Genomic DNA, 72,089 nt, shown 5'->3' with positions numbered 1-72,089 from the left:
AAAGTGACTTCAGTAGAGCATAGCATAAAATCACCTTGTAAAGCATTATACAAAAGCATGTGATGAGCAGATCGTATTACACACAGCAGTCTCGACCGCAATGGATGGCGGGTGACATCACCGGCCCCTCCCCCTTCACACGCGTTACGTCCCACTTGGCGGGACTTCATCAGTTGAGACCGCTGTGTGTAATACGATCTGCTCATCACATGCACTTGTATAGTGCTTTACAAGGTAATTTTATGATTTTATGCTATGTTCAATAAAGTAATTAATTGCGGTAATGCACTATGTCCAGACCTTTGTTTTCCTATGGACCTGTGACCCGCTTTATGGACCTGTAAACTGTTACCTGTGAGCCTTATTTTCTGATGAAGAGGAATACTGATCTGATCTATATTGGTGATATCCTTGGAGAAAGTTTATGTCTCACTAGCCCTTCTGGTGACACAGGGGCTAAGTGTGAGGTGAGAGGCTAATGAGACTGGGTGGAGGATTACCAGCACATTGAAGAGCACTGAATGTTTATATCTTGTGCATGCTTCACCATAATTTGCACCTGTGGACTGCTCTCCTCGATATCATCTTCATAATCCATATTTGACAGCGCTGCACTTTTTGCTATATATTCATTATTCACAATTAACTCTAAATTGATGACCCGTAGGGGCTTTAAAAGCATCACCTATAAAAATCTAGGGTATAAGTTTGTCACTGTTTTAGGGGTGCATGCAATTTTAAGGTTTGACATGTTGGGTATGTTTACCATTTATTATTTATTTATTTATATTTATATATTTACTCAGTGCAACCTCATCTTTTATATTTTACAAAAAAAAAAAAAAGTTTTTATTGTGTTTTTGTGCCCTAAAACAAAATCTTACTGTAATTTCTAATAAAATCCAATTCTGTGAATATCACGTGAAAAATAAATTGGACCTACCACTATTTTATGGGGTGTCTGCTTTCAGAAAAAAAATATAATATTTTGGGAGGTTTTATGTAATCTTCAGGCCTAAAATGATTTTTCTTAAATATGTAAACCAAAATCAGCTCTGGCAATGAAAGGGTTAAACTAGAAGTTCAGTTGGGCTTTAATTCTTCTCATTGCATGCAGTTTCTTTTTTTTTTAAATAGTGCCAGAGTCACCTTACCAGATTTGCTGTTTGGAGGCTGAAGAGTGGGAAGTTTGAGTGGAGAGTGATAAACAGTTTTGCTTTTGACTGCTGGTGACTGTTTGCATTTTAAGGGGCTCTTTCCTTGCAGTTTTTTTTTAGTTTTTTTTTCTCTTTTTTGTTACTCCTTTTTTCGGTCATTTTTTCTTTCCTTCTTTCCTTCCTTCAAACTACTAATTAACCACTTGCCGACCGCTCACTTCACTGTGCCTCTACTGCGGCACAGTGGCTCGTTATCGTCCAGCGACGTAGACCTACGTCGCTGGACTCCTCCCCCTGTAGGCGGCTCCCGCTGTTTTCATTCACAGCGATCGCCGCCGCTCTTTCCCGATCGTCGGGGAATCTAGTTTGGAGATCCGCCCGCCTGTGTAAACAGAGCGGGCGGATCTCCTCAGTGACAGGGAGTGACAGATCGGAGTGTTCAGCATAGCTGAACCCTGGATTTGTCCTTCACTCACTCAGTCACCTCCCCCCCCCACACGTCAGTAAGCACCAGGCATACATTAACCCCTCCCTCTCCAATAAAATTAACCCCTTCCCTGCCAGTGTCATTTTTACAGTAACAGTGCATATATATAGCACTGATTACTGCAGTAATGTCACTGGTACCCCCAAAAGTGTCAAAAATGTCAGTCAAGGGTCCGATCTGTCCGCCGCAATGTCGCAGTCCCGCACAAAAAATCGCAGATCGCCGCCATTACGCGTTAAAAAAAACGGCAAAAATGACAGAAATCTGTCCCTTAGTTAGTAAACGCAATAACTTTTGCGCAAACCAATCAAAATACGATTATTGTGATTTTTTTTTACCAAACATAGGTAGCAGAAAACAAATTGGCCACAAATTTTTAAAAAATTAGATTTTTACATTTTTTTGGGAGGAATTTCATATAAAAAAATGTTAAAAATATTGTTATTTTTTCAAAATAAACGCTCTTTTTTTGTTTATAGCGCAAAAAGTAAAAATCGCACAGCTGATCAAATACCACCAAATGAAAGCTCTGTTTGTGGGAAAAAAAGGACGTAAATTTCGTTTGAGTACGGCGTCGCACGACCGTGCAATTGTCAGTTAAAGTCGCACATTGCCGAATCGCAAAAAGTGGCCTGGACGTAAGACAGCAAAATCCTCCGGTGGTAAAGTGGTTAAGGGGAGTGGTTAATTTGTCACAGGTGCTTCAGGTGGTATTTAAATTTCTGCGGGAATCATTTGAGCTTGCTCTTTCTTGAGCTTGCCACCTTTTTGCTTGCTTGCTTGCTTTGCTGTAAGCAAAAAACGCATACAGGAAATACAAAAACTCTTAACTTTAAGAGAGCAAATTTTCCAAGGATGAGGGCTGCTCTCCAGGATTTAGACTGGGAGGGAATATTGGCATCGATGAGCACAGAACAGAAATGTGAAATTTTCAAAAATACTTTAGGCAAACTCCCTGCAAAGTATATTCCCATGGGTAATAAGTTTAAAAGGCTAAAAATAAAACCTATGTGACTCATGGACAAAGTTAAAAAAGCTATAGATAAAAAGAAAAGAGCTTTTAAAAAATATAAAAATGAAGGAACACTATCATTGTTTAATTTTTACAAAGAATATAACAAAATATGTAAAAAGGAAATCAAGGACGCAAACATTTAACCACTTAAGCCCCGGAAGATTTTACCCCCATTCCGACCAGGGGGTATTTTGCGATTCGGCACTGCATGCCTTTAACGGACAATTGCGCAGTCGTGCGACGCTGTACCTAAACGAATTTGGCGTCCTTTTTTTCCCACAAACAGAGCTTTCTTTTGGTGGTATTTGATCACCTGTGCGATTTTTTGATCACGCGCTATAAACAAAAAAAGAGCGTCAATTTTGCAAAAATAGCAATATTTTTCACATTTTTTTATATGAAATTCCCCAAAAAAAAAATTTAAAAATCAAAATTTTTTTACTTTTTCGGCCAATTTGTTTTATGCTACCCATGTTTGGTAAAAAAAATCGCAAAAAGCGTATTTTGATTGGTTTGCGCAAAAGTTATCGCGTTTACTAACAAAGGGAAAGATTTCTGTCATTTTTGTTGTTTTTTTTTTTAACGTGTAATGGCGGCAATCTGCGATTTTTTTTGCGGTACTGCGACATTGGGGCGGACAGATCGGACCCTTGACTGACATTTTTGACACTTTTGGGGTTACCAGTGACATTTCTACAGTAATCAGTGCTATATATATGCACTGTTACTGTAAAAATACACTGGTAGTGAAGGGGTTAACTTTATTTGGGAGGGAGGGGCTGTGTGTATCCCTAGGGGCGTGCTTTCTACTGTGATTGGCTGGGGCTTGAGCTGTATGGACACTGATCAACGGATCTACATACTAGATCCGAGTGATCAGTATCCTAACAGCAAGGAGAATGACAGGTGGCTTGTTTACACAAGCTGCCTGACATTCTCCCTCTCCCCCGCCGATCGCCGAGTGACCGGCGGACATCGGGTCCGCCGGTCACACGCGCGGGGGGGTCCGTGACCACGCGGGAGCGGGAGCGCGCCTCCGGGGGCGCGCGCTCGCTCCCTAGACCCTCACAAGCTAGTGACGTAGCCCTACGTCACTTTGCCTGTGAGGGGCTGACTGCCGACGTAGATCGGCGTTAGGCAGTCGGCAAGTGGTTAAAATAAACGACAGATTGCAAAAGATAGTAGGACAAACCCCAAAAAATTCTTTAAATATTTTAACAGTAAAAAGGTTAGGTCTGAGCATGTAAGCCCTCTACAAAATAATCAGGAGTGGGTGACTGGGGACAAAGAGAAGGCAAATGTATTAAATACTTTCTTCAGCTCTGTATATACAAAGGAGCATGGGGGGAGCTCATGATGACCATAATGAGGATGGTATTGACGCAGCCCCAAATGATCCACAATGGCTCAAATGTGATATGGTCCAGAAATAGACAGAATAAGGGTGGATACAGCACCTGGACCAGATGGCATCCACCCACACATCCTAAAAGAATTGAGCGCTGTAATTTCTAAGCCATTGTTTCTAATTTTTAGGGACTCGTTAAGGACTGGAATAGTACCACTGGATTGGCGTAGGGCCAATGTGGTGCCTATATTTAAAAAGGGAACAAAGTCTTTGCCAAGTAACTATAGACCTGTTAGTTTAACTTCTATAGTCAGGAAGATACTGGAGAGTTTAATAAAAGACCACATAGATGAGTCCTTGCTGGAGAAAAATATTTTAAGCAACAGACAGCATGGATTCATGAAAGACAGAAGTTGTCAGACGAACCTGATTTCTTTTTATAAGGAGGTAAATAAAACCTTGGACAGTGGCTGTGGATGTGGTATACTTGGATTTTGCAAAAGCGTTTGACACAGTTCCCCACACACGACTAATATGTAAGGTAAAGTCTACTGGCTTGGAAAGATCGGTTTGTAAATGAATAGAAAATTGGCTAAAAGATAGAATTCAGAGAGTAGTGGTTAATGATTCTTACTCTGAATGGTCTAAGGCTATCAGTGGTGTACCCCAAGGTTCAGTGTTGGGACCCTTACTTTTTAATATCTTTATAAATCATATAGGGTCTTGGATTAAAAGTACCATTTCAGTCTTTGCAGATGACACCAAGCTTTGCAGTGGAATAACTTCTTTACAGGATGTCTCCAACTTACAAGCTGACCTCAATGCACTGTTTCATTGGGCAACTATGTGGCAAATGAGGTTTATTGTTATAAATGTAAAGTTATGCACTTGGGGGCTAAGAATATGCATGCATCATACATACTAGGTGGAGTAGAACTGGGGGAATCCATAGCGGAGAAAGATCTGGGTGTTCTGGTAGATCATATGCTTAATAATAGCATGTAATGCCAAGCTGCGGTTTCCAAAGCAAGCAAAGTCCTTTCTTGTATTAAAAGAGGCATGGACTCCAGAGAGAGAGATATCATTTTGCCCCTGTACAAATCATTAGTAAGACCTCAACTGTAATATGCAGTTCAGTTTTGGGCATCAGTTCTTAAAAAGGATATTGGGGAACTGGAGAAAGTGCAGAGAAGGGCAACCAAACTGATAAGAGGCAGGGAGGAGCTCAGCTATTAGAAAAGATTAGAGGAACAAAATGTATTCTCTCTTGAGAAGAGGAGATTAAGGGGGGGGGGGGGATATGATCAACATGTATAAATACATAAGGGGTCCATATAGTGAACTTGGTGTTGAGTTGTTCACTTTAAGGTCAACACAGAGGACAAGGGGCACTCTTTACATCTAGAGAAAAACAGATTTCGTCTCCAAATACGGAAAGGTTTCTTCATCGTAAGAGCTGTGAAAATGTGGAATAGACTCCCTCCAGAGTTGGTTCTGGCTAACTCACTAGATTGCTTTAAAAAAGGCCTGGATTCTTTCCTTGTTGTATATACTGTAATATAAGTGGATACTAATTTTTTTTAGGTAAAGTTGATCCAGGGAATATCTGATTGCCTCTCAGGGGATCAGGAAGGAATTTTTTCCCCTGCTGTAGCAAATTGGATCATGCTTTGCTGGGGATTTTTCACCTTCCTCTGGATCAACTGCGGGTATAGGATTGTGTATATGGGATTGTATGGTTGGGTTTTCAATAATGGTTTTTTTTTTTTTTTTGTTGATTGAACCAGATGAACTTGTTTCTTTTTTCAACCTGACTAACTATGTAACTATGTAACCTTAAAATACTAACATTTGTCTTGGCATCAATCTGCTTTAAGTAATCGCAGCATGTAAAAAGTTAGATTATTAATTATTTGGAAATAAGCCCACAATGTGCATTTCCTTAAAGTTCTGTTGAGTAGGGGGAAGCACGCCCTGCAGATATCACTCACTCAATCTGCCAAGTCCCTTAATGACAGACAGGATACCTTCAAATAGAACACATAATGCTGTGTAAACTAGTTGCTGACTAATGTTTTCCCCCGATTCCATTCTACTGTGATCTTGGGAAAATTCATATTGCCTGTTGGAGAGGAAAATACCTTTTAGATTGACAATAATTACAGTAATAACTGAGACAGACAAGACACAACAATGGTTTTTCTCTGATATTGAAGCAAATTACAAACACAGCCAAAGACAAGATTACGGTAATGCATGACCACCTGCCGAGAACACAATGCTTTAATGGGCTTAGTTAGAGGGCCACTTGATCAAAAACTGCAATTTTGTGGGTGTTAAAGGATTTTGGTAGAAATCACAGATTATAATGCTAATGTCTAACTTGGAAACAGCAAAGCTGGCTGGATCACAAGTCCTTGGTCATAGGTGTGCGCAGCCTATTGCATTAGGGTGTGCACCCCAAAGCTCAAACATATGTGTGTGTTTGTGTATATACAGTATATATATATATATATACACACAAACCGACGCACACACTGTTATGAATAAATGTGAACAAAAATTTAATAATTTATAAAAACATGGACGGTGTCAGTAGGGCAGTGGGCCCTGGACAATAGGGGGAATCTGCGCCCCACTGGGTGATTAGGGTGTGCCCAGGCACACCTGGCACACCCCCTGCGCACGCCTATGTCCTTGGTGCATCCCCACCCATCAACAGGCTGAAAACATTTTTAAATAAACCTGTGCTGTTTTCATTACACTCCTAGTTTTAGACCCAGTGATGTCTTCATTGGGCCCCTGTGTTTCTTTATGCAATGCAGGCAGATCATGGCTGGTGGGAGGGGCCAACAGGGTTCTTTGTTCTCCAAAAAACACTTAAACCCAAGGGGAATCTTTAATCTCGCTTCCTTTCTCAGTGCCAGTCAAGGGTGCAGCCCTCCACAGACCGGGAAGTCTTCCAAATAAGCTGTAAAAAAAACACACAGGAGGGCGCAACCACCTCTTGCATTACCATTGATAAGTTTATTGAATTCACATAGACAAATGGATACTCACAGGCTGATAAAAAACATCAAGCAAAACAAATTTGCTCCAACTTGAACGCAATATAACTCCTAGCACCAAATGGTTGGATGGCTGACTTGTTTCGGGGGTCATGCCCCTTTTCTCAGACATGCCCCTTTACATTGCTTCCTGAGAACATCACAGCATCCTGCCCCAGTACCTCTGCCCCGGTACTCCTCTTGAGAGCCCTCATCGCTGATGCAAGCAGTGGGCTTACTCTTGGGAGGAGTTATACAAATATCAAAATGTCTTGATGGGTGGATGTCAGTCTGGAGGAGTGGGAGTTCCTGGGCATGCTTCATTGGCATGCAGGCTACCCTAGGTAATGCCTGCGTGTGATGATAGGCTACCATAGTTGAAAGAACATACTACTGGTGGACCCAAATTAATATCAGTTCTATACTGACAACCAAACTTGCTGACTCAACATACAAAAAACACATACGGAGGCAAACTGGAGATGGATCTACAACAAATGAAATCAGCCAGAAGGACATAAATCTGGGAAAGTGTAGCAAAATGTTCCTTAAATGTTACCAACGCAAAATTGGTGTACAGATCATGATGAGGTGGTACATGGTCCTCATCAGAATATTACTTAATATTCCCAACTGCTACCAAGAGATCTGAGCCATGATCATGCCCCTTTGCTATGGCTTTCTGGTCAAATGTCTTCTGCCTACTAAGATCTCTAAGATCTCTGTTACACAAAAAGGTTCCCAAAAAACCATGACAAGCTCTACTACACTGTAACATCAAAGCCTTAACCAAACAACAGTAATCACATTATAATAGCAGCTCAGTTGACCATCAGTCAATTATAGAGTAGACCAGGGGTTCCCTATCTTATTGAGACCAGAGATCAGTAAATTCTTCCAAAACCTTCCATGCTCCAACAGTAAAACAAAGAATAAATTCACAATAACAGCATGGCAATGCACAATATGTAAGGAAATACAGGGAGCTCTGGATGGGGAGTCACTGTGGGGGGATGGGGGTTCTAGGGAAGTTAAGGGGACTCTGAAACAGAGGTAGGCCAGTTGGGGTTGAGCTGGGGGCTTGAAAGTGGCACCGTGGGAGACTGGAGGGCACTGTGGGACATTGTTGGAGCTTGGGGGGAACTATGGGAAACTGAATGCTCTGCAGCAGCCTTGGGGGAACTGTGGGAGGCTGCGTGGCACTGCGGAATATTGGGGGGCACTGTGGGGTCTGAGGGCTCTATTTGGTCCTAGAGGCACTATGAAGAGTTGAGGGGCACTGTCAGGGCTGCTCTTACAAATCACGGGTCCCCATACAGCCTACCTGACAGCCCCGCCCCTCTGAAAATGATATTATTGCTAAAATGCCCATTGGGAGGGGGCCCAAACAGCAGGGGGGTGGTAGAGTCAGCAATAAGGCAGTAAAGCTGGCCCTCTTGCTCAGCCCCTTTTGAACTGATGGGGCCTGGCAGTACTACAGGAGGGCTGGCTGTACTGCCTTATCAGCAGGCCCTGGGCACTGTGGTACTTTAGGGGATCTGCAGCTGTCTGAAGGCCCAGGAGGAGGGAGGCAGTGGCTTGGCTCTTTCTTAGCCCCATTCATACTTCAGAGTGTTTTCATGTGATTTTGAAACTCTTTTTCTGTGCTTTTTTCACATAACGTGTGTCTTTGAAGCATTTTGCATTCAATTTCAAGCTTCAAGTGTTTTTGATTTGGTCAAAAAAAAAAAAAAAAACATCATCTGTGACATCATATATCAACGTCATCTTTGTATTTGCTTCCTGTTCTTTCTGTGTGGTGTTGTGGCGTATTTGCCATTGAAGCTCGTTTGCCAATTTCTCCCCAGGCCGTGTAACACTTGCCACATTTCCTGTAATAGGCAGCACTGGGGACATAGTGCTGCCCATTGTGAGCCTTCAGCAAGTGGATGAAAGTCTCCACTTCCAGCATTGACACTACTGAATCCTCTACCTTATTCAAAGGCCTGAGTTTGCTAGAAGGAAGGCGTTTTGTTAGACAAAAAATGAGTGAAAATGTCTACTAAAAAACTTGTATTGCACATTATCAGCCTCTCCCATTAAGCTATATAGGCACACAAATGAGCAATTCTGCCTGAGAAAAAGTACTTTTCACGTGACAAGTGGCATCATGGAGCTCGGGTGTGAACAGGCACTGCTGAATATAATGGGAATCTTCATGTCAGGAGAAATACAACAAATCGGTCAGATGTAATTGGGGGCATAGACATTGTCAGCGTACAAGTACCCCCATTGGGAAATTTCCCCTCTAGTTCTGTCCTTGGGGCAACTCAAAATTTTGGGTTTCCCCTCATTTTCGTTTTCTGTGACACTGGTGATCAGGGCAACTAGAAAGAGCAAATCTCCCTAGTAAGATTGAGATAAAGTCCATGTGGCCATATTAGGTCAATGATGTCACCAACATCGATGATATCACCAACATCCCTACTTTTTTGTTACATGTAGCTGTGGGGAGTGGTATTCTACAGCCAAAGCTAACTGGACCAGCAGCCTACTATCATGTGACAGTATCTCACGGGCTTGAACCAAACTACGTTTGGCCCAAACCTTAGTTCATCCCTATTTCTTAAACAGAAATAAAAACCTGAAATTATTCTAATCCCTTATTCATCCAAAACAGAAAAAAAAAATACCTCTATTTATACATTAATAAAAACATTGAAACAGAAGAATGCAACAGTTGCTATATATGGTGATATGTCAGGAATGTGTTCATGGCATTATATAAAATTCCTGAAAAGATCCACCTTTAGGTTGCTGAGTTTAGTATATGGGTAACTTAAAGAAAAATAATTTACCATCATATACAGTAAATAGTTTAAGTGCTCGGCCAGTAATTTCCTGGCCATACCGAAATGTGACTGCTTGGAATTCCCACTGTAGAGTAATTTTAATAGTATCCGCTATTACCATAACAGGCTGTGTGAGGTGGTCTGAGGGCTTCGCGCCTGCTGGTCACGTAGTATTTCACGATAAGAAAAATTCCATTGTGTATAACAGAACAAGACACTAAATATATCTCCATTGCTGATTACAGACCACATTCCCATCATGTTCCCACCTAATCCACATTCTATTTAGGAAATGTCCTATACAGATAACTAAGGCTATTGAAAGGCCTCGTGTCCAACATTACTGGAATTCATAAGGAAGAGAGTAACCTGTAATTATATTTGTTGGGAGGATGATAGGAAAACTCCATCCTAGTGATGATCACAGGAAATACTTCTCCAGCTCGGTCCACTCTTGTCCGCAGATACTGCTAGGTGCCTGTTCACCTCCTGGTTGAGCATATGTAAATCCCATGAATGATACTGGAGGGTGGTCCTCCATTGTTTGGATGATGGTATTCCTAAAATTTTGTCGGACCCATGAAAATTCCGGAACTCGCCACTTCCAGTGAGGCTACGTCATAACCCAGCTGGTGCGAGCATGCACACAAGACATTTTCAAGGTCCGATGAAATTCTAAGACTTAGCGAACAGCTGATTGAGAGGAGGGGCTGAGGTGGGATGCACACACCGCCGCGGGAAAATTGCTGTCACGGGCGAACCAAAGGTGCTGGGGACCCCAAAATTTTATCGTAGGTGGCCAAGACCCTTCCCTACGGCTGATAAAAATTTGGAATCTCGGGGATGAAAGAGCACGCACCTACGATAAAATTTGGGGGTCTCCAGCACCTTTGGTTCGCCCGTGACAGCAATTTTCCCGCAGCGGTGTGTGCGTCCCACCTCAGCCCCTCCTCCTCTCAATCAGCTGTTCGCTAAGTCTTAGAACTTCATTGGACCTTGAAAATGTCTTGTGCGCATGCGCACCGGGCTCGCACCAGCTGGGTTATGACGTAGCGTCACCGGAGGTGACGAGGTCCGGAATTTTCATGGGTCCGAAAATTTTTTAGAACAATGGCACTCATCTATTGACTGCATATCAATGGATGATGCTGGAATGCTGTCATTCATTGTTTAACCACTTGCCCTCCAGAAGTTTTGACCCCCCCTTCATACCTAGGTCATTTTTTGCTTTTTGGCACTGCGTTATTTTAACTGACAATTGGCCATGTAACACTGTACACAAATTAAATATATATAATTTTTTTCTGACAAATAGAGCTTTATTTTGGTGATATTTGATCACTACTACATTTTTTATTTTGTTCTGCTATAAATGAAAAAAGATCGAAAATAAAAAAAAAAAACAATATTTTTTACTTTCTGCTATAAAACATATCCATTAAAATTTTAAAAAAATCTGATTTCTTCATAACTTTAGGTCAATATGTATTCTGCTACATATTTTTGGTAAACAAAAATCCCAATAAGCGTGTATTGGTTTCTGTGAACGTTATTGCACAAACTACTGTACATATACTGGAATTTTCTAAAAAAAAAATGTAATACTAGTAATGGCAGCGATCAATGACTTATAGCAGGACTGTGATAGTATGGCGGGCGGTCTGACACTAACTGACACTTTGTGGGAACCAGTGACACTAATACAGTGATCAGTGCTAAAAATATGCACGGTCGCTGCATTAATGACACCGGCTAGGAGGGGGGTTAACATCTAGGGTGATCATCAAAGGGTTAAATGTGTGCCTAACCAGTGTTATATGTGTGTACTGTGAGGTGCTTTCACTAAGTGATGGCCAAGTCATCTTCACGGCTGAGGTTCCTCTCCTAGGCAAGAATGTATGGCTGTTTCTGAGCCGGGGTGAGTAGCGACTCATACACCATAGAAATGCTCCCTCTAGTTCCCTGGTCCCTTATGCACCACTGCTCATATGCCATCAGAATTGGAGGATTTCCCAAACGCCTGATAGAGCATAAAAAATTAGCAATTTGGTAAAAACTGAACTTTTCTTAGAGAGCCATCTACAAGACAGAGTAACAGTGGGAGAGGGTGAGGGGGCCAAGATAGAAAAAAAAAATAACCAATACGATATAGGCCTTTATCTGTCCACCATTTGAACGCTCCAATGTCCATACCAGGAGGGAAATCAGGATTTATGGAATATGTGTGCCAAAGGGGTGAATACGGAGGTCAGAGAGGGGTTGGGTTGCAAACAATCCCAAAAAGCAAAGCAGTAAGTAGTAGTGATAGTATTAGTAGTAGTAGATAGTGAAGGCGATCTTATTTAGGGTCTATCTTTAAGAGGACGCCACAATAAGAAATCAATTGTAAAGGAGGGGATAGCTTGGCGTTCTATCCAAACCCAGTCAGGTCTCTCACAGCAAGAATAAACCACTGACTATTGCATTAATTGTGCTGCCCTATACAATGCATAAAAGTCAGGCACGCCAAGTTCTCCCTTCGACCTGGGAGAGAACAAAGTCGAACGTGCCAATCTATGACCTTTAGTGCCTCAAATACATGTCAACATTTTAGATTGAAAACGGAGTAGGTCCGATCTGGAGACTGGTACGGGCAGAAACCAAAATAAATATAAAAGTTTAGGTAGAAGAGTCATTTTGACTGCACGTGTTCTACCTAGCCACAAGTGATCGAACAGAGCCCAGCTAGAAAGCAGGTGTTCCAAACGCCGAAAGCAAGAAGAATACCTAATACAGTGTCCAATACGAAGGGGAGAGATTAACTCCCAATTATGGGAGAGCGTTATCATGCCATTACAACGGGAAAGATTCTTGTAGATGAGAGAGCTAAAAAGCAGGGGTATTAATATTTATAGCTGAAGACTTTGTCTCGTTTACTCTGAGCGCAGACATCCTACCAAAGTCAGACAAAGTCCCAAGAATATTCGGGATTGAGGTAAGGGGAGAGGTTACAAAGAGCAACATGTCATAAGCGAATAACGCAAACTTATGCATATGAGGACTACACTGCACCTCCTGAATATTCAGGTATCCCCGTATCACTATAGCCGCGGTTTTAATTGCGATAACGACAAACAGTTGGGATAATGGACACCCCTATCGCGTGCCACATTCAATAGAGATGGGATCAGAATGGTATCCCATCAATTTACATGAACGTCCAGGAACATGTAAGTCCAGGACAACAAATTTAAGGCCTTCTGCAAGTCTATTGACATGAGTAAACCTGCTTGAGGGAGCCCCAAACCCATCCCGCCCGCAGCAATGAGACAATATCCACTGCTCTTCAAATCTGATCGGTTCCCTGGTGGCCCAGGATGAAGCCCACCTGATTCCTTTGCACATACGTATTAATAAAGGAAGACAGTCCATTAGCCAACATTTTGGTAAGCCAGATCATTATCGGTAAGTGAAATGGGCGCATAGTTATCAACCTCCCCAGGGTCCTTGTTAAGCTTCAGAACTCTTGAAATGTATGCCATATGGGAAGGGGGATCTAGGGGCACTCCATTATAGAGAGCGTTAAAATATCAAACCACATTAGGGACCAGAAAATCTTGGAATTTGCGATAATAGAGAGCCGGAATCCCATCAGTCCCTGGAGGACTTTATGGATTTAATGGCCTTCAGAACCTCCCAGGCTGTGAAGTGGCCTCCATACGTGACCTATGTGACGCGGATATTTTAGGTAGCGAAATATCCTGTAAATACTGTGCACAGGCTTGGGGGTCCTCCCCACCCAAATTTTTATATAAGGAGGAATAGAAGTTGCTAAAGGTCTCCAACACATTACGGGGGCTCTGGGAATATGTACCGTCAGAACAGCGCACCCCGGGAAACCGAAAAATGTTGTGCATGGGGATTAAGCTTGTGAGCGAGTAGTTTTGAATGCACGAACATTTTCAACAATATAAAAAAGTGGATGTGAGAGGCTGGATTCAAATAATTTATCTGTCAGTCAGTGAGCATTGGTTGAGTTTGTTGACTGAACCTTGGAAGCTCTATGACAAAGTGGACCCCCCCTCCAAAAAAAAAATGGGCAATGTCCTCCGCTGAGAAATCCAAGGAAAATTTACAAAAAAAGAGTCATCTAGTCCATTATATTTATTCTTAATACCATTACGACAGTGAGAATATAAAAAGTAGCCAGCGCATTTCAGGGGCCAACCACCTCCTTCATCAGGGCTGAAAAAAGAAACATTAGGAATCATGATATTGTAAATATGCAAAAAAAAAGGAATCATTGATATGATCCTAAAATTAAAAATTTCTTAGGTCATTTCCATGATTCATTTTTTTCAATCACACATCTGATTTTTTTATGTGTTTTGTTTCAGCCCTGATGAAAGGGCTTTGGAAATGCATTGGATCCCCTTTATATTCTCACCCCTGCCACGCAGGTTTAAAAGAGAATTGTACAAAAAAATGATTGGTTGAACCCACAAGTGCTTTTCTACCACTACTATTCCTTTATATTGGCTTTTGGAATTTAGAAATGCAGCAATTTAGAAATTGGATGAAAGGTTTAGCACTGGGAAACACTTTTTTAAAATAGATAAAAAGTGCATTTTATATACAACTATATAGATCAGACCAAAATGAGGGACAAATGAGGAGGAAAGAGGGACAGGGGGACTCTGAATGAGGGACAGTTCCTCGAAATCAGGGCTGGAATAACACACTGGCTGATTTACTAAAGGCAAACAGACTGTGCAAATTGCAGTTCCCCACTGAAAGTGAAGTTGCTCCAGCGCTTAGTAAATGAGGTAACGCTTCACTTTGCAAAGAATACCCAATCACGTGCAAGGAAAAATACATTTGAATGGATTGGATTGGATTGGATGATGGAAGTCAGCAGAGCTTCTGCTCATTTACTAAGCTCTGGAGCAACTGCTCTTGCAGTGAGCAGCTGCACTTTGCAAAGTACACAGTCTACTTGCCTTTAGTAAATCAACTTTGTAAGTTATGCATAGAGTTTAGTGGTCAGGGGTAAGGGACACACAGAGTCCAGGGTCAGAAGTAAGTTATGCACAGAGTGCAACGGTCAGAAGTAAGTTATGCACAGAGCGCAAGGGTCAGAAGTAAGTTATGCACAGAGCGCAAGGGTCAGAAGTAAGTTATACGTAGAGTGGAAGGGTCAGAAGTAAGTTATGCACAGAGCGCAAGGGTCAGAAGTAAGTTATGCACAGAGTGCAACGGTCAGAAGTAAGTTATGCACAGAGTGCAAGGGTCAGAAGTAAGTTATGCACAGAGCGCAAGGGTCAGAAGTAAGTTATACGTAGAGTGGAAGGGTCAGAAGTAAGTTATGCACAGAGCGCAAGGGTCAGAAGTAAGTTATGCACAGAGTGCAAGGGTCAGAAGTAAGTTATACGCAGAGTGCAAGGGTCAGAAGTAAGTTATGCACAGAGCGCAAGGGTCAGAAGTAAGTTATACGCAGAGTGCAAGGGTCAAAAGTAAGTTATGCACAGAGTCCAGGGTCAGAAGTAAGTAACATGGAGTCTGGGGTGATTGTAAGCTTAGGGGGTCAGGAATTAGTAGCCACTTTTATGAAGTTGAACATCCCTGTGACAGAGTAACACAATCTGGAGACAGGGACTGGGAGAGTTGTCACCCCATAGAGTTGTCAATGACCTTCATCTTCGGATCACAAGGATTGTTTTAAAATAAAAGCTACATATTAAAAAAGAAATTGAAAAGGACTTTTGAAAGTGACAATATCACATGAATTTTCAGTGATACAGTCACAACGCAGACAATATGGTTTGTGTGGGTTTTCCCCGTTCCTGTGTTGTGGTCAATGTATAAAACCACATGATGGTGCAATGTTGTTTTTTTTTGTTGTTGTTTTTTTTCTAAAAATAAGTAAATAGGTAAAAGACCACTGCAAGAAAATGGCCCATTTATGATGGCCTTGTTGGAGGGGGTCAGAGATACAAACTACTGCAGGGAAATCTCACCTACATCTGTCTGAGAGATACCAGAATCTAACAAGGATTTAACCGACAGGGGCTTACCCAAAACCAAATGTTTTCTTTTCAGGGCGCCATTGTTGCTTAACCACTGGACCTCGGGAAGTTTTACTCTCCTTCATGACCAGGCCATTTTTTGTGATACGGCACTGCGTTACTTTAATTGACAATTGCGCGGTAATGTGACGCTGTACCCAAATTAAATTTATGGGAAACACTTTTTTTTAAATTTTCAATCATTTTTATTAAGTTTTACCCCCTTTCATGACCAGGCCATTTTTTGTGATACGGCACTGCGTTACTTTAATTGACAATTCCACGGTCATGCGACGCTGTACCCAAATTAAATTTATGGGAAACACTTTTTTTTTAATTTTCAATAATTTTTATTAAGGTTTAGTGAAAAAAGCAAACAAAATTTACAACAGTGCAAAGTGTGCCAACAGGGCTCGTTCAAACATAGTGAAAACAGTTCGGCAATTGCAAGACACGGATTAGAGAAATGCAAATATGTATTGTGCAAAGTACTAACCATTTCAATTAACCAAGGTAATCCATATAACGGTAACTCAAGTCAGAATAAATCCCCTGCCTCCAATCCGCCACACCGGTGAGCAGCAGGCCCGGGCCCCGCCTCCCCTCCCCGGCGCCCCTCACGGGAACACACTGCGCCCAGAGAAGGAGGCGGCCCCCGCCCCCCAATCCCACCATCGCACACTGAACCAGGGGAGGCATTTGCCATTAGTCAGTGCACTGAGAGTAGTAAAAATTTTGAAGAAAGAACAAGGGAAGAAAAAATAAAATATAGAGAAGGGAAATGGAAAAGAAGGAAAAAAGAGAAAGAGGAAGAAGGAAAAGGAGTAGTAGCGGCGTATATAAAGGGGTCAGCGCCCAGGCCCATCCCCCCCCCCAGGGGCACCAACCACCCCATCGTCCGACATGGGCAGGGGCGCTCCTCCATCATGGAGATCCGGCCAGAGATCGGATCCAAGGGTCCCAGGTCTTATCAAACATACGCATCTTATCATTAAGCAGCGCCACCATCCGTTCATTTATCATGATCCAGGTCAGTTTAGCTTTGAGCAGCTCAAGTGGTATGACAGGAGTGCGCCAGGAGCGAGCGATTGCAATTTTAGCTGCAGTGAATATAAAGGCTATAAGGCGTTCAGTATGTTTAGACTCCCCCTCTATCTGTCCTCCCAAAAGAGCTTGTTGGGGGGATTTCACCAAGTTAACCTGCGTCAAGGAGTATATAAAGTTATAGGTGCGAATCCAAAAACGCCTTACTTTTGGGCAGGTCCACCAGGTGTGGATTACAGTGCCCGCCTGTCCGCACCCCCTGAAACAACTGGGGGACGCTGTAGGAACCGCCGCCGCCATGACTGGGACCATGTACCAGCAGAGGAACACCTTGTAGTTAGCTTCTATCAGGGAGGTATTGAGTATAGACTTAGAGTTGTATTGTGCTAAGGAATTCCATTCAGTGCGTTCCAAGTTCTCATTTAGGTCCTCCTCCCAGCGGAGCATATATGGAAGTTTAGTATCATCGCTATGCAGTACGTTATAGATCGTGGATATATAACTCTTTTGCTTATCCACCGTACGACAAAGGAACTCCATTTGTGTGGAGGTAGTGATATCACTCGTACGCTTGAGGGAGGTTACAAAATGAGAAATCTGAGTATAGCGGTAAAACTCCCTGTCGGGGAGGGAATACTTCTCCTGTAGCTGGGGTCTGGTAAGCAACCCACGGTGGTCGCACAAATCGGCCAGCCGGAGAAGACCCTTATTCGTCCACCATTCAAATGCAGAGGGACAGAGGCCCGGGGGAAACAATGGGTTGCCCAGCAGGGGTGCCAATGGCGCGTTGGGGGATTTAAAATTGTGGCGTCTAGAAAGCCTATCCCATATACCAAAGGAAAGGGACAATGTAGGGCAAAGTATACCCGGCCTGTCCTTGGCCCGTAGCCACATCACATGGTGTATCGGGGCCTGCAAATGGGCCGATTCCAATCGCATCCAAATGGGGGGAGGATCTCGGGAGTGAAAACGGACTAGATGGGCGAGTTGTGCTGCATAATAATATTTACCCAAATCCGGGACCCCCAGGCCCCCTCTGAGCTTCAGGGTAAATAGGGTGCGCCTGTTAACCCTGGGCCTCTTGTCCCCCCACACAAAGCGGACAACACTCTTTTTTTTTTAATAGATAAATAGTGCATTTTATATACAACTATACAGATCAAACCAAAATGAGGGACAAATGAGGAGGAAAGAGGGACAAAGGGACTCCAAATAAGGGACAGTTCCTCGAAATCAGGGCTGGAGTAACACACTGGTTGATTTACTAAAGACACACAGACTGTGCACTTTGCAAATTGCAGTTGCCCACTGAAAGTGAAGTTGCTCCAGCGCTTAGTAAATGAGGTAAAGCTTCACTTTGCAAAGAATACCCAATCACGTGCAAGGAAAAATACATTTGCATGGATTGGATTGGATGATGGAAGTCAGCAGAGCTTCTGCTCATTTCCTAAGCTTTGGAGCAACTGCTCTTGCAGTGAGCAGCTGCACTTTGCAAAGTACACAGTCTACTTGCCTTTAGTAAATCAACTTTTTAAGATTTGCATGGAGTTTAGTGGTCAGGGGTAAGTGACACACAGAGTGCAAGGGTCAGAAGTAAGTTATGCACAGAGTGCGAGGGTCAGAAGTAAGTTATACGCAGAGTGCAAGGGTCAGAAGTAAGTTATGCACAGAGTGCAAGGGTCAGAAGTAAGTAATGCACAGAGTGCAAGGGTCAGAAGTAAGTTATGCACAGAGTGCAAGGGTCAGAAGTAAGTTGTGCGCAGAGTGCGAGGGTCAGAAGTAAGTTATGCACAGAGTGCGAGGGTCAGAAGTAAGTTATGCACAGAGTGCAAGGGTCAGAAGTAAGTTATGCACAGAGTGCGAGGGTCAGAAGTAAGTTATGCACAGAGTGCGAGGGTCAGAAGTAAGTTATGCACAGAGTGCGAGGGTCAGAAGTAAGTTATGCACAGAGTGCGAGGGTCAGAAGTAAGTTATGCACAGAGTCCAGGGTCAGAAGTAAGTAACATGGAGTCCGGGGTGATTGTAAGCTTAGGGGATCAGGAATTAGTAGCCACTTTTATGAAGTTGAACATCCCTGTGACAGAGTAAAACAATCTGGAGACTGGGAGAGTTGTCACCCCATAGAGTTGTCAATGACCTTCATCTTCGGATCACAAGGATTGTTTTAAAATAAAAGTTACATATTAAAAAAGAAATTGAAAAGGACTTTTGAAAGTGACAATATCACATGAATTTTCAGTGATACAGTCACAACGCTGACAATATGGTTTGTGTGGGTTTTCCCCGTTCCTGTTTTGTGGTCAATGTATAAAACCACATGATGGTGCAATGTTGTGTTTTTTTTTTTTTTTTCTAAAAATAAGTAAATAGGTAAAAGACCACTGCAAGAAAATGGCCCGTTTGTGATGGCCTTGTTGGAGGGGGTCAGAGATACAAACTACTGCAGGGAAATCTTGCCTACATCTGTCTGAGAGATGCCAGAATCTAACGAGGATAACCGACAGGTTCTTATCCAAACCAAATGTTTTCTTTTCAGGGCGCCATTGTTGCTTAACCACTGGACCTCGGGAAGTTTTACCCCCCTTCATGACCAGGCCATTTTTTGTGATACGGCACTGCGTTACTTTAACTGACAATTCCGCGGTCATGCGACGCTGTACCCAAAATACATTTATGGCCTTTTTTCCCCACAAATGGAGCTTTCTTTTGGTGGTATTTGATCACCTCTGCGTTTTTTATTTTTCACGCTATAAAAAAAAAAAAAAAATACAGACAATTTTGAAAAAAATATATATATTTTTTACTTTCTGCTATAAAACAAATCCAATAAAAAAAATGTAAAAAATCAAATTTCCTCATAAGTTTGTTCAGCAGATGTGTAGAATGCCAGTTGAGCGCTTGTTTTCAGCACATTCATATGCAAGATCTCGGTTTAAAGTAAAACTAAACCCACAACAGTAAAATCAGTCTGTATATGTAGTAAATCATGCTTGTTATACTCACTTGTGGAACCTAAGGGGTAATCATCCACATTGTCTAAAAAGACTGTTTGATCCTGTCTTGTCCCCAAACCATCTCCTAATAGAACAGAGCCTTTGAAGTCACTCTGCACATGCTCAGTTTGGTGTGATCGCCACAGGGCCAATCAGCACTGTCCAGACAGAGGGTCAGGGGGTCCCACAGCCTCATAGGACAGTCAGAACAGAAAAAAAACTCCTCCTACAAGCTTTAACCAGACAGTGATAGAAGTCACAAGACTGCTATATACTGCTGATGAGAAAAGCTATTTAGCAGTTTGTATTTACTAAAATAATTGCATTTCCATGTTGTGTGTACTGTGGGAGACCAGTCATGGTGAATGCAGGCTCCTGGGTTCGGTAACACTTTAATATAACCAAACTCCTTCATGGCCTTAAACTGGCCTCATACTCTACAATCTAATTGTCCATTTTTTTTTATATTTACATAAAAAAAAATATGTAACATGAGGACAAACCTAAACAATGAATTCATTTTGTATCCAGTCAGGGCGGGCACTTGTTCTACATAGTGGATAGTAGATCTAAGGGAGATGGTCAATCTGATTGTAGAGAACTATTAGCTTTCCTAACACCCAGTTGTAAATTAGTAGCTAATATGCCGACTCTCCTCTTAGAGGCTCTCTATAGACAGGGGACATATGAGGTCCTCCGGCACTGGATGCAGAAAGGGTGCAATAAGGACAATCTGCTCATTTCACACAATTATCCAACAATATTGGGTTTTAAAAAGTGAAAGCAACTGGTGATAGGATAGTCCTGTCTACTGGAAAGTGGCAGCTGGTGATAACAATTTTTGGGGGTGTACAAACAAACCCCTCTAGGTCCTTAACTGCAAATGGAGCCTCCAGCCTGGGCTGTCACGGCTCCCTTGATACACGGCGACTTCGGTGTTCCAAATCTTTAGCCTCCTGATTGGCAGGGACAAGAAACCAGAAGTGACGCGATGGCCAGAGGACAACGTAAAACAAGCCAATTAGAGTCTCAGACCCTAAACACGTGCTTGTTAAAAATTGACAGACCTAATACATAGTTGCCAACATTTAAAAAAAATTTCCAGGGACACTTTGCAGCACAGCTATCAATTACCACACCCACTTCCCTAAAGCTCCGCCCACTCTGCATAATTAATGTCGCCTACTTATCAGATTATAGATTCTACTCAATTTAGAGAGAATTACAGGAAATTAAAAAGGGAATTTCAAACTTAAGGCCACAGTAGCAGAGTTGGAATAATTCTCCCATTCAGCTGCACTACTTCTGTGTAACATTTATGGGCAGTCTGATTAACAGGCGCTTCCAGGGACAATATAAATTACCTGGGACAGGCTCCTATTTGCAGGGACTGTCCCAGGAAAAAAGGGACAATTGGCAAGTATGCTAATAGACTTCTATTAGTTGGGCGCCCCCAAGTACATTACACTGCACACACATAGAACAATTTATTTTTAAATAAATGATAACATGACTAACATTTGTTAACTTTCAGATGTTTAAATATGAATTATATTTAGCACTGCCCCCTAGAGGACTTCTGAGAATTACACTTTCTGGATTCCCCTGGGTTACCCATAGCAACTGACAGCAGATAAACGGCATTGAAAGTTCTTGGCTCAGTCAATAATCAATCCAGGGGATGTTGGTTTATTGGATTTTATTTAGAACTTGTATAGGAGAAGGGATGAGTGGGATACTCCAACTAGTAACTATGCACAATTCTGAGGACAACTGACTGTAGAATGCGGCAAGGCCGCTGCTTCCTTTCCACTGAAGTGAAGATAACATTACTGTTCCTGCTTGAATACTCTCCTCAGGGTTAATAACTTGGCACTCCCTTTACTCTCGCTGCCTGTGTGCTGACTCCCGTCTGCTGACTCTAACCACTGGAGTGGTCTCCTTCCTGGGCAGACCCCTTGGCAAGCTCCCCTGTACTCACAGACAGGGCCGGGACAAGGGGTGGGCAGAAGGGACAGCTGCCCTGGGCACAGCATGTATTGTAGGGGGTGGGGGTGCCACAAAATCCTTCTACTATAAGGCTGACAGGAGTAGTGACAGCGGCATCCCTACTTCTATAAGCCCAGTGCTGGAAGTGCTAAGGAGGGGAGGAGAGAGCTGGGAGGAGGTGCGGGCTGTGCTGTCTCTCCCCCTCCTCCTCATAAGCTTGCACATAATGAAGCGGGGAGCATATTGGCATCTTTGCCCTGGGCACTGGATGATATTGTCCCAGTACTGCTCATGGGCACTGTGTTTCCAGAGTTGCTCTGCCTTCACCTCCACAGTCAGCTTCCACTGGACCTCTGGGTTCAGCCACACTTTCTGGTCCACTAGGCCGACTGCCTGTGACCACCTTCCACACCTTCAAAAGAGGAGACAGCCGTCACCCTCCTTCTGGGACTTGGCTTCCCGCCCAAAGGCCCCCCTGTTACATGTGCCCTTGGCTTTTATAGCCTATCCCAGGGTACACCACTGTTTGTGCCAACCCACTGGGACAGCCACAAAAGCCTGTGTGTCACTGGCTGGGTTTCTTCCACTGTCCAACAGGCTCCCCTATTGGACGCAGTGGGGACACTCCCTCAGCCCAGATGAATCACACCCTAGACACATGCAACAGGCATAACTACCAATCCTCCTCCCTGATAAGCAGAAGAGCCACAAAGTTTTACCTGTCATTCTCCTGATAAGCAAGCAGAATAAAATGCACCACCTATCTAGCACCTACCTAGGAGGGTGCTACATCTATTATCATTTACTTAAAAATAAATTGTTCTGTTCGTTTGCACAGGAAGCCTGGAGATGCTTCCCACGGAAAGCTTCCACTTACAACAAATCTGTCATTTTCCTAAGTCTTTGCAAAAGGAAAACACGGATGTGACAATCCGGACGATGTTTGAAAATAGATGCATGCAGGATGTTGCTCAGCGAGGAGGTATCTCCATGCTATACAAACTACAGGTAAACTCTGACGCTAAATTATCCTACCAGATGGCATGGGAGGGTAATCTATCCATTGCCCCTGAGGTGGAGGATTGACACAAATGGAGCGCAAGAATCCACAAAGGCATTCCCAATGTTGCCTTAATAGAGGCGGGGTATAAATTTCAGGTCAGATGGTATTTAGTTTCAGAATGCCTGGCCAAAATGTTTGCGGGCACCTCAACCTGCTGCTTTAGGGGGTTTGGACTGATAGTTACACCGTTACACATGTGGTGGACATGCCCCAAGGTTTGTTGATTCTGGATGCAAATTCATTCCTTCATTATCACAGTCCCACAGGTTAATATCACCAAAGATGGGAGAATTGCCCTGTTAACCTCCCTGGCGGTATGATTCTTTCGGATTTTAGGTGCTGAAAGCGTTATCGTTATTTTGCATGTAATTCTTAAGAATGAGCAGCCCAAACCAACTATTTACATATGATTTTTTTTTTTCTGTGCGTTCTTCTTTATAACATCTTGGGTATAATAAAGTTTGAAATACAAAATCATAAATTATAATATAATAAAAAACTATAAATAAGTTAAAGTATGTATGTATACATATATATATACTGTATATATACATCTATATATATATATATATATATATATATATATACGTATACATATAGTATATATATATATATATATATATATATATATACACATATATAAGTATATATATATATAAATATATATATATATATATATATATATAAATACACACATATATACATATATATATATATATACATATATACATATATATATATATATATATATATATATATAAAAATACATATATACGTGTATATATATATATACATATATATGTGTATGCATATATATATATATATATATATATATATAAAAAGTACAGTAAAACTGCAGGAAAGGGCACTGGGGGGGGCAAACTAATGCGACTATATTTTATTTTGCATTGTATCAGTGTGTTCGGTGTGTTTTACATTTGAATTTGCCGCCGGTTCCACCCCCCTGCGAGCGTCACGTCGCAGGAGACGGAAGTCGGAGCTCACAGAGGATCGGGAGGAAGATCCGCCGCCGCTCAACGCCGAGATACATCGCGGGATCCCGGTGACAAGGTAAGTAACCCCTCTACCAGGATCCAGCGATCTTCCTATCGGTACCCCAAGTGTGGCCCGGGGTTACCGCTTTTGCCACTGAAATTTAACCCCGAGCCGCGCTCGGGAATACCGCTAGGAAGGTTAAAGAAGCTTGTTGAAAATATCCCGAGACATACCCAAACATTAATCTACTTCATGTAGACGTCATTGGTGACGAAACGCATAGGGAGTGGCTTCGAGGTGACATCATCGTGAGTTTGAGAACGGTGATTCCAAACCGACAGCTTGCTGGAACAATCTACTACATGGGCTTTTATCTACTTGTTTAAGGTAATTGTAGCCATCTTTTTTATAAACATTGCACTTTATGTAATGGACTTCACCATAGGAGATCTTGTATTTGTTTATTTCCAAGTTCATATGAGAGTCATCGCCTGTTACCAACATCTTTACCTTTAGTGATCATTAACATCCAATTGCCTGTTTGAGTCCATTTGACCATTATAATCTTTGGTCCTATTGGTCCGCTAAGAGGCGTGTGTTGCAGGGTGCTGGTGGCGGTGATCCTTATTCTGATCTTCATTTGCACTTTACTGAAGATTGCCTCATTTTATTGGACTTTTACACTTTTTATTATATATTTTTCATTTATACACATTATTTTCCTGAGCGTGAATATTTTTTAGTTTATTAAAGAGAAATACTTACCTTATTTCACACTTCAGCAGGGTCTGTCTAGAGCAGTCCATTAACCAGTTCTGGACCGGAAGGATTTGCCCCCTTAATGACCAGGCCATTTTTTGCAATTTGGCACTACGTTACTTTAATGGACAATTTTGCGGTCATGCGACGCTGTACCCACATAAAGTTGATGTCCTTTTTCCCCACAAATAGAGCTTTCTTTTGGTGGTATTTGATCACCTGTGCAATTTTTATTTTTTGTGCTATAAACAAGAAAATGCGACAATTCTGAATAAAAAAACAATATTTTTCACTTTCTGCTATATAACATTCCCAAATAATAGCTTACCTATAAATACAGTAAATATCTCCTAAACATGTACTGTTTAGGAGATATTTACCTTACATGCAGCCAGTGACGTCACTGGCGCATGCCCTCTGAAGGATAGGCCGCTGGTGCCCTTCCTTCAGAGCCCCGTGCCTTGACTGTCGGCTCCCGCGCGCGTGCGCGGGAATGACGTCACCGCGGCTCCGGCCAATCAGATGGCTGGATGCCGCGATCCCGGAAGACGGGCGACTGGACATGTCGCCCGTCATAGAGGTAAGCGGGCGGCACGGCGGGGGCTCGTTCTAAGGTAAGTATTTCATAATGAGCTAGTATGCGAGGCATACTAGCTCATTATGTGTTTTTTTTTTCAGGGTGTAAAAAAAAAATGTTATTGGGTTTACAACCTCTTTAAAGGATATGAAGATTGCAGGGAGGGAGGGGAGAGAACTGTGCTCCGAGCGGAAGTGGGAGTGGGTACCTGTCAAAACTAGGTAGCTGCCCCCCCCCCAAAAGAAAATGACACGCTAAGGCTCCATGTACACGGGACGTTGTTAAAAGTCCCTTTGAATGCTGGAATTTTTAGGACGTTTGAAACGTCCGTTCGGACGCGCTTGTACCCGCGTTTAGCGGGCGTTTAGCGGGCGTTTAGCAGCGTTTGCAAGCGTTTGCGTTTAGAAGCGTTCCTAGAGGTCAAAAAAATGATTCCCCTTTAAAATGGAAAAACGCGAACGCTAAACGCGGGTCATCGCGTTCAGACGCGTTCGGACGCGTTTGTGCGTTTGAAACGCCGGGAAACACACGTTCGAACGCAAATAATTGCGTTCTAAAAACAGTCCCTGAACGCAACTGCCTGCAAATGACTTTAAAACGACCTGGTGTACATGGACAGATAAGATAACATGTAGGTGGGTTCAGGGGCTTCTGAAAAAAACGCCCAACTGCTCCTAAACGACCATTTTCAGCGTCCCGTGTATGTGTCATGTCAGGGGGGTTAGGAGCACTTAAAGCGGAATTTCCACTTTTGGGTGGAACTCTACTTTAAATCTCCTTTCTTCTTATTTTTGTGTTGAACTTCAGCAAGTTGTCTTCACCATGTCTAGATTCCTAAATGCATTGACTTGCTGCCATGTGATTTTATATATATATATATATATATATATATATATATATATATATATATAAAGTCATGGCCAAAAATATTGGCACCCCTGCATTTCTGTCGAATAATGGTTGATTTGCATTGTTACAGGAAGGGATTGATTTCAGTTATTTTTTGTGCTACCAAATATTAAATTGAGGGTGCCAAACATTTTGTCCAGTCCATTTTTGGGGTTTTGCATGGAATTCGTCAGATTTGGCTTTTTGTTTTTCGTGTCATACCAATACAAACAGAAGAAATAAACATGAGAATGCCTAAACATTTGTAATTGCAACAATTTTCTGGGTAAAGTGGTGCATTATCTGACAGAAATACCGGGGTGCCAGTATTTTGGGCCATGACTGTATTAGACATTCCAGGTCTACTGCATGCAGCCTGTGGCTTCCTGACACCCGCAAGTGACGCGCAATGTCCCAGGTGCCGCAGAGTCTGTGTCTGTCTCAGCTGAGCTGTCAGGACGGATGTTTCCTGAATAGTTCCAGCTCCATCCTGAGAGTCTGAGTGAGTCACAGGCGGAGTGATATCAAATGCACTCCGCCTGTGAGGAGACTGACCAATACAGGAAGCATCGCCTCTATCTTCCTCCATCTTCCTCCAGCGCAGTGCCACTTCTGAGTCCTCACACTCGCTCCATTGAACTTGATGTCATCATGTGTCTCTAGTCAGCATTTCTCGCCAGAAGTACCCACAGCAGTACCATCCAGCAGTACCCACAGCAGTACCAGCCAGCAGTACTCACAGCAGTACCAGCCAGGAGCCAGCAGTAACCACCAGCAGTACCCAACAGCAGTGACCACCAGTAGTTCTCACCAGCAGTATCAGCCAGCAGTACCCACAGCAATACCAGCCAGCAGTACCCACAGCACAGTAACAGCCTGCAGTACCAGCCTGAGCCAGCAGTACCCACAGCAGTACCAGCCAGCAGTACCCACAGCACAGTACCGGCCAGCAGTACCCACCAGCAGCACCAGCCAGCAGTACCCAAAGCAGTACCAGCCAGCAGTACCCACAGCATAGTACCAGCCAGCAGTATCAGCCTGAGCCAGCAGTACCCGCAGCAGTACCAGCCATCAGTACCCACAGCACAGTACCAGCCAGCAGTACCAGCCTGAGCCAGCAGTACCCCCAGCAGTACGAGCCAGGAGTAACCACCAGCAGTACCCACCAGCAGTGCCACCCAGCAGTATCAGCCAGCAGTACCAGCCAGCAGTACCCACCAGCAGTAACCACCAGCAGTACCAGCCAGCAGTACTCACCAGCAGTGCAAGCCAGCAGGACACGCCAGCAGTACCAGCCAGCAGTACCCACCAGCAGTACCCGCCAGCAGTAAGTCACAGGTGCTAGGGGTACAACTAGCTCCCAGCACATAATTGTGAATATCCCAGCATGTGCAGTGTTTCTGACTCTTACCACTATGACCACTTCAAATCACTGAAGTGGTCATGGTGGTTAGAGTGTTCCTTTAATATCTCTCAGAAGAAGTAAACCTCTGTATACTGATTCCATTTCATTTGATCATCCTCTAGTTGTGGTAAATTGGTGGGGGAAGAGGAGGGAGGCGGAGTGCCACCTCCCTGAAATTAGTTTTTGCAGGTTGGGATGTCTGCAGTATACGTTATATATTTACAGTATATATGTATATACGGTATATTTCGTTCTCTTTGCAACTATGTAACCAAAAAAGTGTACACTGCTCCATACCCTCCAATATAAAGGTAAAGCCGTTTAGCTCTTATAGGATAGAACACTAGTCTGCAGGCTATCTTGCTGTAAACTGTCAGCACAGCAGCAGCTGGAAGATTGAAGGGCACATCTGCTCACGTTTCCCACTTTCACTTTTGCTTTGGCAGTCAAATGTCTCAATTACAATTAAATAGATACAACCCCTTCAGTATATTATATGCATCCTCCGAGATTTGGGAACTTCCAGGCTGGGGAAGTTTTTATGATGGTGTAATGTAATGGTAGAGAAGCAGCCAGTGGGAGGGGGAGGAAGAGGGTGGATCTATGGTACATAAAAGCAGAGGCAGCGTGCTCCTCTACAGATTGCTCTGAGAGTGACAATTTCATTGCTGTGCACGGGGAGGACATTGCAGCCACAGCACCACTCACAGCACAGCAGATCCTTAGCCGTCACAGGTGAGCACACGTTTGGGTACAATAAGCGATCTGCTACTGATTATATCGTTTTCCCACTTTAATTAGTAAGGGAATTTGTCACCAAGGAAAGAGCACATGAAGCTGTTCATGATCCACTTTGTTCAACCAGACTAAAGCTGGATACACACTATACAACTTTTGTTGGTAGATTTACATTAGAAAATCTGCCTGATTGCATACAAATTAAAAGTGTTTAGGTCTGACCTCATATTATATGGTTTTGGTAAATCTAAAGCCCCGTACACACGATCAGATTATCGAACGATCTGTTCGATTTTTGTGGCATGCTAGTCTGATGTGGAAAGTGAAGAGGTTATTTTCATACGAATTTTCCCGTACGACAGAATTCAGCTTCAGAAGTGATGCCATGTGTTGGATTTTTTTGCATGTGTTCTTTGGCTCTGAGCATGCTTTGTCTTGCTCTTAAGATTTTTTTCCGTCAAAAACTGTACTAATGAGACGAAAATCGGACGTTGTGTTGACGGACGATAAAAATTTTATAGCCTGCACATCAGGATTTTTCCGGCCGAAAAGTCGGAGTCGGCTGTCGAAAGCACCGTACTAACAATCCGAAAATCGGCAGATTGGTCGTCGGATGAAATTTCCCTTCAGATTTTCTTATCGTGTGTACGGGCTTTTAAGGAAAAAATCTAAAGACAATTGTATTATGTGTATGGCCCATAAAGCTGGCCATAGATTATACAATTTTCTTATTCAATTTCCTTTAAGTTGGATACACACTATGCAACTTTTGTGGTTAGATTTCCTTCAGATTTACCTTTTCTATGTAGTGCAAGGGCTTGCCAGATTGCATACAAATTTAAAGTGTTTAGGTTTAACCTCATATTATATGGTTTTGGTAAGTCTAAAGGAAAAAGTCTTCAGAAAATCTTATAGTGTGCATGGCCCATTAGATTAAATCAAGATACACACTATACAACTTTTGTGGTTAGATTTCCTTCAGTTTTACCTTTTCTATGTAGTGCAAGGGCCTGCCAGATTGCATACAAATTGAAAGTGTTTAGATTTGACCTCATAATATATGGTTTTGGTAAATCTAAAGGAAAAAATCTAAAGAAAATTGTATAGTGTATATCCAGCTTTACCTTCACCCATGTAGTGCAAGGACCTGCCTGACTGCAAACTGAACGTGTTTAGGTTTGGGTTTAACTTTATATTATGTGATTTTGGTAAATCTAAAGGAAAATTGTACAAGAAAGTTTAATAATTGGTGGGTAGAATTTTGAACTAAAGAATGTTCATAGATGGGTAGAAAATCCCTCGAACATTCGTTTGAAACACTCGATCATTTGAGTTTTCTAAATGTTAGTGGGCTCATATTAATTCTAGAAATGTAAAGATTTATGGCAAAAAAAATGAACATCATGTTGGAAATATTTTTTTGTACAAACGAACGATTTTCAAAGTGTGGATGTTGCTGTGCAGGGGAGCATTCTGCATTTTAAAATCGATCGACTAAAAAATTGTACCTTTTATGTTGTAAATGAGTGACGATGTGTTGACAAGTAGAGGGAAAAAAATTGTAGCAATAATGGCGTAAACACACACTCGTCTTTATCTAATGCAAACAGATTTTCAAGCAATTTTCTACCTATCAATGGCCAGCCTGGGAAAGTTTGTTTGTTTTACTAATCCGTGTTTGGGTCAAATTGACGCTCGTTTTTGACAGCAGTGACAAGAAAGGTCAAAGAAAATTTTTCTTGAACAAACACATTTCTAACAGTGTGGTTTTCATGTAGTAAAGTCCATTCATTCTAAAATCAAATGTTTAAAGCAAACACAATCTTAGGAACGACATATAAATGTTCTGATAATTTACGTACAAATTTTCCTAAGGCTTTTTCTTAGGATTTTGGTTATTCTCTCCATCTTTGGCCAGAATATTAATGTAACCATTATGGGTTGTGGTTTGGCCAAGTCCACCAGGCGTCTGGATTAAACGTTAAAATGTAACACAGTTCAAAGGCAGTTAATCATTTTCTGCAGTGTACAGAGTGTCAGGAAAGTCCGAATCCATGCAGCTTTCAGAAGTCATAGAAAAAGGTTAGAAAAGTGCTGATTTTACTCTGCTATTTACTCTGCAATTCCAGGACATAATTACCGATCATGGGGCCCCATAGCATAATTATGATGGGGCCCCTTGGATAACTCCCACTGTAGCAGGTTTCCATGTGTTCTTCCTCTCATTGACTGCTGTTGGTGTGGAGGGTTAGAGTCTCTGTTTTGTGTTTTTATGATCAACTGCATCAGGAGCATATTTACCGATCATGGGGCCCCATAGCATAATTATGATGGGGCCCCTTGGATAACTCTCACTGTAGCAGATTTTCCATGTGTTCTTCCTCTCATTGACTGCTGTTGGTGTCTAGGGTCTAGGGTTAAAGTCTCTGTTTTGTGTTTTTATGATCAACTGCATCAGGAGCATATTTACCGATCATGGGGCCCCATAGCAAAATTGTGAAGGGGCCCCTTGGCTCTCTCTCACTGTAGCAGATTTCCAGGTGTTCCTTCTCTCATTGACTTCTGTTGGTCAAGTGTGGAGGGTTAGAGTCTCCTTTGTGTGGTTTTATGATCAACTGCATCAGGAGCATAATTACCCATCATGGGGCCCCATAGCAAAAACATGAAGGGGCCCCTTGGCTCTCTCTCACTGTAGTAGGTTTCCATTTGTTCTTCATCCCATTGACTGCAGTTGGTAAAGTGTGGAGGGTTAGAGTCTCTGTTGTGTGTTTTTATGATCAACTGCATCAGGGGCATATTTACCGATCATGGGGCCCCATAGCAAAATTGTGAAGGGGTCCCTTGGCTCTCTCTCTCACTGTAGCAGGTTTCCATGTGTTCTTTCTCTCGTTGGCTGCTGTTGATAAAGTGTGGAGGGTTAGAGTCTCTGTTTTGTGTTTTTCTGATCATCTGCATCAGGAGCATAATTATTGATCATGGGGCCCCATAGCAAAATTTTGAAGGGGTCCCTTGGCTCTCTCTTACTGTTTAAGGTTTCCATTTGTTCTTTGTCCCTTGACTGCTGTTGGTAAAGTGTGGCGGGTTAGAGTCTCTGTTTTGTGTTTTTATAATCATCTGCATCAGGGGCATAATTACCGATCATGGGGCCCCACAGCAAAATTATGAAGGGCCCCTTGGCTAACTCTCACTGTATTAGGCTCCCATTTGTTCCTTATTCCGTTGACTGCTGTTGGTAAAGTGGGGAAGGGTTGTAGTCTCTGTCTTCTATTTGTCTTCTATTTTAGGATCATTTGCATCAGGGGATATAGCTAAAGTCACAATAATAAAACATATTATTAACAACAATAGTAATATCCATAATCAACATATTTTATATTTTGACAAAATCATTTCTGCTCCTGCCCACTCTTACTTTATAACCATAACACAACCCATAGCTCCCGATTGTCCCTGATTATGAACAAAGTCCCCCAGTCCTCCTCCTTTATCCCTTCATTTTGGTCTGATATATATAGTTTTCTATAAAATGCACTTTTTATCTTTCAAAAAGTCCAGCACTAAACCTTTCATCCAATTTCTAAATTGCTGCATTTGTAAAATTCATAAGCTAATATAAAGAAATAGAAGTGGTAAAAAATAGCATCTGTAAACTGAGCTTTACAACCACTTTACCATAAAGTATGCCTAACTCAAGGACAGGCTCCAGGAGAGCTGTCAGTATACAGGCATACCCGCTTTTAAGTACACAATGGGACCAGAGCATGTATGTAAAACGAAAATGTACTTAAAGTGAAGCAATACCTTTTTTCATTTCCTAGGCAAGCTGGCTGGCCACAAATAGGATATGTTGTAGTCCTGGGTCCCCTCACATTGCTCCCTAAGTTTGGAATCCCTGTCACTTATGGTTTGGGTGTAGTGCCATGTCAAGCTGACCAAGATTTCCCATAGACGCCAATGTTAAAAACTGGGAGTAATGCCATGCCAAGCTGACCAGGCTCTGTCTGTACTTGTGAGTGTACGTAAAGTGAGTGTACTTAAAACGGGGTATGCCTGTAGTTAGTACCATGTAACCCACATGGAAGAGATATACATTATATTACCAGTAGTATTGGGGCGCCTGCCTTTACACACACATGAACTTTAATGGCACCCCAGTCTTAGTCCGTAGGATTCAATATTGAGTTGGCCCACCCTTTGCAGCTATAACAGCTTCAACTCTTCTGGGAAGGCTGTCCACAAGGTTTAGGAGTGTCTAAGGGAATGTTTGACCATTATTCCAGAAGCGCATTTGTGAGGTCAGGTACTGGTGTTGGAGGAGAAGGCCTGGCTTGCAGTCTCCGCTCAAATTCATCCCAAAGGTGTTCTATCAGGTTGAGGTCAGGACTCTGTGCAGACCAGTCAAGCGATCTGATTTCTGTCCGAACTGACAGTTCGCACTGCGATATGCGAACTGATCTTGGGGTGTCGTTAACTTTGTATTGACACTCCCAGCAGTGTGAACTGCCTGCAAGTCGGGTGCGATGCGGGAACTGTGGATTGGCAGGGTTTCCACTTCGCACCAATGTGATCCGGTGTTCTATCAGATTTCCCTACCCCATTCCCATTTCCGGTTTGGGTTCATCATGCACCAGCTGTAGCCGCGTCACACGCCCTACTGCGCATGCGCGCAATAGGTAGGAAATTTTGATAACATCGTAAGGGGTGAGGCATAAGTCCTACTGCGCATGAGCGGGCGCATGCGCACCAACAGATCGGGCAGCGGCATCTCTGATAACAAACATCCATCCGATCTCCATGGCATACACTGCGCCGAGCCGACAATGGGACAATCCTATTCCCTACCTACATGCGCACGCCCACTGTCTCATTGTCGGGTCGGCGCAGTGTGGGCCATGGAGATCGGATGGATGTTTGTTATCAGAGATCCCGCTGCCCGTCCCGTTGGTGCGCATGCGCCGGCACATGCACACTAGGACTTTTGCCTGACCCCTTACGATGTTATCAAAATGCCCTACCTATTCTGCGCATGCGCAGTATGACTTGTGACGCGGCTACAGCTGATTCATGACGAAGCCACAGCTGATCCGCAATCGGAAATGACGGAGGTATGGACTTCTAATAGGGTATGGAATATTGACAGAACACCGGCACTAATAAGTAACACAATTTCCTGTGTGACTTTAGAGCCCAACTTTGATACGAGTTTACACTTTCTGAACCTAAGTGGCTTAAAAGTTGTGCGGGCACCTATTCAAAATCGCCACGACCCGCCATTGAAAAGAATGGGCTGCGACTTGTCATGTCCAAAGTCACATAACAAGTCGCGATCGGATCCTTAGGGATATGATTGGCTTTCTTTATCCATAATACTGTTAGAATACAAACCCATGTGATTTTTTTTCTAAGCAAATTGTACACAGACAGACCTCCTGGTGAGAGTTTTAGGCTACTTTTGATGAAATTGTGGCAAAGGCATAAATAAATCATTTCACTGTGAAATCTATTTCATCAACATAACTGTACCCATCCCTAAGGATGGCAAAAGCTACCCCTATCCTTTATTTCCTGGATGTTGTCATTATCCGGCAGTGGGTAAAAGGAAATACATGGTGACAGATGATGTAACCTACTTTTTCCCTTTGGCGTCCTCAATGGAAATTATTCGGCTTCCAAAATATCTCTGTGCATATACTGTAACTCCCAGTTATTGTGTAACTGGGAAAACCTGTTATCCTTGTGTGTGGTATAAATCTCAACATGGATTAGCTACACGCTGTTTTTGAATTTTAATTAACGCCTACTGATGCCATTTAGTTTTTAGTTAAAGGGCAACTAAGGTGTGTTTTCAGAGAGCGCATTTATTTATTTATTTTTTTTAATCAAATAGGTTTTTACTGACATTTCATCATTTTTTACAAAAACAAAACAAAACAAAAAAAATACAAAAGAAAATAATAATAAAGGAACATTGTATTATACACTTCATCTACCGGAGAGCACATATTTTGAGTAAACACTGTTCTTAAAGGATTAGTCCATGTCAAACTGGTATATTAGGTATAGGTGGAGCCTGATTGGCTGGGTCAATCCTTGGTTTCTTACAGGTACTGGATGCTCCAACAGTAGGATCTCCCTCCCATAATTCCTGATTCTTTTTTTATCCATTGCTGTCACTGTTTTCTCTGAGCCCATTCTGTGTTGAGCCCTGATGAAGAAAGAAGGGTGTTGCCCCGAAACACGTTGGCTATTTTTATATGAAGTATTTTTTTTAACAACATTTAAAAGAATCTCAGACTCTTTTATCCGGTTTTGGTCTGATGCTCCTTTCTATATTTTACTTGTTTGACTGTTGGGTGCCTATTGAGCCTCACAGATGGAGATAAAAAGGTTTAAAAAGGGGGGATAGGTGGGACTTTATATAAGGCAATGACTCGGGAGAGTCATATGCCTCCATCCCTGGTACAGATAACGGAGGAGGGAGGTTTGGGACTTTAAATGAAGCACACGGCTATAAAGTCATGAAAAATCAATGGGCCCTGATGAAGAAAGAAGGGTGTTGCCCCGAAACAAGTTGGCTATTTTTATATGAATTATTTTTTTTAACAACATTTAAAAGAATCTCACACTCTTTTATCCGGTTTTGGTCTGATGCTCCTTTCTATATTTTACTTGTTTGACTGTTGGGTGCCTAAATGAAGCACACGGCTATAAGGTGATGAAAATTAAATATATAATGTTGCAAAATGCAATGAATAAATAGTATTGCTCATTAATAACAGATAGTAGATGTACTATGTTTTATTAATGAGCAATACTATTTATTCATTGCATTTTTTAACGAATCAATATGTGTATATGTACAAATAAACATGACATTATACAGCTGTGTGCTTCATTTAAAGTCCCAAACCTCCCTCCTCCTTTATCTGTACCAGGGATGGAGGCATATTACTCTACCCAGTCATTGCCTCATATAAAGTCCCACCTATCCCCCCTTTTTTAACCTTTTTCTCTCTGCCTGGGAGGTTCAATAGGCACCCAACAGTCAAACAAGTAAAATATAGAAAGGCGCATCAGACCAAAACCGGATAAAAGAGTCTGAAATCCTTTCAAATGTTGTTATAAAAAATCATATAAAAATAGCCACCGTGTTTCGGGGCAACACCCTTCTTTCTTCATCAGGGCCCAACACAGAATGGGCTCAGAGAAAGCAGTGACAGCAAGTGCCGTCAAGTTGTTACTCCATGTAGAGAATTTAACCACTCTCCGACCAGGCTATAGCTGAAAGATGGCTACAGCATTGTCATCCAATTCGGGGCCCGCATCTGTAATCAGCTGTGTTTGTCAGACAAAGCTGATCATAGATTAAAGTAAAGAGCCAATCACTGAAGCCCTTTACCATGTGATCAGCCGTGTCCAATCACAGCTCATCACATGTAAACAAATGCCAATTGTCAGCATGTCCTTTCCTCAGTGCTGTCACTGTGTGAGGAAAGGAAAGCCGATAACCGGCGCTCCTGTGACCGGGGAAATTTACACTGATAATCAAGGCACTGATCGTCAGTGCTCTGATGATCAATGCAGCATATCAGTGCCAATCAGTGCCGCCTATCAATGTCCATCAGTGCTGCCTCATCAGTGTCTCCTCATCAGTGGCCATCAATGCAGCTTATCAGTGCCCATCAGTGCGGCCTCATCAGCAAGTGTTCATCAGTGCAGCCTCATAAGTGCCCATTAGTGCAGCCTATAACTGCCCACCCGAAGCCTATCATTGCAGCACTAATCAGCGCACATCAGTAAAGAAGGCAATTACTTATTTGCAAAATTTTGTAAGAGAAACTAAGAAAAGGGGCTTTTTTTTTTTTTTTTTTCAAAATTTATGGGTTATTTTCATTTGTTTAGCAAAAATGTAAAAACTCAGTGGTGATTTAATACCATCAAAAGAAAGCTCTATCTGTCTCAAAAAAAGAAACAAATTTTATTTGTGTGCAGTGTTGCATGCTCGCGCAATTGTTATTCAAAATGCAACAGCACTGTAAGCTGAAAAATGGCCTGGACAAGAAGTAGGGCAGTAAAAGTGCCCAGGAGGCAAGTGGTTAATTCTGGTTTTAATATAAATCTGTGAAGTCGTCTGTGAAGTTTGATCCTCTCCTGAGCCCTGATGAAAGGGGAGTGGCGCTTCCCCCAAAACGCGTTGTTTTTAAATTACCTTTTCACCAACAATTATGTAGATTTTTTTCCCTGTAAGAATAATTAAATACAATGAATACTGTTTAACATATGGAACTAAACACATGTAATGAAAGCTAAATTACACCGATGTATTTTTAGTAACGTTTATTTCAGAAGAACACAAGAATGTTGTAGTTTCAGGCCAAATTAGAAGCAGAATTGTTTTGAACTCGCAGACAAGACTGAAACTTCACACAGCGTCCTGTTTAACTGTTGGCCTCATGGCGACAATGCTGAACATTATGTTGAGTTGAATCCTCTCTCTGTAGCACATTATGACATGTGACTGTCAGATCTTTCTAAATAATCCACATAAAAACTGAAAACAGAGTGTCAAACTCTTATGAGTCTGTAATTCTTTACTGCTAATGATGCTTTGATAAGAGAAAGATAAGTGGCATTCAATGTATTTTGGTTGGCCAAAAAATTTCCCTTAATCAGGGCTTGGATAATGTGGCAAACTTACTACTGGATGCTATTTAAGCAGACTCCTATTGTAGAAAAAAAGTAACCTGTCTCAATGGACATATAACAAAGTTGCTAGTTTTAGGATAAGGCCTGATGAAGAGGGAATTTTTGGTCTCCAAAACACGTTGGAGACCACTTGTGTTCCTGTTATCAAAGCCTCATCAGCAATAAAGAATTATGGACTCGTAAGATAGATGTTTGGTGCGCTGTTTTCAGTTTTTCCTGGATTTCTCAATTTGGTTGGCCCGTATCCCTTGGAAGCTACTAACTTTGTTGTAGACCTGCCAAGGTCATCTCATCAAATCCCAGCAATTACAGAATTCTGTACTGTCCACTTATGGGGGATTAGAATGGCGGAACTGCTCACCAATTTTGAATCTTTGTGGCAATGACAAAATACGGATAGAGGTTTGCTTTCTATCTCTTATAAGTTGTTGAATAAGCATAGTGTACCACAGGTCTCAGATTTTTTGGGGAGTGGGAAACAGAGCTAGATCGCCATTTCACAGACTCTCATCAATAGAGCATGTTAAGACTGACACACTCATCCTCGATAAGTACTAAAAAACAGGAGACAAATTGTAAATTGTTGTCTAGGTGGTACAGGGTCCTGAAGATGCTGGCTATTGCATACCCCTCAGGCTCGGATAGATGCTGGCAGGGCTGCGGGCAACAAGGATCTCATATCCACATTTGGTGGGGATGTCCCAAGATTAGGCCATTTTGGGTTGAGCTCAGGAATTTAATTTCTGAAATAACAACAACCTCGATTTGGGACGGTCCTGTGCAATGCCTCTTTCATGGTACTCAAAGTTCTATCAGGGCATATAAGAAGAGTATAGTCCTACATCTGTTGGATGCAGCTAAAAGACTAATCCTGGCCTAAAGCCTCGTACACACGCACCGATTGTTGGCCGACCGATCGGCCGTCTTTTGTCCAGTGTTGTTGTGTTGGTTGAAATGTGCTCTAGACTGCACACGAATTTTGTCGGCCAACAACAACCAACTGCAGAAGTGATGTCATGTTCTGGTCTACTTTTCGTGTGTTTTTTCTTCACTGAGCATGCCCAGTCTTGATCATCACATTTTTGTCGGCCGAAATCTGTACTGACTGAGGAACAATCGGCCGTTCTGTTGTTGGCCAACAAAAATTTTATAGCCTGCACACCAGATTTTGTTCGGCCCAAAAGTCGCCGTCGGTTGTCGGAAGCATCATACTAACAAGCCGATAATCGGCCGATCTGGCGGCGGCCGAAAATTCACGGCCAACAATCAGTACGTGTGTACGGGCCTTTACAGAAAAAGCAACAAGCGCCTACTATAGAACATTGGGTGAAACAGGTTAACGTAATTATGGAAGATGAGAAATGGGTTTGCACCAATGGTAATAGATCAGAAGAGTTTTACGCTAAAAGGGAACCATGGATCAATCATATTACAGCGAATAGGAGTTGATAGCCTCCTATTGGGTACTCAGGAATTTCCGCCTTGCTGTTTTCGAGATCTAGGGACCACCCCCCCCCCTTTTTTTCTTTTTCTTTTTTTCTCTTCTTGATGTATGGTTAAATTTCTTGGGGATTTGTATGAGTTTTCTTTTAATGTCTTCTCTTATTTTTCTTGCAATTGATTGAAAATGTCTTAAATAAAGAGCACCTGCCAGTAAACCCTGTGCGGATCAACGTTGCACAAAAAAAGTGCGCCTTATAATCCGGTGCGCCTTATATATGAAAATAGTTAGAAAATTTATTGTTAACTGATACTGCGCCTTATAATCCGGTGCGCCTTATGGTCCGAAAAATACGGTATACAAAAAAAATAAAAAAAATCCCAACACCACCCTTAATTTTCCAAATGAGCGTTCCGATAGCTTGGAGCAATAACTGGTCATGTGACTAGTTTGAGCAGAGGTGGTATAAGAGGGTTGGGGCGGCTGCCATGGCTAGCAGTGATGAAAGCAGACATGTGTTTAAAGGTTCACGGGGTACATGGAACCTGGGAGCACAGGACCAATTGTTTTGAGTCCAAAAAGACTTGGTTCATCATGAAAAAAATTAGGAGACAAGCCGACCCGTTTTAATTACAATGATCTCCCTTCATCAAGGCCAAAAGGTCATGACCAATAAAAAGAATACAATAAACAGTGGGTCAGAAAAGCAAATAAATTAAGCTTAGAATTCCATCTACTGTCTGGAAATGAGAATACAAAATATTCAATATATATGCAATATTTCATATTTATCCCCCCAAAAAAAGAATATTTGGTTGATTTTAACATCCAACTGCAGATCTTCTCCACAGATGAGAAAGTTTTATATTTACAGCATAAAATATATCATTTTTTTCTTTTTTTTTTATGCTTTCAGCTTCGCTCTACTTTATATGAAGAAAATAAGAATTAAAATGGCCACAGTGGCTCCAGTACAAGCGGAGAACATCCCAGGGGATGGGACCATCAAGGAGAAAAAGAAAAAGTGGTATAAAAAAGTCATAGGAAAAATCATCCCGCCAATATGGCCTGCCCAAACCATTGAAAATCCAGCAAAGGAGGAGATAACAAGTAAGATGTCTGCTATTATGGTAACATACAGAGCAAGATACCATATATTACACCTTTACATGGCCGTGAACTTAAAGCAATTGTAAAGTCTCATTTTTTTTCTCTAAAAAAATACCAAACATGTTATACTTACCTCCTCTGTGAAGTGGATTTGCACAGAGCAACCCAGGTCCTCCTCTTCTTTGGTCCCACTTCTGTGATCCTGGTCCCTCCCTCCTGTTCAGTGCCCCTACAGCAAGCAGCTTGCTATGGGGGCACCCGAGCCAAGTCATAGCTCCCTGTGTCCATTCAGAAACAGAGCCCTGACCTGTCCCCGTCCTCTCTCTTTCCTGATTTTCTAGCTGACTTTGATTTACAGCAGCAGCCAATCAGGAGGGAGAATCTTGAATTGCTGCACACAGAAGTCTTTTTATCTTAATGCATAGAATGCATTAAGATAAAAAAAAAAAAAAAAAAAAAACTTCTGCCTTTACAACTTCTTTAATGGCATCCCAGTCTTAGTCTGTAGGGTTCAATATGGAGTTGGCCCACCCTTTGCAGCTATAACAGCTTCAACTCTTCTAGGAAGGCTGTCCACAAGGTTTAGGAGTGTGTCTTAGGGAAATGTTTGACCATTCTTCCAGAAGTGCATTTGTGAGGTCAGGCACTGATGTTGGAGAGAAGGACTGGCTCACAGTCTCTGCTCTAATTCATCCCAAAGGTGTTCTATCAGATGAGGTCAGGACTCTGTGCAGGTCAGTCAAGTTCCTCCACCCCAAATGTGCTCATCCATGTCTTTATGGACCTTGCTAGAAGTGCTTAGTCTTGCTAGAAGCACTTCTAGTTAGACACACACCCCCTTCTCAGAAACAACTCTCAGTAAAAGACCTGACCAAAACCTCCCCCTCTCCTATTTTGCAATTCAAGTCTATGCAAATTCAATTGTAATGAGGGGTGTGGCCGTTACTCAGCTCTGATAGCACAGAGCACTGCAGTGTGAGAAATGAAGCAGCATTTCCTGTAAGAGAGATCTGTATTTTAAGGCTTTTCCCAGCCAAAACCATTAACAAATGATAACATGCAGGGATACAGGACAATAAACAAAGAAACATGTGGGAGATGAGAGGGCTTTATTAGCAGATCCACTTTAAAACTTTTGGTACTGTTGTTGTTTTAGTTGAAGACGTACAGAAGCTGATAGAGGAGCGTCATTACGAGTATGCCAGTAAATTCTTGATTGAGTTGGAACACAAGAGTGTCGGTGGATTGGAGGAGCCAACATTGCACATGAAGGAGCTTGAACCCCTATATGAGAAACTCAAGGCTGAAGTATTTAAGGTGATCAAAGAGTCCATCACCAGTACAGACAAGGAACTGCTGCAGGAGGCTATACAGGCCATAGTAGAACAAGAATCAGAAGATTCAAAGTTCACCCCAAACTTGAAACATGAAGACAACTCACGACCAAAGGGATGGATGCAGACATGGAAGGAGTGCATCAGGCAGACCGTAGAGAAGCGCATCATGGACCTACCTCAGGAGGGGAAAACAAACGGACCCCCCTCCATCATGTCTCCAATAGTTGGTATAGGAAAGCTGTTCAAGAAAGACCTCATCCACCTGGTGACACATCTCGAAGCATGCTACCCAGAGAACTTTGATGTCTGTAACACTTATGCCCAGCATTATCACCAGCATATAAAGATAAGGACAGAAGAGATCACACAGTTTGAATTATGTGAGAAGGACAACTACGCAGTTCTGTGCTGGGTTCAGAATTTGTATCCAAAGTAAGCTGATTTATGTGTTATACTGTTTATAATATAAGATATATATCTAACACACTGGGGTAGATGTACTGAATATTGAGCACTTAGAATCTGGTGCATCTGTGAATGGTAGCCAATCAGCTTCTAAATTCAGTTTATTCAATTAAGCTATGGCAATAAAACCCGGAAGCTGATTGGTTTCTATGCAGAAGTGAGCCTAATTTAGCAATCTCCAGCTTTAGTACATAAACCCCACTCTATATAACATGAGAAATTAGGATCAAACACTAGAAAACGTTGAGAGTAATTCAACCCCCAAATCCAAAAAAATTGGAACGCTGTGTAAAATCTACATAAAACAGAAAGAAATGATTTGCAAATCTCATAAACCCATATTTTATTTACAACAGAAAATAGAAAATATACAATTTTAAGAAAAAAAATTAGGTACTTATGAAATTGATGGCAGCAACACGTCTCAAAAAAGTTGGTACAGGGCCATGTTTAGCACGGTGTATCATCCCCTCTTCTTCTAAAAACACTTTGGGAACTGAGGAGACCAGTTGCTGGAGTTTTTGGAGTGGAATGTTGTTCCACTCTGGCCTGATATAGGATTCTAGCTACTCAACAATCCTGGGTCTTCTTTGTTGCATTTTTCGTTTCACCAAATATTTTCAGTTGGTGAAAGGTCTGGACTGCAGGCAGCCAGTTGGGCACCCGCACTCTTCAACTAGAAACTCATGCTGTTGTCATAGATGTAGTATGCAGTTTAGCATTGTCCTACTAAAATATGTAGGGCTTTCACTAAAAATGACGTTGGATGGGACATATGCTGCTCTAAAACCTAGATATATATTTCAGCATTGATGGTGCCTTTCCCGATGTGCAACCTGCCTATTCTATATGCACTAATGCACCCCCATTACATCAGATGAAGATTTTTGATCTAAACACTGAGAAGCCAGAAGATCCCTCTCCTTTTTAGTCCAGAGAATGCGGCACCCATGGTTGCCAAAAAAGAATGTTACATTTCGACTTGTCTAACCACAGAACAGTTTTCCACTTTGCAACAGACCATTTTAAATGAGATTTGGCCAAGAGAAGAGGACAGTGTTTCTGAATCATGTTCACTTATAGCTTCTTCTTTGCATGATAGAGCTTTATCTTGTTATTTTTAGATAGTACAGCAAATTGTATTCACGAACAGTGATTTTTGGAAGTATCCCTGAGTCCATTCAGTGATGTTCATAACAGAATCATGCCTGTTTATTAAGCAGTGCCGTCTGAGGGTCCGAAGTTCATGGGCATCTAATATTGCATTTCAGCCTTGTCCCTTGCACACAGAGATTTCTCCAGATTCTCTGGCTCTTTTGATGATATCATGTATAATAGATGATGATAAATGTAAAGTTTTTACAATTTTAAATTTAGGGACATTATTCTGAAATTGTCCAACAATATTTAAATGCAGCTTTTCACAGGCTGGTGAACCTCTGCCTATCTTTACTTCTGAGATGCTAGGGGTTTATTTACTAAAGGCAAATAGACTGTGCACTTTGCAAAGTGCAGTTGCCCTCTGCAAGTGCAGTTGCTCCAGAGATTAGTAAATTAGGTAAAGCTTCAAAGAGTACCCAATCATGTGCAAGGAAAATTCAAAAAAGAAAAGTATTTTTGCTTGCACATGATTGGATGATAGAAATCTGTAGAGCTTCTGCCCATTTACTAAGCTCTGGAGCAACTGCTATTGTAGAGTGCAGTCTATTTGCCTTTAGAAAATCAACCCCTCTGACTCTGTAAGGGCTCTTTCACACGGGCGTTCCGTATGTCCGTTTTTCATCCCATCCGTTTGCGGATGAAAAACGGACATAATGTATCTCTATGTAAATACGGATGTCATCGGATGATCATCCTCTGACATCCGTTTTTTGTCAGTTCAGTTCAGTTCAGTTTTTTTGAACGGAGGAGAACCCTATTTTTTCTTCCTTTCAAAACACGGAACTGAAGCAAAAACGGATGTCAGTGGTGTCATCCGCAGACATCCGTATTTACATAGACATGCATTATGTCAGTTTTTCATCCGCAAACGGATGGGATGAAAAACGGACATACGGACCGGATGACACAAGTGTCATCCGTGTCCGTTCCAAAAAAAAAAAGGACCTGATCGGGCAAAAAAAAAGGAACGCCCGTGTGAAAGAGCCCTACCACTTACTTTGCCAGCTTTATGTTGCCCTGTCCCAATTTTTTTTGAGACGTCTTACTGCCATCAATTTCAAAATGACCTTTTTCATAAAATGGTACATTTTCTCAGTTTAAACATTTGATATGTTTTCTATTGTGAATAAAATGTGGGTTTATGAGATTTGCAAATCATTGCATTCTGTTTTAAGTAGATTTTACACAACCCATACATTTTTGGAATTGGGGTTGTAGAAACAAGATAGATAGATAAGATGGGCAGATAATATATAGACATATAGACCAGAAAGACTATAAGATAGATAGACATGGATAATATGGATAGATAAATAGATAGATAGACAGACAGACAGACAGACAGACAGACAGACAGACAGACAGATTGTAATATCAGGATAGATAGATAGATAGATAGATAGATAGATAGATAGATAGATAGATAGATAGATAGATAGATAGATAGATAGATAGATAGATAGATAGATAGATAGATAGATAGATAGATAGATAGATAGATAGATAGATAGATAGATAGATAGATAGATAGATAGATAGATAGATAGATAGATAGATAGACATATGGTAATTTCAGGATAGATAGATAGATAGATAGATAGATAGATAGATAGATAGATAGATAGATAGATAGATAGATAGATAGATAGATAGATAGATAGTCAGATGATAAATAAATAGATAATATAAAATAGTTAGAGAGGCCAGATAGATAGAAACATAGACACCTTGTAGGCTCATTTACATTAGCATTGCCCTCTGAAGAGCAGGATGGATTACTTATGGGATGGATTGCTTTTCTGAGGGTGTTTGACAGGTAGCTGGGAGGCATTGTGTCGCTTATCTTGCTTGCCAAACGCAACATGGGGTTAATTCTTGCTAGTATGGTAAATATACAACCCCATCCCTGTCCAGCTGCCTTTGCAGTTTAAATGTGGGGGAGTGTGATGGGTGTTGGGGGGCAGTAAAAATGTGGCTCAACCACCCGTTTTTTACTGTCCTGTACCCACAAGTGTTAGCTTAGCCTTGTACTGATGTGCATTTCCTTTGAACTTTGATTCTTTGTAAAATATTCTGTACAATGCATTAAGATGTCAAGCAAATATTTTACATTTTTGACTTATATACAATGCTTTATAGATTATTTGTGATACTCATAATGTAAGGAAAGATTATCGACAGATTACATACTTTTAAATGACATACAATGCCTTGCGAAAGTATTCGGCCCCCTTTAACTTTGCGACCTTTTGCCACATTTCAGGCATCAAACATAAAGATATAAAACTGTAATTTTTTGTGAAATTTTTCAGTTTTTTATTTGTTAAAAAAGTTAACAAATAAAGTTTATTTATTTTCGCCCTATTTTTCAGTTTTTATTTGTTAAAAAAGTTTGAAATATCCAATAAATTTCATTCCACTTCATGATTGTGTCCCACTTGTTGTTGATTCTTCACAAAAAATTACAGTTTTATATCTTTATGTTTGAAGCCTGAAATGTGGCAAAAGGTCAAAAAGTTCAAGGGGGGCCGAATACTTTCGCAAGGCACTGTACTGTACATGCCCTCATACAATCATTTTTGCTTGGATCTCAAAATATTGTGGGATGTTGGGCAAGTTTAGAATTTAAACAGTGTGATATGTTGCAAAGTAATGAGTCATTCTTTATTTTAGTGAAATCTTGAAAAACCCAAATCTAGCCGGACACATCGATGACTCACGGCTGGAATCTCTTCTGTCTCCTGAAGTGGTCCGATTACTTGAGAACAATTTTCAGCGTAGTGAAAGGGTAAGTGGCTCACTAAAACAGATTCCTAAAGTCATTTTCTTCTGAAATTTGGAGCATATACTAAATAAGACCTCATTCACACTTGCAGTTGGGTGAGGTAAAAATATGCAGTAGAGCTGTGTTTTACCACCCCACAACCACTCCCCCCTACAGCTGCAAAGGCATCCAGTTCTTGTGTTATTCAGTCCTTATGTGGGCTTAATATAAATAAATATAGATATACTCTATATATAGTTTGATCCTTTGTTGAGCCCTGATAAAGAGAGAGTGGGTTGCCTCCGAAACGCGTTGGTTGTCGTTATATTAATTTTCTTTTACCAAAAAGAAAGATTATCTAAGACTCTTTTATCTGGTTTTAATCTGGCGCTCCTTTATTTCTATGGTTCACAGTTCTTTTTCATATTCAAATATTTTGCAACACAAAAGTCATCACGTGCAAAGTTCCATCCATTGCTAGTAAGGATTTGCTGCACGCAGGGAGAAAAACAGAAACAAACATTGTGAACAGGTAGAAATAAACAGTAACCCCAACACGGGAGGGGGGGGGCAATCGATAGATCGGTAGTGAAAATCCGACAGATAATGGCACACAGCAACAGATTGTACAAATGAAAGATAATTAAGGATAAAAGAAGTTGGAAAGCTGATAATTGGATGATTCACCCCAGCCATGGCCTGCAAAGGCAGTGAAGTTCAAGTCAATAAAAGGGGGGGATAGAAAGATGGTAGGAATAAAAAAGGGGGGGATAGAAAGATGGTAGGAATAAAATGGGGGAGGGGGTAGAAAGATGGTAGGAATAAAATGGGGGAGGGGGTAGAAAGATGGTAGGAATAAAATGGGGGAGGGGGTAGAAAGATGGTAGGAATAAAAAAAAGGGGGGATAGAAAGATGGTAGGAATAAAAAAGGGGGGATAGAAAGATGGTAGGGATTAAAAAAGGGGGGATAGAAAGATGGTAGGAATAAAAAAGGGGGGATAGAAAGATGGTAGGGATTAAAAAAGGGGGGATAGAAAGATGGTAGGAATAAAAAAGGGGGGATAGAAAGATGGTAGGAATAAAAAAGGGGGATAGAAAGATGGTAGGAATTAAGAAGGAGGGGATAGAAAGATGGTAGTAATAAAAAAGGGGGGATAGAAAGATGGTAGTAATAAAAAAGGGGGGATAGAAAGATGGTAGGAATAAAAAAGGGGGGATAGAAAGATGGTAGGAATAAAAAGGGGGGGATAGAAAGATGGTAGGAATAAAAAGGGGGGTAGAAAGATGGTAGGAATAAAAAAGGGGGGTAGAAAGATGGTAGGAATAAAAAAGGGGGGATAGAAAGATGGTAGGAATAAAAAAGGGGGGATAGAAAGATGGTAGGAATAAAAAAGGGGGGATAGAAAGATGGTAGGAATAAAAAGGGGGTGATAGAAAGATGGTAGGAATAAAAAGGGGGTGATAGAAAGATGGTAGGAATAAAAAAAAGGGGGGGGATAGAAAGATGGTAGGAATAAAAAAGGGGGGGGGGTAGAAAGATGGTAGGAATAAAAAGGGGGGTAGAAAGATGGTAGGAATAAAAAGGGGGTGATAGAAAGATGGTAGGAATAAAAAGGGGGTGATAGAAAGATGGTAGGAATAAAAAAAAGGGGGGGGATAGAAAGATGGTAGGAATAAAAAAGGGGGGGATAATAAGATGGAAGGAATAAAAAGGGGGGGATAGAAAGAGGGTAGGAATAAAAAAATGGGGGGAGTGGTGGTTAAGGAAAGAAAATGGCTCCAGAGGCTGAATCAGCAATGGTCCCAAAAACGCAATCAAAAGGCAAAATGTAGAGTCAATTAAGGCTCCATATGGGATGCGTCAAAATCAGGAGGCGCCCTTCTTTTTTTAACTATGTTAAATAAAACTATAGTGATAAAAAAATGTAAAATCACACCCAGCGCCACTGGTAACTAAATTAAATAAAGACACTAGCTGCCACTATCGCACAACATCAAATAAAATAAACAAGTAATAAGATAATCAATAATAAATATTGATCATATTTTGCCCCAACATTAGTAGCGCTTCAGTTCACTTCAAAGTCCACCACATGATAAAATATTAATGATGAGACAATGGGGGAGATTTACTAAATATGGATCACTCAGAATCTGGTGCAGCCGTTCATGGTAGCCTATCAGCTTCTAACTTCAGCTTGTTCAATTAAGCTTTGACAATAAAACCAGGAAGCTGATTGGTTTCTGTGCAGAGCTGCACCAGTATTTGCATGCTCCAGTTTTAGTGAATAACCCCCAATGTGACAAAGTGTCACTCATCTGTAACAGCCTGAAAAACTTCTAGACAACATAGCTGTGTCATTGTCTCATCATTAATATTTTATCACGTGGTGGACTTTGAAGTGAACTTTTTTATTCTTTCATCCATACATCCTTTTTGATGCATGAACTGCAGCACTACTAATGTTGGTGAAAAATATGATCAATGTTTATTATTAATTATCTTCTTACTAACTTGTTAATTTTTATGCCTCCGTTACTTTATAATTTTGAGCCCCGGTTTTCACTTGTGCGCTGCAAATTCGCAGCGAGCTCTGTGCGGATTCGGCACCGCATGCAAATCGCACCCAGTTCATGTGAATCGATGCAGGTGTGTAGGTTAAGTTAACGACAACCTGAAATCGGTTTGCAAAACGCAGTGCGATTTGCAGAATCAGATCACCTGATCACACCTATGTGATCTGATTCTGGTGCGGCCAAAAAAGGGGTCCTGCCCGTTTTTGGTGCAAATTCAGTGCGATGTAAACCATACAGAATAATGGCTCAAATTGCACTGCTGAAGATTCGCATTTGATTTTACCAGGAATACAGGAAAATCACACGCGGTTCCCTGCACTGCATAGTGTGAACCAGGGTATATAGATGAAATAAACATGATAAAGCACAAAAAAAAAATATGGTACAGCAGAAGATGAGCGCTCTACTACTGTATAGCCATACTTTTGAGTTGGATAGATTAGCATGCATCTATTGGAACCTTGCACTGTATACCACTGATTTATCTGAACATCTTACAGCCCTAATGAAGGGGATAAACTCAAACCTTGAAACGCGTTAGTGTTTTTTTTTGGGGGGGGGGGGGGTTTGTCTGTTATCAGACATATTAACTACAGCTGAAGAAGGGGGAAACATTTTTATATTTCATAATTAAGTCAACACAATTACAATAATTTTAGGACGAAGTGCTGAAATTCTTTTGTAAGCCCTTGCGCATATGGTTTCTTAATTATTAATAGAAAGATAAAATACAATTAGTATCAGTTGCATTATGTTTACCTTAGTATATATATACATATATATATACATATATATATATACATATATATATATATATATATATATATATATATACATATATATATATATATATATATATATATATATATATATACACATATATATATATATATATACACATATATATATATATATATATATATATATATATATATATATATATATATATATATATATATATATATATATATATATATATATATATATATATATATATATAAAGGCTGCACAGTGGTGTAGTGGTTAGCACTTTCACCTAGCAGCAAGAAGGTCACTGGTTCGACTCCCAACCACAACACTACCTGCGTGGAGTTTGCATGTTCTCCCTGTGCCTGCGTGGGTTTCCTCCGGGAACTCCGGTTTCCTCCCACACTCCAAAGACATGCTGATAGGTTAATTGAATCCTGTATAAAAAAAAAAAAATAATAATTGGCCCTACTGTGTATGTATGTGAGCTGGGGACCTTAGATTGTAAGCTCCTTGAGGGCAGGGACTGATGTGAATGTACAATGTATATGTAAAGCGCTGCGTAAATTGACAGCGCTATATAAGTACCTGAAATAAAATAAATAAATATATATATATATTTACAAAGTTTTTCTATCCTTTAGGATTCCTTTGACGAACACATGAACAAAGCATTAAACTTTGAAGCGGAACTTTGGAAAAATGAGACTGAACCAAAGATGTTAGGACCCTATTATCATTCTGAGCTACATATCGACATCATTCAGGTGAATATTAAAAAATGGCTGGTGTGATTCGTGTTACTAGTTAAAGCCCAATTCCACCCACAATAGTAATGTATCAGTCTTGGTTGGATAGTCTAATGCCCCCCCCCAACCACCTTCCTTCCACATCTTCGTATACACGAGGGTTCTTCAAAAAGTTTCCACACTTTAAAACTCTATTAAATATAAAAAAGTGCGGAAACTTTTTGAATACCCCCTCATATAAGGCTTCTAAGGTAACTATAATAATTCAAGTACCCCTTTTTTACTTCCAGTGTTACGTTGGTAGTTTAAAGAAGGCGGCTGAAATCAGACCAGAATTGGAAGACAGGCTGGCCTTAGGCTTGCAGGATGAGCTGCATGAAATTATACAAAGGTAAATCATTTCAGATGTTATTTGATCATTGATTGGATTTCAGGTATAGCTTAAAAAAGGGAAAGTTGATGTTTCTAAACCAAAATTTAGCATTCAGTGTATTTTCTTCCTTTTGATCACAAAGGGAAAGTATACTCGGTTAGGTTATGGTGAGGTGGGCCAAACGGCTCAAAAAAGATCTCCACTGAACCGGTGCAAAGTGCAGTAGATTCTCATTTTCCATCCCAAAAAATAAGGGATTGTTGATCGCCTCCTCAGTTTAGGATAGCGGGGGAGCCATGCAAATCATTTCTTACTGCTCCTTGACCCGTTGACCGTCCAGTAAGATAACTGGAGACCTTTTTTTTAAAATGTTTTGCACTGGTTTAGTGGAGACCTTTTTTGGTTCCGTATGGCCCATCTTACTGTAACTTGACAGGTTATACCGTCTTATTAAAAATAAAAATAAGAATTACCGTGCAAAATGGCGTGAAAAGAAAAGCAGCAGCACATAAAGAGGTACATATGCCGCACTATTATAAACAAGTGAAAATGAATCATGAATTGAATAGTGCTAAATTAAGTCCATTACTAAGCAAATGTCCATGCAAAGGTAAAAGAACCATATCCACCAGTGTGAGGTCCTCTTTATCCACTTAAGCCCCGGAAGATTTTACCCCCTTCCTGACCAGGGGTTTTTTGCGATTTTTTACTGCGTGACTTTAACGGACAATTGCGCGGTCGTGCAACGCTGTACCTAAACGAGTTTGATGTTTATTTTTTCCCCACAAACAGAGCTTTCTTTTGGTGGTATTTTATCACCTGTGCTATTTTCACTTTTTGCGCTATAAACAAAAAAAGAGCGTAAATGTTGCAAAAACAACAATATTTTTCACATTTTTTTATATGAAATTCCCCCCCAAAAAAAATGTAAAAATCAAAATTTTTTAACATTTTTGGCCAATTTGTTTTATGCTACATATGTTTGGTAAAAAAAATCGCAAAAAGCGTATTTTGATTGGTTTGCGCAAAAGTTATTGCGTTTACTAACTAAGGGAAAGATTTCTGTCATTTTTGGTGTTTTTTTTTTTTTAACGCGTAATGGCGGCGATCTGCGATTTTTTTTGCGGTACTGCGACATTGTGGCAGACAGATCGGACCCTTGACTGACATTTTTGACACTTTTGGGGTTACCAGTGACATTACTGCAGTAATCAGTGCTATACATATGCACTGTTACTGCAAAATGACACTGGTAGTGAAGGGGTTAGCTTTATTTGAGAGGGAGGGGTGGTGTGTGTCCCTAGGGGCGTGATTCTTACTGTGATTGGCTGTGGCTTGAAGTGTAGGAACAGTGATCAACGGTCCTACATAGTAGAACCGTATGATCACTGTTTCTACACAGGGGAGAATGACAGGCGGCTTGTTTACATTAGCCGCCTGCCTTTCTCCCTCTGCACTGACGATCGGCAAAGTGACCGGCGGACATCGGGTCCGCCGGTCACACGCACGGACTTGCTGGGGAACGAGCCGGGGCTGGAGCGCGCCTCCGCGGGCGCGCGCTCGTCCGCTATTGGCTCCCAAGCAAGTGACAGGCTAGTGACGTATATATACGTCACTTTGCCTGGCTGGGGCTGACTGCCGACATATATATCGGCAACCGGTTAAAGGATAGTGCTCTTTAAATGATATATGTGAAACACCCAGTGCTCCTTCCACCAAAGCACATCTATGTGCTTACCAGAATGTATGTGACTCTCAATGCCTTGGGAAGTCAAAACACGCTCTATTCTTAGATTGTTTGTTCCAAAACCTCAGATGGATGGATACTCAACACCTCTCAGGAGGCTTCCCAATAAACCAATTGACACTCAGGAGAACATAAAAAAGGGAAAAACAAGCTCCTATAGTGTGAATCTATACAGTAATGTTTCCTAAATTGGTTAAAAACACTTACAATTTCGTCATAATAATACTACAATTTCCATTATTCCGATGGCAGCCATGCAAATGTGGTCACTTCACGATCTCTAGTCCCTCCCTATTTACGTTTTGTCATAAATGTGTCCCTGATGATGTCATTTGTGGCGAAACATACGCAGGGCGGGACTGGAGGTCGTGACGTCACCACGCATGTGTGATCGCCATTGGAATTCTGGGAATGCTATTACAATTCTGGTGTTTTTTTCCTCCTAGGATGTAAGTGTTTTTAACCATTTATAATAAACACACTATAATAATTCACACTATGAGAGCTTGTTGCTTCATTTTTGAAGTTCTCCTGAGTGTCAGTTGATTTATTGGGAAGCTTCCTGAGGAGCGCTGAGTATCGATCCATCTGGGGTTTTGAATCAAACAATCTGCTAGTGTTTTTTGACTTCTCAAGGCATTGATGAGTTGATTTACTAAAGACAAATAGACTGAGCACTTTGCAAGGGCAGTTGCTCCAGAGCTTAGTAAATGAAGCAAAGCTTAATTTTGCCAAGAATACCCAATCAAGTGCAAGGAAAAAAAAAAAAAAACAGCATTTTTGCTTGCACATGATTGGATAATGGTAGTCAGCTTCTGTTCATTTACTAAGCTCTGGAGCAACTGCACTTTGCACTTTTCTTCCACCCCAAACCCCAAAGTGTTCTTTTGGGGTGAGGTCAGGACTCTGTGCAGGTCAGTCAAGTTCCTCCACCCCAAACTCGCTCATCCATGTCTTTATGGACCTTGCTTTGTGCACTGGTGTGCAGTCATGTTGGAACAGGAAGGGGCCATCCCCAAACTGTTCCCACAAAGTTGGGAGCATGAAATTTCCAAAATGTCTTGGTATGCGGACGCCTTAAAAATTCCCTTCACTGGAACTAAGGGGCCAAGCCCAACCCCTGAAAAACAACCCCACACCCTAATCCCCCCTCCACCAAATGATTTGGACCAGTGCACAAAGCAAGGTCTATAAAGACAGGGATGTGCAAGTTTGGGGTGGGTCCTGACCTCAACCCGATAGAACACCTTTGAGATGAATTAGAGTGGGGACTGTGAGCCAGGCCATCTCGTCCAACATCAGTGCCTGACCTCACAAATGCTCTTCTGGAAGAATGGTTAAACATACCCTTAGACACTCCTAAACCTTGTGGACAGCCTTCCCAGAAGAGTTGAAGCTGTTATAGCTGCAAAGGGTGGGCCAACTCAATATTGAACCCTACGGGCTAAGACTGGGATGCCAATAAAGGTCATGTGTGTGTAAAGGCAGACGTTCCAATCTTTTTGGTAGTGTGTGTTTTGTTGTATAAAGACTTTAGTGTACCTTGCATTATAATCATAGGAATTCTCTTGCTTTCCAGATACAAAAAACTTTTTGAAGAATATATATTTTGTATGGAGAAAAGCAAGACCCAGAACTTCTACAGAGAAACGTGTATCACTAATTTAAACTGCTGCCTGGGCTTAAGGTACCAACATTTGGAAGACACTCTATCTATCTATCTATCTATCTATCTATCTATCTATCTATCTATCTATCTATCTATCTATCTATCTATCTATCTATCTATCTATCTATCTATCTATCTATCTATCTATCTATCTATCTATCTATCTATCTATCCTGCTGTCTTGTCTATCATTTTATAATGATTTGTAATGCAGAGATTTGACTGTTGCCCTAATGTATTGTAGAAAATTTCTGTTTCGCAAAGAGGCAAAGTTAAGACAGGATTTCCGTCTGGACATAAAGTCAATGCTTCTAAAGTTGGAAGGCAGCATATACGATGCTCTGCTTCTGGATTTGTTTGTGGTCATAAAGGTATGTTGAACATAAATTTTATCTGAATATCACCCCTTGATGACTCCTCTCTGTTGGGCTTTCTGACTTTCATGGCTTGTATGTTTAGCGCTTTTCATTTATTGTCTTCCACAGAATAACTTTAAAAAGATGTCTCAGGGATCCTCGCCATTCAGTTACCAAACTATGCAAAATATCATTAAAATTTCAGAGGCTTTCATGGAACCCTTCCACACCCTTATGGATGAAAGCTACAAGGTAAGAGGTGCCTCCTATAGCTTCTGAAATCCTGTCTGAATCCATGTCCACCTTTAGAGTCGGTTCACACTAGCGCGACTTGTCAGGCGACTTGTCAGCCTGACAAGTCGCGGTCCCTCGGGTCCATTGACCGCTACAGGACCCGTTCTAATAGGAGTGACACAAGTCGCTCCGACTTAGAAAAAGGGTCCTGTACTACTTCAGGGCGACCTCGGAGCGACTTGCATAGACTTCCATTATGTGAAGTCCCTGCAAGTCGCTCCGAAGTCGTGGTGCATGGTAATGCACAAGTCGCCCCCGAAGAAGTACAGAGTCGTGTCGCCCCATTGTGAACCGACTCTTAAGGGAATGTATAGCATTTTTTACATAATATTTTTTTATTTTGTTCGTGACTAAAAATACCTCTTTTTCATTTCCAGTCAGTTTAATATGAAATATTGCATATACATTTTTCCTTTTTTCCATATGCAGCCAGAAAGTAACATAGAATACAGCTTTTGAGAATGTTAATTAACTGCTTTGTGATGAACAGCCTGTACTGTAGACTTCATACACAAATGGCCAAATGACATGGAGGGGGGACAACACCCTTCTCCTAATAGAGACAGCGCTTGTTGAAACGAGTAAATTTTTAGGCAGGTACAACCTATTTTCTCCATTGCAGGCGGCGCTCGACTGCAACGGCATTACAGTTGAAGGGGAAGTCAAGAGAAACATGGTTCCTCTATGGTTTCCTGGGTCATGGAGGAGCTATCCGATTGGATGCTACCACCCCATGTGACTCTGGTGGCCATCTTGGGCCACGCAGAGCCTATTTAAAGCCCTGGCTCCCAGGATTGGCACGCATTTAGCATGTGGGTAGTGTAGGGACAACTTACTCATCTGTAAGGGACAGTGAACAGCAGTAGGGAGAGGTTCCAAATGAGTAGGAAAAGGGACGCACCATCCTTCCTGGAAGCCTCCCCATTTGGGCATGAACCAGCCAGGCTGCATTCCACCCCTTAAGACAGACACTGTCAGTACATCTGAGACCTGCTCTGCTACACATTGCTGTTACATTGCGTGCGGGTTCCCGGTCAAGTGACCTCCTGCCGGACTTGTTGTAAATTGCGAACCCTAACTTTAATACAAGTTCTGTTTACTGCAACTGGACTCTGAGTGTTTACTGCCACCGCACCACGCTGCACCCCCCCCCCCCACAAATTATACACTGGCTGTCAACATCAGGCACACAGCAATGGGCTTTCTTAGTGGAAAACCCAACATCATCTGATAGAAAACACATACCTTTTCCATGGCCTACATCATCTGATAGAAAACACATACCTTTTCCACGGCCTACATCTCTTAACGCCCCTGTAATAAAATAAAAAAAATGACTTTTCACAAATCAACAGGAGTATTGGATAACTGGTTCCCTGTTGTCCTCAGTGGTTCACCCTGCTGACCCCTACATCATTAGTGTGTTCTGTAAGAACTAGGGGTCTCTGGGAAGAACCATTGCATGTAGCAGGGGTCCAGGAGAGGTTTCTTGGTTTCTGAAGAGTTTCTGAAGATAAACACTCTCTCCAAGCTTCTGAAGAGTTTTTGGGCAGCCATTCCTCTCAATCTGCAATTTCAGCGTGCGCAGCAGTAGAGGTAAATCTAATATTGTCTTTGCAAGGAACTCTTTTATTGGTACTTTAATTTTATTGATGGAGTCAGTTGAAGTCAATGCATACTTAGTAAGCCATTACTCATTAGACTTGAGAAACAACTCTTTACAGGAGTGCCAATTTATTAAGTCTATGATGTTTTCCTTTTAGGAATTGTCTGGGAAAATCCATATGTTCCTGGTCAAAGAGCACCTGACACGGATCCTGAAGAGAAAAGTCAGCTATAAAAGCGTGCAGCAGATGCAGACTTTGGCTACCCAGATTAACGAGAATGCAGAGCTCATCGATTCATTCTCAGATTTTTATGTAAGTCTCTTTTTGTTTTTTGTTTTTTTGTTTTTTTTTTTTAATTATTGCCTTCATTATCACTTTAAGGAAACCTATACAGAGAATTGGAAATTGTTTACTTCCCCTGCTAGATGTCTGGCTGCCATGTTAATCTAATGTTTTCAGTTCTTTGAGTCTTAGGCCTGGAGGAAGCAAACAAGGTGTTTTCACATATCCTTCATGTGTTGTATTGTCATGTTAAGTCAGTGGCTCAGAATATGCAAAAGTCAGAGAATCAGCATGAAATCTAAGGTTGGCGATGCCAGGTCACCTTCAGCCTGCCAATAAACAGGGTGCACCCTTACCGATAACATCAGACTGTTATATGCTTTTTATCGCTGTTCATTAATTACATATTTACAGAGTTAATCTAGTAAGTCCACCCAGTTCAATAAACAGATTAAACCATCGAGATTGTTAATTTATCTACAAAGAAAAGAGAATGACCTATGATTATTCATGGGGAAGTTCCTGTATGTTCTAAAGACTAAAGCCCCGTACTCACGTACCGATTGTTGGCCGACCGATCGGCCGTCTTTTGTCCAGTGTTGTTGTGTTGGTTGAAATGTGCTCTAGACTGCACACAAATTTTGACGGCCAACAACAACCAACTGCAGAAGTGATGTCATGTTCTGGTCTACTTTTCGTGTGTTTTTTCTTCTCTGAGCATGCCCAGTCTTGCTCATCTGACTTTTGTCGGCCGAAATCTGTACTGACTGACGGAAAATCGGCCGTTGTGTTGACGGCCAACAAAAATTTTATAGCATGCACACCAGATTTTGTTCGGCCGAAAAATCGCAGACGGTTGTCGGAATCATCATACTAACAAGCCGATAATCGGCTGATCGGGCGGCGGCCGAAAATTCACGGCCAACAATCGGTACGTGTGTACGAGGCTTAAGAGGCTAGTTAGTTCTCAAGAGTTCAAGTAGACCTGTCATAAAGGAAAAGAATCTCTTGCATTCATGCCCACCTTGCATATTGCCTACTCTCTATCTGAAATGAAGAATGTACCTAAGAACAGTTTACAGAACCTGCCCTATCTAAGAACACTTTCTCTTTACAATGAAGGATTTGATGTGGGGCACAAGTGAGGACTCACCCGTCTGTTGACTCCCTCTCCAATAAAGCAATTTATTGGCCAACTAGGCACTTTTTCTAAACAGGGGTCCATGGGTGAATGTGGTTAAGTGCCTCACTAGATATACTTTAAGTCAATGTAATGCCTCACTAGTCATGAGCAAAGTTTGGGCCAAACCTGGTTCTACCCAAACCCACGTGAAACTGTCACATATTAGCAGGCCACCGACCCAATCAGCTGTAGCTGATGACATTCTCTGTCCCTCAGCCAGACATAAAAAAGGGGTGGGGATGCTGGTGACAAAACTAACCTAACTTGGACCCATGGCCATATTTGGACACTGTCATTAACCAAATGTGGCCATATTAATTCAATGGTCAACTCGATTCAGCCTGAACCTTAGCACATTACTATCCCAGACAAAGCACAGAAGAGGTTTACAAAACAGAGAACAAATAGAGTAACAGACAAGTGGTAAAGTCCAAGCAAGAAAGTTCATTGTTTGATAAAAAGTTCATTGACAAGCCGACTCTTTTCGAGGATTATGAAGGACCCCTTCATCAGGGCTATAAAGCATGGTAGTACAGAACAATTACAATCATTAATTGGGTTCTGATTTCCTACATAAAACTGGTGACAAAATTAACCTAACTTGGACCCATGGCCATATTTGGACACTGTCATTAACCAAATGTGGCCATATTAATTCAATGGTCAACTCGATTCAGCCTGAACCTTAGCACATTACTATCCCAGACAAAGCACAGAAGAGGTTTAAAAAACAGAGAACAAATAGAGTAACAGACATGTTTTAAAGTCCAAGCAAGAAAGTCCTTTGTTTGATAAAAAGTCCATTGACAAGCCGACTCTTTTCGAGGATTATTAAGGACCCCTCCATCAGGGCTATAAAGCATGGAAGTACAGAACAATTACAATCATTAATTGGGTTCTGATTTCCTACATAAAACAACTATTTTTAAAAAAATAACCATATAAAGAAACTTCATTAAAATAGAGATATTAAGAGGGATTAGGGCACAGAAGGAGGTTACATAGTTACATAGTTAGTCAGGTTGAAAAAAGACACAAGTCCATCTGGCTCAACCAAAAAGAAAACCCAGCCATACAATCCCATATACAAAATGAGGTGTTCGTAAAGAAGAGTGGCAAAATGAATTAAAACATTGAATGTGTTAATGGTGTTAATTCAGTGTCTCGGCTAATGTAGTAAGATAAAACTGCTGCCCGGCCCTTTCCCCACGCAAGGAATTTCCAAAATAAACTGTGTAGAGGCCTCTTAGGTTGGCTGTGTCAGGAATTCTTTGAAAGCACGAAATGTGGGCTGCAATTTCCAAAGCACAATATCAACTCCCATCTCTATAGGTATCCAGACAAAAGGTGCTTTGACTCCACTAATTAATCTCTTGTGCTGCTGCTGATGTCTGGATCTACCAAAGAAATTGTTTAAGCGAGGACTGTAACTGAGACTAAAAAAGTACCACAGTCTAGTAACAAAGGATTCCAGTCTAACTAAAGGGGGAAATGTAATGTTTTTTAGATTAGCACATAAAATAGCTGAGCTTTGTGCAAATAATCGTAATAATGTGTCAATACAGGGCCACTGAAAGGGGGGGACCACCAGTCCTCCTGTAGGGGGCCCGGGCACACAGGGGGGCCCCAACAGCATGTTGGATTGATGCAGTCGGGCAGAGGGGCAATTACAGATAGAAGCCCTGTGTGGCTGCCTGCAGCAGCTGAAAGCCAGTTTCTCCCCCTTCTGCCAGATTTCATCTGCTGCAGGGAGAGACACAGACACAGGGCAGCCTTCCTGTAATTACTTCTCCAACATCGATCCCCCTCCCTGTTCTGCCTGCTTCTGCCCCCCTCCTTGTGTGCCCCCTTTTTACTGTGCTAACCCCCCCCCCCCTCCTACAGCGCTGCAGGCTTCCCTGTCCTGTAAAAAAATAACAAATTGTCACATAAAAAATATTCTTTAAACATTGTAATGAATCATTTCAAAAAGTTGTAAAATAAAATAATTGTAACATTTTTTAACATTTTTAAAAAATATATAATTTTTTTTTTTTAAATGTAAAAAACAATTAAGAAGGGTTTACTCATACAGGTTCTCTGTTATGTTTGTGTCCCCTAATAATGATTTTAGTGAGTTTTTAGTGAAAATATTGTCTTGATATAGTTGGAGGGAGGGCCCTGCCAGGTTTTAACGGCAGCCCTGTGTCTATATAGCTAAAAAGAACCTTTTTTTCTGTGCATAGTTTGTAATGATATACTGTAAGTACATAAGGACATCCATGTTGTAAGCAAAAATGTGAATAGTTATTTGTAAATTAATATAACTGTGTAGGTGTACAAAAGATTTACCATTGCCACCGTATTTAGCTTCACCTGCTTTGTCTGAGTTTGACCCCCCCAGAGCTGAGAGTCAGAGCTGAAAGCCTCCCCAAGGACTGATAGCCACTGTTTCATGAACTGCCTGACCCCATACTGATAGAACATAATCAGAGGAATTCAATAAATCCCTAACGCCAATTTTCTGACACTGCGACCCTTTAAATGGCCTGTGCCAGATCCAAAAGTTCCTTTTGATAGCTTCACCAACATGTGCAGCAGATTCAGTTAGTTCTTAATAGCACTACTTTTACAAATTAAAAAATAATTGCCTCCAGTTAATAGATAGGGAAACTGGGGGCAATTACGACCAAGTATAAGTTGACAGGCAGATGCCAGTCTCTGTACGCTGTGAAGAGGAGCAGCATGAGTGCCGCTGCTACTTTCACCTTTCCCCACCTATCATTGGTTATGAAGTTGGCTGTTGGCTTCACAGTCAATATCCTCCTAACAACCAATGACATTCAGTAGGTAGAGGGTGATGGCAAAGCTAAAACACTCGTTTCCCATCAGGTCAGCTCTCTTCCTATGATTGACAGCAGGCAGCGGGCAAATTCTGTAGCCCATAGCAAGCTGTCTTAGATAAGGATCTGTCCACTGCCAATCACTAAGGGAGTGGATCTGATAGGGAACTAGTGTCTGAACCCACATCAGGCTCCGCCCACCCATCTTCAAAGCTCCACCTTCACTGCACTGTCTGTGTGACAGCTGCAGCAGCAGGAGAAGGCACAATTGCACTGAGGCCGAAGTGTTCATATGGACACTCTGGCCTCAGTGCATTTCTACGCTTGGTGCATGCCCCTAATTGATGTAGAAACCTACAACAGGTACATGAATCTGGCGCCGACACTGACATTTGTCGTGTGGAGTAGTGATCGACCGATATTGGTTTTTCATTGCAGATACCGATATTTTGGCCATTGCATATCACTATCAGCTATTATTGGCCAATATTTTCGTACATTTAAAAAAAATAATTTTTCTTTATTTTTATCACTTGACAGGTACTCTTGTGGAGGGATCTGGGGGTCTAAAAGACCCCAACCCCCTCCTCTACTTAAAAGCATTCAAAATGCCAAGTTTGGCTGTTCTGAATGCTGTCATTTTTTTCAATCTGGCGCCGAGTACCCGGAAGTGATGTCATGACATCACTTCCGGATTTTTACATGGAGACCCGATCAGAGCCGAATGCGGCTTTGATCTGGTCTTCGGTGGCCGTTCAGGCTGGTTGCCCGGGTCTCCCAGTTGGACGGGAGACCCGGGCGAGCTGTGGAAGGCGGCGGGAGGGGGGGACGTCCCCTCCCGCTCCTTGTAATGATAGCCAAGCAGCTTCTCAGCTGCATCAGTTGTCATTATAAGACAGCTGACTGTCAGCTATGGACGCCGGTACCGCATTTTCGGAAATATCGGCAATATCAGCCACCTTGGTGGCCGATTTCGATATATCAGGGAAAGTGCATATCGGCCCTCGATATATCGACTTTGCCGATAATCAGGCGATCACTAGTGTGGAGACACGTCAGAAGTATCCAAGACACTCTATGAATTTTGCTGACTTTCTCACAAATACCAAAGCCCTAGAGCAGGGGTCTCCAAACTTTTCAAACAAAGGGCCAAGTTAACTGCCCCTCAAACTTTAGCGGCGTAAGACTGTGGCCAGCGGGAGTAGAAAATGTCCTAGCATCAATGGGAGTAAACAATCCCATAGAGTTGGTGGTCAGCGAGAGGAATAGTACCCCATTGTTGGTGTCGTGGGAGAAATAGTGCCTCGTATCAATAGAAGGAATAGTGCTCCAAGAAAAGCAAGCAAAGGGAATAAGGGCAATGCTGAGCATGCTAAGAGGCTGGGAGTGTGTATTATAAGCATGAGGTCAGGTGGATGACACAATAGCAACTGTTAGACCTCAGGGGACGTCTTAGCACTTTGTCTAAGCATTTTGTCTTCTTAGCACCTGTGGCTTTTGGTCATGCCTTTGATCACTAAATATAATATATCATTATTTTTACAGCGCTCAAATAAAGATTGGCTGAAACCTGCTTTACCAAAGGTGGCAGAAATAATTCGACTCCAGGATCTGAATGCAATTCAACTGGAAGTAGCCACATTTGTTGAAGACTATCCAGATATTCGGTAAGGATGGTTTTGTTTCCTTCGGGGAGAGAAGAATTGTAATACTGTCTTCATGACAGCAATCAGATTCTTACACTTGTTGCCTAAACTTGCTTACAAAGATAAGAGCTAACTTTTTTTTTTGGTTGATAAAGAAAATAAGGATACGTTTTTGTTTTTTAAACTTTAGGTAATGTTCTTTTTAAATCCCAGTGGCAGCTGCATAAATAGTTGTGCAATAGTTAAGCAATCATAGATAGACATTGTACTAACATGTTTTATTTCCATAGACTTTCCTCCAGTTTCCTGTTACAGCTCTTGTGCAGAGGATCTAAATATGACAGAGCACAAAGTTAGACCCAGAGCACTCATTAGCAAACCTACGCAGGCATACACCCCTGTCTTCCTTTGCAATACAAGTCTGTGTGAAGACATTTGTGTTGAGTAGTGTGGCTGTTAAGCTGGATACACACTATACAACTTTTGTTGTTAGATTTCCTTTAGATTTACCTTCAGCTATGTAGAGCAAGGGCCTACCTGATTGCATACAAATTGAAACTGTTTAGGTTTGACCTCATATTATATGGTTTTGGTAAATCTAAAGGAAAAAATCTGAAGACAATTGTATAGTGTGTATGGCCCATTACTCAGCTGGACCAGCACAGAGCACTGCAGTGGAAGAGCAGAAATCATATTTTTCACGGAGAGAAAGGCATATTTTTAAGTATTTGTAAAAAATAGAATAAATAAATCTTAAAATTAAAGGATAATAATGGGACTAAATAAGGATAAAAACTGAGACTTCAGTTATGCTTTAAATATTTAAAAGAGTATTGGAATATTGGCAAAGAAGTCAATGTAGCTAAAATCAATGTAAAAAAAAATCTGTACATGGTTATTCAATTTGTAAGTTTTGAGACTACTGCATGCAACTACCTATGGTCTTTGTTTGCATTGAATTGTCATCATTCCCCACACAACAGCATCACAATTCAAGTCAGACTGTTAGTAAAAAATGTCTGCATTGTCGAACAAACTAAAAATGTAAGTTCGGAGTAAGAATTGTTAATGAGACTCATGCTGGAAACGTATGATGTAGTAACATGATACTGAGACAATAGGCATGACACAGGGAAGGCCTGGTGCTCTCAATCAGTCTCTATGGGTGAGGAAGGGGGATGGATGGGGGAGAGGCACTGATATCACTGGGTAGGTGAGGGACTAATAAGAAGGACTAATATTACTGAATGGGTGGAGGTAGATGTACTGATATCAATGAATGGATGGGGAAGAGATGGTAATATCACTGCATGGGTCGAGGGAAGAAGGACTGATATCACTAAATAGGTTGGGGAGGAGGCACTGATATTACTGGATGGGTTGGTGAAGGAGACACTGATATCACTGAAAAGGTTAAGAATAGAAGTGCTTATATCATTGGAGGGGAAGGAGAAGAGGCACTGATATCACTGGATTAATGGGGGAAGAGAGCTGATATCACTGGATGAGTGGTTGAGGAGGTGCTGATATCACTGGATGTGTGGGGGAAGAGGCACTGATATTACTAGATGGGTTGGGTTGGAGATGCTAATATTACTGGATGGTTGGGGGAAGAGGCACTGATATTACTGGATGGGTTGGGGTGGAGATGCTAATATTACTTGATGGTTGGGGGAAGAGGCACTGATATTACTGGATGGGTTGGGGTGGAGATGCTAATATTACTAGATGGTTGGGGGAAGAGGCACTGATATTACTGGATGGGTTGGGGTGGAGGTGCTGATATTGCTAGAAGGGTGGGGGAAGAGGCACTAAAATCACTGGATGGATGGGGGAAGAGGCACTAACATCACTGGATGTGTGGGAAAAGAGGCACTGATATCACTGGATGTTTTGGGGAGGGGGTGTTGATATTACTGGAAGAGAGAGGGAAGAGGCACTGATATTACTGGATGTGCTGGGGAGGAGGTGTTGATATTACTGGAAGAGTGGGGGGAAGAGGCACTGATATCACTGGATGGAAGGGGTCAATAGGCCCGATATCACTAAATGAGTGGTTGAGGAAGCGCAGATGTCAGTGGATGGTTGGGGGAAGTGGCACTGATATTACTGGATGGGTTGGGGAGGAGGTGCTGATATTACTGGAAGGGTGGGGAAAGAGGCACTGATATCACCGGATGGATGGGGGAAGAGGACTGATATTACTGGATGAGTGGTTGAGTCGGTGCTGATATTAGTGGATGAGTGGGGGTAGAGCACTGATATCACTGGATGGGTGGGGGAACAGGCGCTAATATCACTAGATTTGTTGAGGATGAGGTGTTGATATTATTGGAAAAGTGGGGGAAGAGACACTGATATTATTGGATGGGTGGGGGAAGAGGCACAGCACTGATATTATGGGCATGCTCTTTGCCATTGTGGAAGGTGTTTAGTCTCTACCACTTTATTGTGTTGCCACCAATACGGCCCATGAAAATTATGATCTACATTTGGATTTTTACTGCCATATATATCCAGGATGGTGGCTGCAGAGCAATAATAATAAATTCAGGCATATTGATTAGAGGCAATGATTGATCAGTTGAACAAAAAACATTTGCTTTCACTTTCAACCACCATTGACATTGAAGAAATATTTTATGCTGACAGTCTGTATACATTCCCCAGCTTTAACACAACACACCACTAAATGTTTCCAGATAGCATTGCGGGTTTACGAAGCAGCCAGCTCACTTCCCGGAATGAAGCGCTTTTCTTGGAAGTCAAAAAGTAGATTTAATTTCCAGCGAAATGTAATTCCCTCGACTTGCCAGATGAATCATCCGTATGGCTTGCTTCAACAGCTGGTGGATTCTTTTCCACCAGCATTTGCCAGTCTTGGCACGCTTCTACGTGATATACTCAAGATATTTCCCCAGAAAAGAAAAACAATACAGTAAATAAAATCAGCCAGAAGATAATGATCTCAGGAATATGAGGGCGTCCTGGGAAGCATTGTGTTTAGGGACCTCATTTATTAAACTGTTGGAAGTAAAATGATTCAGCCAACTCAGAGCAGCCGGTCAGATAAAAAAGGTCCAAACCAGAAATGTTATGGGGAGCTAAAAACTGAAGCTAGACAATAAATAAAAAACAAGACTAGCTAACCAGAAGAATGCTATGTATGCTCATACTTTTAAAGGTGAATTCTAGGAATTACATTTTTTGCATTCTTACATTAGGTCAGCTTGGCTCGAAAGGAAATATGCATATCTGATATCCTGAGGGAGATGCTGTAGATCAGTGGTTCTCAACTCCGGTCCTCAGGGCCCACTAACAGGCCATATTTTAAGTATTACCTTGGGGAGATGCAGACTAGAGTACTGCAATCACTGAGCAGCAAATGATATCCCCTGGGATGTATTTCAGTTATCTTGCAAACCTGGCCTGTTAGTGGGCCCTGAGGACCAGGGTTGAGGTTCACTGCTGTAGATCACTGTAGTAGCACATGCTACATACAGGGATAGACGTGGGTTTAGTACAAGCTGCTTCTCCTCTGCACATTGAACAAAGGGGGCCACCATTCATTTTTTTAGTAAATGCAAAACGTTCAATGATTGGAGGGGATCATGATGTCATCACCCATGCTATCAACTCGAGTCAATCAGAGAATGCCTTGTATTCATTAAAAAAAAATGCAATGCTTTGTACGAATGGTGGAGGTGATGAGCAAGTAACTCCCCATGGTTGGTGAGCAGAGGGCCTCTTGCTCAGAACTACAAAGTACATGGCTATCACTGTAGGTAGACTACCTCAGTAACTGTCAACTTCCTCAGCAACCCTTCAGGATTCTAGGACAATATCCCCCTGGACGATACCCCCCGGGCAATATCCCCACGGACAATATCCCCCCTGGACAACATCCCCCCCGGACAATATCTTCCCTGGACAACATCCCCCCGGACAATATCCCCCTAGACAATATCCCCCCTCTAACCCTAACCCTCTAACCCTAACCCTAACCCTATGTCCAGAGGGATGTCTTCCGGGGGGATATTGTCCTGAGGGATATTGCCCGGGTGATGTTGTCCCGGGGGGATATTATCCGGGGGGATGTTGTCCCGGGGGGATTATGTCCAGGGGGATGTTTTCCGGGGGGATATTGTCCCGGGGGATATTGCCCAGGGGATAATGTCCGGGGGGATATTGTCCGGGGGGATATTGTCCTGATAGAACCCTTTAGATAGAAGATATGCATGCTTACATCGAGCCAAGGTGGCTCAAAGTATCTATGCTAAAGTCCAGCTTAAACCTAATTCAATAAAAAAAAAAAAAAAGAGGAGATCATGATGTCATCAACCCTGCTCTCCACCAGAACCCCAAAGAACATGTCTATCACTGTAGGTAGGCTACCTCAGTAACTGTCAACTTCCTCCAGAACCCTTCAGATAGAAGATATGCATACTTAAATCGAGTCAAGGTATTAGCCAAGGTGGCCCAATGTATCTATGCTGGAGTTCAGCTTAAACCTAATTCAATAAAAAAAATAAAAAAAAACTATTTAAACCAGCTTGGGATTATCTCCATACTAAATTCGAAATCATAATTTATTTATTTAAAGTGGACCTGGCTTAAAGTGAATCTTTAGTCAGAAGATTAAAGTAGAAATATAGGCAGAACTTTTTTTTTTTTTTTATTTTGGATAGAGCAAGGAAGGGTTATAACCCTTGTCAGATTTTTTTTCGCCATCTGTGTTCCATTTCGGCGATTTCCCTTTACTTCCTGTCCCCTAGCCAAAGACGGGGGTGGGTTTCAGGGTGAGGGAGGGTGGAGGAATTTCAGCATGGGGAAAGGCTCAGGGTATGGGTCAACAAGGATAGTCGCTCACAGTGGGAGAGGGAATGTGATCCCGCGGACGAGAGGCATCGAGCGGCACTAATTCATAATGTGGAAGAGCATTATTTTCTATCAAGTTGTTATGGTTAAAGTTACGCTTTAAGATACATTTTACCATGTTAGTTATACGCATATTAAGTGATTACAATTCCATTCATCTTTTGCAGGAACAAGCAAATTGATGCCATTCTGTACATAAAGGGAAACCTCAGCAGAAATGAAGTAAAGTCCATTTTGAAGACGGCAGACACGGTTGAACGGAAAGTTAACCATGAACAAAAACTTTTTGAGTCAATTAAACCTTCCTGATTCTTTTGGGAGAAACTCAAATGGTATCAAAGACTTTTACGCCATTACAGAAACAAAATAAGCTGTTTACATTTGACGGGGCTCCTATGCCTAAGTAGTCCTCGGTCTCTTTTCTTAATGAGTATGAGAAGATCCAATGTGCCCACCATGTGACTGGACTGTTACTTCATTCTCCGTGGTAGCTATCAAACTGAGTAACAGGCTGAACTTTTACGTCACTTTGGGAAATCAAGAGAAAAAAATAATAACTTAGGAAATCAGCTGTGACTCCGGTCTTGTGCAAGAGGGTGGAGGCACAAACCTCAAACCATATATTTTACTTTTGTATTATATGTTTATGGTTGTAAATAGAATGTTAGTATCATTTACATGGTTGTGTGATATATTTTCTCCTATAATGGAGAGTCTTTTAGTTGTTTTTGCATTTTATGTATTTATATGCTAAGATTGGATTTGTTTATACATTGAGTCATCTTTGTAAGATGACTTCTGTGTTTGTTTTTTGCTATTTTTTGTTTTTTTTCTGGCTATTCATTTTGTATTCTGTTGAATCTTGGAACATGTCTTTGGAGGACATGCAAGCTTATTCAGTAAAAGTGCAATGAGAACCTGCAAAAGAAGAGTAATTCATTTCCTATAGCAGTGATGGCAAACCTTGGCACCCCAGATGTTTTGGAACTACATTTCCTATGATGCTCAACTAAGCTGAGCATTATGGGAAATTCAGTTCCAAATCATCTGGGGTGCCAAAGTTCGCCATCACTGTCCTATAGTGATGCACTGAAATTTCGACCGCCAAAAATTATCAGCTAAAAATAGGGTTTTCAGCGTTGTGCCAAACGCAAAAAAGGTGCAGATAATGGCTACCAGAAACGCCCGTGATTTTTTCCGCCATTTTGGTGCGATTTTATCTGCTTATGGTGTGTTTTTTATAGGTCATGTGACTTAAAAAAATGCATCAAAAACACAATACAGATAAGTTTTTTGATGATTTCTTGCTGCGTTTTTTCAATAGGGAGGTGCCTACCAAATATGCACCAAAAATGCAGCAAGCAGGCAAAAGGTGCCGATAATGGCTGACAATAAATTCATATTCATTTTAATTAATGGTATTGAATAAAAAGGCGAATATAATACTATTATTTTTAAAAATATATATATTTTTATAAAATCGTCACTTTTGATTTTCGGCCAAGTGCATTCTGAATTTTCAGTTTCGGCACCGGAATTTTCATTTCGGTGCACCACTAATATTCAATCCAAAAACATCTAATAAATTTATATATAAAGCCCAGACTTTGCTTTTTATTTTGGAACAAATAGGGGATAGTCAAGGCCCCTGTCAGTTTTTGTTTCTATTTTTTGACATTGCTAAAATGCAAATCCCAACCCTACAAGTATCACTGATGCTTTTTAAGCACTCCTTATTCGCACTTCCCCACAACAACCAACCAGATTCTGGCCAATGCCTGCCAATCGGTTTTCTGTTGGGTTTTTCAAAGGTGGTTTCGTACCACAGCACTTCGCCTGCAGTGTTAAATTACAGTTACAGAATGCATTCAGATTTGGTGCTTCTTTTTATTATGTGTGTAGTTTGTTTTATATTTTCTGTGTATGTTTTTATAAACTTTTTTATACAATGTAACCAAAATCGAAATGTCTGAAATGAAATGTGAATAAAATTTTCAACCAAAAAAAAAAAAATAATTTCTAATGTTGTTATTTGCTGAAATGCTTCAATCAAAGCAAAACCCCAACCAAAGATTTTATTCCCTAAATACACATTTTACCTTAGCCTTATATTATCAGTTAAACATAGGCGTGCAGACAGGGTGTGCCTGAGCATACCTTAATCACCCGTGTGACCCCTGATATTTCACAAAAGCCCCCTAACGGGGCTTCTATCCGTACGGTGAAGCATGGTGCTGGCAGCATAATGCTATTGGGGATGTTTTTCAGTGGCAGGAAATGGGAGACTATGTCAGGATTGAGGGAAAGATGAATGCAGCAAAGTACAGAGACATCCTTGATGAAAACCTGCTCCAGAGCACTCTGTACCTTAGACTGGGGGAAGGTTTATCTTCCAACAGAACAACGACCCTAAGCACACAGCCAAGATAACAAAAGAGTAGCTATGGGACAACTCCTTGAGTGCCCCAGCCAGAGCCCAGACATGAACCCAATTGAACATCTTTGGCGAGATCTGAAAATGGCTCTGCACCGACGCTCCCCATCCAATCTGATGGAGTTTGAGAGGCAAAGCAGAATGGGAGAAACTGCCCAAAAATAGGTGTGCCAAGCTTGTATCATCATACTCAAAAAGACATGAGGCTTTAATTGTGTAGGGCTCTCTTCGGTAATCTCTGGAGCCGATCGTCAGGTACTGCAGTCAATCGTAGCACAGCTGGGGTGGCAGGGGCTCGTGGGCGCGTGGATCACGTACTACGTGATCCAGGGCAGGAGAGCCACCTTACCACCGTATATATACTATATACAGAAGGAATCAGAGGGCCCTGCTCGTTAGAGATTACAATCTAGGAGAGAGGGTCAAGTGATACAAAAGTAATAGCTGTGGGGGATGAGCTGATGGAAAAAATAAAAGTACAGTTGTTAGGTGGGGGCAAAATAGGCTTCTCTGAAGAGGAGGGTTTTCAGGGATTGTCTAAAAGTAAACAGAGTAGGAGATAGTCGGACAGATTGGGGTAGGGAGTTCCATAAGATGGGAGAGGCTCAGAAGAAGTCCTGGAGGCGAGCATGGGAGGAGGTAACAAGGGAACTAGAGAGCAGGAGATCCTGTAAGGAACCATGAGAACCATTAGGTTGGTATTTTGAGACTAGGTTAGTGATGTTGCTGGGGGCCGATTTGTGGATAGCTTTATAAGTTGCTGTTATTATTTTAAATTTAAATTTGTTGAGTGAGGGGAATCCAGTGGAGGGATTGACAGCGAGGAATGAATGGTTGGTAAGGTGGATGAGCCCATAGAGCAGGGGTGTGCTGTTACACCAATATGTAAAATATAATATAATGCATAGTTGTGGTAATGTCATTATAATTGGTTTATACTGCTATCTTGTGGTTGTTTTGGTTGTTGAACTTGCTTTCTGTCTTTCCCTTCTGTGTTCCCTCCTGTTCCCTCCCATTGATGATGTATTTCCTGTTCCTGTTTCTTTATGCTTGTGGGAATAGAGATGGACACATATGTCTAGGCCTTTATACAATCTGCTCGCATCCAGGAACACATTACCATGTTTTGACCTGCAGATACCATCCTTTATTTATCTGCCACATTTTGTTGTCTGCAATACCTACTGCTTGCAATAAAACCTACGTGGATGGAAAGAAACAGTGTCTGATGAGTTCAGCTATTTGATAACGATTGTCCACGGTGATTGCATCTGATTATAAAGGCCAGGAATAGATCTCAGCAAGGAATAGGTCACTATTACAACAATTGGAGTCAGAATAAGGCAGCGATGGCGAACCTTGGCACCCCAGATGTTTTGGAACTACATTTTCCATGATGTTCATGTATTCTGCAGTGTAGTTGAGCATCATGGGAAATGTAGTTCCAAAACATCTGGGGTGCCAAGGTTAGCCATCACTGGAATAAGGGGTCTTCAAACTATGGCCTTCCAGTTGTTCGGGAACTACAATTCCCATCATGCCTAGTCATGTCTGTGAATGTCAGAGTTTTACAATGCCTCATGGGATATGTAGTTCCGCAAAAGCTGGAGGGCCATAGTTTTAGGATCCCTGCAATAGCATATTGTCTATCTTGGAAGTACTGTAAGCAAGAGAGGGTGGCTGCAATCCTACATACAGTGTGACCAGGGAGAAGGAACGTAGTCACCCCTAACACAGCAAATTCCTAATATTTAGCTATGTGGCCCTGTGATTTGTAGTTATGACCCCGACACGCACACTTACATACACTAAAGCAAATACATGAAGAAAAATGAAGAAAACAGATGTTTTAAATATAAAGTTTCCATCATATCATGTATTCACAGCATGATGAAAGTGATTGGTCCCCAGAGAGGAAGATGGCGGGTAAAGTCTTTAGAGCCGGGGATTTTTTACGTTTTTTTTTTCTCTAGAAAGATAATGTAATAATGCTCCAACATCAGCTAGTACTGTAAACTCGCCTCTCCTGGGAGCGCCTAGGAATCTTTTGACCTTTTTCCACCACTGCGCTCATGATGAGATTTCTGAGAAGTGATTTAAGTGAAGTGGAAGCGCTGAGATGAACTCTGTTTATTTACATTACAGCGAGGAGGAAACAATAGAGCATTGCAAAGCCACCAATGAATGTTTCCTGACCCCTAATTGTTTATTATAAGACCAGCAGACGCTTATTGAATAATCCAGCTCACCCGGCAGGGATGACTGCATGCAAAGCACAAAACAACCAATTAGATCTGCATTTAAAGGGGTATTAAAGTGTTACTAAACCCACAGCAGTAAAATCAGTGTGTATATGCAGTAAAGCATGCTTGTTATACTCACTTTGCTGTTACACCAATATGTAAGATATAATATAATGCATAGTTATGGTAAGGTCTATTTATTAGATCATTATACTGCCATCTTGTGGTTATTTCGGTTGCTGCACTTGCCATTCTGTTTTCCCTTCAGTGTTCCCTCCTGTCTCCTCCCATGGATGATGTATTTCCTGTTCCTGCTTCTTTTTTCTTGTGGGAATAGAGATGGCCACATCTGTCTAGGCCTTTATACAATCCTGGAACACATTACTATGTTTTGACCTGCAGATACCATCCTTCAATCACCTGCTACATTTTGTTGCCTGCTATACCTACTGCTTGCAATAAAACCTACGTGGATGGAAAGAAACTGTGTCTGGTGAGTTCAGCTATCTGATAATGATTGTAATTGTATCTGCTTATACAGGCCAGGAATAGGTCTCAGCAAGGAAATATTACAACAATTGGAGTCAGAATGCTCACTGTGGAACCTAAGGGGTTAATTCTTCACATTATGTGTCTTCTCTGATCCTCCCCTTCTTCTAAAGTCCCCAATCCATCTCCTGATAGTACAGAGCCTTGGGGGCACTCTGCACATGCTCAGTTTTGGTGTGTATTGCCAGTATAAGCAGCCTGTCATAAAGCGTGTGCCTGTGATAGGTAGGACATTTTCTTGCAGCTGGGGGAGAAGTTGTCTGCAATATATCCCCTGGTGGTCTGTCTCCCATAGTAATGGGAGCAGATCAGTGCGCAGAGGTCTCCAGACTGTGCACTAGGTACAGAAGACAAAAAGTTACATAAGTGCACACATGGAGTCCGCGCTAGGTGCATGGCAGGACCCCATTCTGTTACTGGGAATGAGGTAGTGGAGATACACTGGACAGGTGGAGAGGGCATAGGCTCAGCATGTCTCTCCTAAAAGGTGTACATTAACTTGGGGCCGAAGAGAGTTAAAGTGTTACTAAACGCACAAAAAAACAGTAAAATCAGTCTGTATATGCA

The 72,089-nt window shown here is 41.6% G+C and overlaps 1 protein-coding gene across 1 annotated transcript; it reads left to right on the top strand.

Moving 5' to 3' along the window:
• The first annotated feature begins 28,250 nt into the window (after nucleotides 1–28,250).
• Nucleotides 28,251–66,917, top strand: TNFAIP2 (TNF alpha induced protein 2). Its single transcript, XM_082275483.1, has 12 exons — nucleotides 28,251–28,378; nucleotides 39,445–39,638; nucleotides 40,795–41,407; nucleotides 45,275–45,389; nucleotides 49,335–49,457; nucleotides 49,730–49,830; nucleotides 53,139–53,246; nucleotides 53,473–53,599; nucleotides 53,714–53,836; nucleotides 55,642–55,797; nucleotides 61,318–61,439; nucleotides 66,464–66,917. The coding sequence occupies exons 2-12, from the start codon at nucleotides 39,461–39,463 to the stop codon at nucleotides 66,603–66,605; spliced, it is 1,908 nt and encodes a 635-aa protein (XP_082131609.1). The 5' UTR covers nucleotides 28,251–28,378; nucleotides 39,445–39,460; the 3' UTR covers nucleotides 66,606–66,917.
• The last annotated feature ends 5,172 nt before the right edge of the window (nucleotides 66,918–72,089 follow it).

This window comes from Pelophylax lessonae (genome assembly GCF_965119305.1).
Source record: "Pelophylax lessonae genome assembly, chromosome: 13".
NCBI lineage: Eukaryota > Metazoa > Chordata > Amphibia > Anura > Ranidae > Pelophylax > Pelophylax lessonae.
Note: the sequence above shows the minus strand (reverse complement) of the source record. Positions and strands in the feature narration are given on the sequence as shown.

Coding starts and splice junctions, on each gene's coding strand:
- TNFAIP2 (XM_082275483.1), top strand. CDS start 39,461: ATGAAGAAAATAAGAATTAAAATGGCCACAGTGGCTCCAGTACAAGCG. Junction 53,837..55,641: donor TTATGGATGAAAGCTACAAG/GTAAGAGGTGCC, acceptor TTTTCCTTTTAG/GAATTGTCTGGGAAAATCCA. Junction 61,440..66,463: donor GAAGACTATCCAGATATTCG/GTAAGGATGGTT, acceptor CATCTTTTGCAG/GAACAAGCAAATTGATGCCA.